Raw genomic sequence first — 53,861 nt, 5'->3', positions numbered from 1 at the left:
AATGAGAGAACTGAGTTTTTGATGACTCAAGGGTGAAGTGGGGGCAATAGGAGAAATAGATAAAGCGAGCCAAGTAGACTGAGCAGAGCGTAACAGCTTGCTGTGGGCTTTCAGGTGGTGTTGGATGCCAGTGACAGCACGGTCAGCATGATCTGCCCTGGCAGTTCCCAGCAGGCAGAGCCCAGCACCATCCTCTCTGTCCTGAGCTCCGGTGGGACAGACCAGGCCTTTGCCTTGGTTCAGGAGGCGCTGGCAAGGAGGCGAGGAGCAACGCGGGTGAGAATTTCTGCTTGTCTTCAGCACTGGCCACAGGCTCGGCTGCTCGTGCCTCCCTTGGCTTGGACCCTTTCCATTTCCTTGGCCAGTTCAGCCAGTGTCTTTCCAGCCTTCCCACTCTTGGGACCCTGTTGCCTGGCCCCCCTCCCCAGCCCTGTGTTCTGCTGCTTTGCTCTCCTTGATCTCTACCCCCTCATCCCAGCTTTTGCCTTCAGCGGAGCTGTCTCTCTGCTCGCTGCTTCTCCCAGCTGTCTGGAGCCGTCTCGGCTGCTCCTTACTGCTTGTTTGTGCTCTTTCCCTGCCCATTGCTTGCAGGCCCTATGAGAAGAGCTTTCTGCCAGGCAGGACTCTATCGATTCCCTGCTGCAGCAGCACAGGCAGCAGGAAGAGAAGTGCAGGAAGCTGCAGCAGAGGCTTGAGCAACTGGAGGAGGAATGCGCCACGTCCAGCAGGCAGCGGCAGCACCTCCAGTCTCTGGTGGAAGCGCTCAGAAGGTGTTTCCTCTTTCTCCTGCGCTCTAGAGGCAATCTGCTTCCAGTTTGGGGAGCTCAGAGGTGTTCTGGGCAAAGAACCTGCCTGCTCTACCTCGTGTGCGCTCCTGACTCCCTGGTGCCCAGAGAAAGGAGAACGTGCCCACAGCAGTGGCATTTTGTAGCATTTCAGCTCAGCTCCTTGCAGCTGCAGCACTGGGTGCAGCCCTCTGGCCCCCGCAGTAAACAGCCCCCTGTGCTCCTACAGCACCAGTAGATCGGCACCAGACAGAGCGCCTGGGCTCAGGCTTTCTTCTGCTCTGGAGAGTCTCTGAAGTAGAGAGATCTTTCCTGTGGCTGGGAAGTAAGCCGGGAATTAGTCTGGACCTCGGAGGTTTGGAAATGCCAGCCTGGGTGCGTGAGGAGCTGGGAAGTGCGTTTGTCCCTGCTGCTCTCTCCTGCCCCGTTCATAGTCTGGAACATCTCTCACAGCTTCACTGGCCCTCCTGCTCGTTTGACCTTGGGGATCCCCTGTGCCGCCGGATGAGCACCGAGTACAACAGCCTGCATGACCCGCATCTGAAGGCCTACCACCAACGCAAGGTCAACCTGCAGAGGCTGAAGAGAGAGGGTTTCATCACCAGCGATGGCAATGTAGGTTTGGATGTGGTGGGGCTGATAAAAATGTTTCCCTCCCAGTGGGGTTCCTGAGTGCAGAGGAGGGTGTGCAGAGGAGCAGCTCCCCTCCCGCCGGGTCCGGGCTGTTTCGGGAAGGCAGTCTGCGTAGCTGGCTTCACAGCGCTTGGGGGATTTCTGCCCCCGGCTCTCCACAGGTGGTTTGCTCGCTGAAGGAGTTCAACGAGTACAGGCAGTACCTGGCCACACGCAAGCTGGAGGCCGAGAAAGTGTTCATCCGAGAGCAGGTCAGCGAAGCGGGGTGTTCACAGACACGCAGTCCCGAGGGAAGCCCTTCCCTTCTGCCCTCGTCGCGGGGCTGGAGCAGAGCCCTGTCCTGGGCCCGCGGGACGCCTCAGCACGCAGGGCCGTGAGCGCTTGTCCAGGCCACAGCGGGACACACCTGCTGTCACCTTGCAGGAGAAGCTTCGGGAACACCTGCCCAAATTAGAGGACGCTCCCAAACTGTCGGGAGAGATCAACACTTCTCGCCTGGGACAGCAGCTGCTGCAGCCTCAGAAACCATCTTGCCCCCCTCCACCCAGAGGAAACAACTCCCTGAAATGGGGGCGATGCTTAAGAGCAGCGTGGGAGGACAGCCAAAGCCACTCCCAACCTGCGCCGGGACACGAAGGTGCAGCCAGTGTGCTCAGAGCTGCAGAGCCTCCGGAGATCTCTCGTCTGCACCATCAGCAGCAAATTGGACTGGCAGCCAAGAAGCTTACAGCGACCGTGTCGGAGAGCTTGCGGAAGCACTTTGCATCCGGCACGTCCGAAGCATCTGAGCCAGGGCCTGTTGCTGGAGGAACCACCCAAGCGGGCAAATCCGAGGAAGATAAATCAGCGCAAGCTGAAACAGCAGCTTCCGACAGAGCACCTTCAGCAGCTTTGCTTCACCATCTGACCAGAGAAGCTGTCAACTTTGTTTGCAGCACCTTGGAAGCCATGGGAGCTTCTCAGTCTGAACGAGGCTGTAGCTGCACATGTTCCGGAATGCTGGCGCTTCTCAGGGGAGATGTCTCCAACAGACGGCCGCAGCCACCCCAGGCGCCTTTCTCAAGTCCAGGCGTGGAAGGAGGACAAGGATTCCCTGGCACACCTGAAGAGCAGAGGCTGGAAGCCGGCAAAGGAGCAAAGTCGCCCGGACCACCAGATAGAGAGGAGAGCTGTCCCACTGAGGACACCCACCCCTCCACGGGCCCACAGTTCTCCAGACAGCCCGTCCCTCCGGCAGCTCCGAAGACCCCTGCCCAGACAGCAGCACGACGCAGAGCAGCGCGCGGCAAGCTTGTCGGAGGCGAGCGCCAGCAGCCGTGTCAGCAGCGAGGGCGTTAGCCGGGAGGCGTGCGGGCCGTGTCCTGGGCAGGGGTGCGGCAAGAGACGTGCAGAGCCCTGGGCAGCTCCGCCAAGTACAGCCCTGTGCTTCCAATAAAGAGTTTGTTCCCAAGTGCTTGCTTGTGGCTGCCTTCCTTCAAGCCAGGCCAGACTGTGTCTGGCATTTTCCTTGCAGTCATCCATCTCCTTCCCTCCTACAGTCTCTGACATGCTAAGATCCTATTTTACAGGGAATCTCATGTAGGGAGGTGAGAAGTGACCAGCATTTTCATCACGCTTGTGCTCCAGCCCCTTCCCCAGCTCCGTTCCCTTCTCTGAACTCGCTCCAGCACCTCAAGGGCTTTCTTGTTGTGAGGGGCCCAGAACTGCCCCCAGGATTCGAGGTTTGGCCTCCCCAGTGCCCAGCACAGGGATGGTCACTGCCCTGGGCCTGCTGGCCACACTATTCCTGGTACCAGCCAGGATGCTGGTGGCCTTTTTGGCCACCTGGGCACACGCTGGCTCATGTTCAGCCGCTGTCACCAACACCCCCAGGTCCGTTTCCCCCAGGCACTTTCCAGCCGCTCTTCCCCAGCCTGGAGCGTTCATGGGGTTGTTGTGACCCAAGTGCAGGACCCGGCACTTGCCCTTGTTGAACGTCAGACAATTGGCCTCAGCCCATCGATCCAGCATGATGAGACATATGTCACTATTCCTCTAGTCATTCTCTAGCACTTTTTACACTAGAGTTGTCAAAGAGAGAGTAACTCATTAAAAAAGTAAAGCCCTATTTTGGAAGAATATTCCCTGCAATACTTCCTCAGTTGCACAACAAAGGCAACTACAGGAAAAAAACTGTCAGATAAAATCAAAAGTTGCTCCAATAGCACAGCCAGGTAGTGACTCCCAGGCTGCAGTGAAGGGAGATGGAGAGGCCAAGTGCCTTGTGCATGCAAAAGTGCCATAAAAAACTCAAGAGTTGGGAGAGGAACTTCTGAATACCAGAGCTGCTCATTGAGTACCACATTACAAAGCTTCTCCTTGAAAAAATAGGTAAATACAGAGGACTCTGCCCAGAACTGGTATGAATTATGATGATGTTCTTTATGCATTTTCCCCTGCTTTAAGAATTACTACCTCTTCAAATAATGAAAAAGGAAGAAGGGAGCTTTTGGAGCATCGAAGAACTGCAATTCCTGCACTCTACCTCAAAAAAAAAAAAAAGAAAAAAAAGACACACACAAAAAAGACATTTCTATATGCTCTGTTCAGCTGGGTTAAGTCATATATGAAGACCTATCTTCAGGATTCTGTCCTCTAAAACACTGTACTGGATGCCCCTCCAGGTGAAAGCAAACTGTGGCCTGCACTCTGCTGCTAAAGGAATAGAGAAAAATGCATTAGCAATGTCAATGGTGGCATACCACTTGGCTGCCTTTGACTCCAGTTCAAATTGCAGTTCTAGCATATCAGGCACAGCAGCGCTCTGTGGTGGCGTAACTTCATTCAGGCCATAACAGTCTACTGTTAGTCTCCACTTGTCACTAGACATGCACTGGCCAAATTGGGCTGTTAAAAGGTGAGCGAGTCTTACTGATCACACCCTGACTTTCTAGTTGACGAATCAATTTCTGAATAGGAATCAGAGTCCCAGTTGGTACGATATTGTCGGCGATGCACTGTTGTGGTAGCAATTGGCACCTGCTGACCATCAACCATCAGCAGTCCTACAACAGAAGGAGTGTCTGAAAGCCCAGGCAAATCAGACAGCTGTTCAATATTCTCAGTGTCCACAACTGCTATACCAATTGCCCACCTATACCCTTTTGGGTCCTTAAAATACCCTCTCCTGAGGTAGTCTATGCCAAGGATGCACAGAGCATCTGGGCCAGTCACAATGGGATGCTTTTGCCAGTTTTTTCCAGTTAGGCTCATTTCAGCCTCTACAGCAGTCAGTTCCCGGAATCCCCCAGTCACTCCAACAATATTGACGGGTTGTGTTCCTTTATACTTGGAAGGAATTATCATGCACTGAGCACCAGTGTGCACCAAAGCCTTGTACTCCTGGGGGTGTGTTGTACCAGGCCATCGTATCTGTATAGTCCAATAAACTCTGTTATCCCTTTCCTCCACCTGGCTGGAGGCAGGGCCCCTCTAATTTCTGGTTTGCACAGTCTCTGAGTGTGAATTAGAGGTTCCGTCCAGAGCATCAGAATCTCTTCTGCTCCTTCTGCAAACTGGAGCAGCCATTTTCCTAGGAGTTTTTCCTTTTAGTTCACGTGCTCGTTCTTGAAGTTCTGAGGTAGGTGTTCCATGCCATCTATTCATGTTTTCTCCCTGCTCACATAGGAAGAACCACAGTGAACCTCTTTTTGTGGACTGCCTCCGTCCTGTCTCGAGATTGGAAACGCCTTCTCCTAATAGCTGAAACATAGGTTTGTACAGGTCATGAATGGTACGTGTCTTCTCTAAGTGCTTTGATTTCTTGCAACATCTTTTCCACCCGGTCATCAGATTTTTCACACAGTCTCTCCACAGCAGAGACACAAGCCTGTAGAGAACCAGCAAGGCTGTCCTCAAAGTCCTGGAGCTGCTCAATCACGTGAGAAATCCTTTGTCTACCTCCAGCTGTCCAGATCATTGATGCCAATGACTTAGCATATGCAGGTGGTGCATTTTGTACAAATCTGCGCCACATAGGTCGTGTACAACTGATTCTATCTGGGTCTGTCTCCTCTTGGCTGTTTGGCCCAAAATAGATGATCTCTGGCACAGCTAATTCTCTCAGGAACTGGATACCTCTCTCCATAGTGTTCCATTTCCCTAATGTGCATATGCAATCTTCCTTGTAGGGAAATCTTACTTTCATAGCTGTCAGGAGTCGGGTCCAGAGGGTAGTGGAGTTGTGCTGTCTTGAAATTGCCCTATCAAGGGTGGAATCCTTTGACAGAGATCCCAGCTGCTTGGCCTCCCCGCCTTCTAATTCTATTGTTTCAGCGCCATTATCCCAGCATCGGAGCAGCCGGGTTACAATATTCTCATCTTCCCAACGACTAAAGTCTTTTCGCAGGTCTCTCAGCTCACCTGGAGAAAAGGACCGAGTGGTGGTCACTTCCTCTCCTCCCTGCGCTGATGATGCCCCTTGGGTTGATGTTGGCCCTGTGTCATCATCTACTGGCCCTTTGCCATCACCTGCTAGCCCTTCGCCATCAGCTGCAGCGCGAGTCGTCTTTCTTGTGACTTTCTTACAACCGGCAACTGATGCAGATATGGGCTCACCATCTCTTGATTTATTTCCAGAGTCTGAATGACTGTCACTGGCATTGGCATAATCACAGTGGTTGTTATGGTTACAACAGCAACAGTGCCCAGTAAGTGAGGAGGGAGGAGCCTTGTTAGCCTTTGAGGCTGGAGGACTAACAGTGTCTGCAGCCAGCCAGCCAGTGACCTTGGCCGACTGGATCTCTGCAGAAGCTGTGATCCCCTTATCAGTTTCTGAAGCTGCGCTATCCGAGTCTCGCGGGGGGGCCGCTTTGGCTGCCTTTCGTTTCGAGCGGCTTGGAGTGCTTTTTGCTAAAGCTTCAGCAGACGCAACGCAAGTCTCAGGACTCAAAAGAGACGCAAACCTCCTATTTAACCTCGTTTCTCTTAACAGTAACACAGACACACATTCAGCAAGCCAAATAGCACCATCACAGTTCTATCAAAGCTCCAAGGATACTCTAAGCTCTCAAAAACATTTGTAATCTGTCCTAGCGAAAAAGTGAAAGTATTGTTAGTCAGCCTTTCTAAAGATTCACTCGTCCAATTAGCAAACGCATAGCTGTATTGCTCTTTGATATCTCCCGAAGGTTTTTCAAGGTAAAGCAGAAACGAGTAGAAATTCATTATCGGCTGCAGTATAATGAAGTAAACGAGTACCAAACCACACAGTATAATCATAACCATCGTCCAGTTTCCTGTTGTTATAAAATGTACACATGGATTCATAAAATAAGCCCAACACAGGTATGGGACCACAGAACACAATGTAGAAAATAGCCGACACAACTTATGCCACAGCATCTTTAAACCAATGTAATTCACTCTGCCTTAATACCACTCGATAACGTCCAAAACACACAGACCCGCGAGTCTCACAACTCTATGGGTTGGCACCATGCCAAGAAAACTGAAAGGTACGTCAGAGCACTGGGAGAGCAAAAAATCTCCAAATTTACCCCTTTTTAGTGCCAAATTTTAACTCTCTCTCTGCCCCACATTTGGCACCAATTATCTGTCGAGGTTTGATTGCGGGGTGACAATAAACCGTGGCAGATGTATTGTTAACCCCCTCTTCCCCTGCTTTCCCCCTTTAGTCCATCCCTATTCCCCCTTCCCACTAAAGACAGGCAATTGGGAGGGAAAGAAGGATAGAGAGAAGAGAGCTGGAAAAATTAAAAATGTTTTACTAATGCTACTAATAAAATAGAGAAAATAATACAAAATATACAAAACCAATCTTCAAAGTCCCAGTAACTGCTCCGGCAGATGTGGGGCCAGCACCTGAAGTCCTGGACTGGACTCTGCAGCCAACCGGAGCTGGATTCAGTCTGTCACTGGGCCTCAGTTCGCAGGGACAACTCGCAAGGTCCTCTCCCAATGTCGGCCATAAGGAAAAGGGATGAGATCCTCGTGATCCCCCACTTTTATATGAAGTATGACGTGAAGGGGATGGAATACTTAGTTGGTGAGTTTCAGTTCACCTCCTGGTTGCACATCTCAGGAGATTGCTATGTCTACCAAAACATGTATCTAGCTTTTCAGGAAGGTGCAGTTAGTAAGAAGACGACAGCTGACAGGGAAATTCACTAAAAGAGAAACTTGTTTTTAACAAAACCAGGACAGTGGGAGAACACAACAGAAATGTTCCAGTTGTCTGGCTCCAAGAGTCTTGGTCCTGAAGAAACACTTGACCATGCCTGGAAAAATCAAAGCTGTAGATAAATATGCAAAAAGACATACAAAATTTCAAAGCAAACAGAAATCCACATTTTATAAACCAGAAATTGAGTAATAGTGTATTTTGGAATGACTGCTTTAGATACTTCATTTTTCCTTTTATCAATCTTTAATTAAATAGGAACCTCCTTCTTGGTTTCTACCAATACTGTTTTCTTTGACTTCAGCATCCTTGACAAATTCTCCCAGACTTGTAAACTGCTTTCTACATCTTATCGGAAGATAAAACTGGCTGGGAAAGTTAAGTAGGTAGCCTATGAATCTCACACTCTTAAGAGATGCAAGTGCGTTATCTCATCACAGGGTAACATCTGCTGAAATAGATTAAAACCACATTTCACTTGTGTTTGGCATTCTAAATGTCCTGAGGGTTTTTCATAAAATTAAATATCCTTATACCATGGTAATCTTCATGCCCCAAAGACCTCTGAAGGTCTCCTGGTAATCTTTATTTGCAAAGTAAGTGCTGGACATTTCACTTGGTTTAACACAAGTTCTTCTTCCTGTCTTTATGCAATATTCACGTGTCTGAAAGAACTAGAAACACTGGAAATGCTGAAAAACTGTTTAAAAAAAAAATTATCCACTCGTGAGAAAAAAAGTTATTTTGTCCTTTTTATTTTGTTTCATTTCTGCTTTCAAGAATGTTAAATCCCAGTGAGATGATTTTGCTTCCCTTATTGCTCGTTGCATGGATGTTTGTCTATACTTGTATATAACCTTTGGTCTCATGTTCTTTTGCTGTTGGTTCCATGTTTATACATAGGTACCCAAAGTAGCTGAAAGTTGTTCTGCACAGTCATTAAGTAAAACTCTGCATTCCTTTTGGTTTCTCATAATCCTCAGGCACTGAAGGAAACATAATTTGGAAACTGAAGGAAGCTGGTTTTATGTCTTTAGATAACTGAAGAGAAAGGTCTGGCTCTGCTGGCTTAGTGCAATATTTATCCATCCATCCATCCATCCACCCATCCATCTTCACATGTCCAGTATATCTAACTGGAAGACTTGAGAACTGATAAACTTTAACCCCTATTGTATCTAGAAAAGACAAGACTTGCCGTGTTTTCCCTCTTGGCTGGTTCATGAATGAGGAGGTGCTGTGTTCTGCTCAGCTGACCATTGGAGGCTGAGCACTTTCGTACTAGAGGTATTTTTGGAGCATAGGCTTTGTTCCTATTTTATCTTAGTTTTCATCATTCCTAGATGTTTTAGCATGTGTTGCTATTCATTCCTCATCTCAGGTCACAGAAATTGTTCTCTTATCTCTGCAGTCGGTGGCAAAGTTGACAAGGGCTCAGAAGCAGCTGAGTGCTGAAATAGCTGATCTGCGTGTTGCAGCAGCCAACATGAGCAGTATCAATGAAGCTCTTGCAGTGGAGAAAGTGCAGCTGAACAGCCTTGTGCTGCAGGTGAGCAGAGCTGCCAAAGCTCTTGCCAGGTGTTTGTCTCCAGCTGCTGCTGCTTCTCAGCCTTCTTGCCTTCCAGCAGTAGGACTGGCTGGATGTGGAAATGTTGTTCCTTTTCGGGTCCAAGGCAAAGCTCCTTCCTGGGAAATGTTCCTGTCTTTTATTTCCTCTCTGCTGCTGTGATTGTAGCTGGAGCAAGAGAATGAAGTTGTGTCAGGGAAAGTGGCCGAGATGGAGAGAGCAAGAGTCTGTGAGCAGGAGCAGCTGAGCTGGTGTGAAAGAACCAAGTCAGAGCTCTGTGCAGAGAAAGCCCAGCTGGAGCAGCTGCTGCAGAAAGCAGAGGAGCAGCAGGAGATCATTGCAAGGAGATTTCTGCTCAGAGCCTGTGCAGTGTTATGGAGAAATAAGTGTATTGAAAAAATAAAACCAGACAAAAAGTCTTTGCCAACAGTACGGAGACAGACAGGAAGAACCTCATGTGGAGGCTGTGTGGAGAGTGGTGAGACATGCTGTCAGGGAGTTCTTTGGTAAAGGAAGAAATTTTACCTGCTCATCAGGTTCACCCTGCTTTTCCAAGCCTACAAATGACCCCATTTGCACAAGGCAGCACCAGTTTTGTCTCATCAGTGCTTCTGCTGGGGAACCTGCAGTAAATACGGGGCTCTGAACTCGTATCTTACTGCGGGACTCATACCTTGAGCCAAGCCCCTGCCACAGTTCACCTGCTACAGCAGGTCCCCAACTTGGTCCCTGCCGAGGCCTTTTGCTGTACACTGGTGCTGTCACCTCAGGTCATCGCCTGTGGTGGGCCTGGCTGTTGAATGCAGTGGCTGTCTCTCAGGACACTGATGGTCCAGAGATAGTAGTGCCAAGTTAAGGTTCAGAGACCGATCAAGCTTCCAAGTTTCTGCTTCCAGAACAGCAGCTTTGGGTTCCCTGGCCACAGCTGCTAGGGAGGCCGAAAGCTCTTGGTGAAGGTCCGAGAGCTCCTGGCTGGTCTTTGCACAGCTCTCAATATAGTCTTGCTTGTATTTTCGTTCTTGCGCCAGCTGCGTCTGCAGGAGGGACACCTGAAAGAGGCAAAAGGCCGAGCTCAGACAAGCCCACGCCGTCAGGACCAGCCGTAGCTCCACGGAACCGGCCGGCAGGGAAGACGCGCCCTCTAACTCCAGCCCTGACAAACACTTTGTCCTTCTGCAACGGGCAGCAACGGGTTCCCAGAGTCACCCTGAACTGAGATAGAGAGCCCCATCTGCTCTCAGCTCCTGGAACATTTGCAGCGCAGCCACAGCAGCTCTGGGATGTTCCCTCTGCCCGCTGTGGAGCGGAGGATCGGGCAGCGCTGGGAGCAGTGCTCCGGGCTTTGCTGTTTGGGGGAAAACAGCTCGGGACAGTGATAAAACAAATGTCCATACAGTGCTCAGGTCTCTGCCTCAGCCCCATATTGGGATCACAATCAGCACAGAGGAGCAATACGAGACTACCAAGTGCCTGAAGGCTCCAAGCTCTGGCACTGCCTCAGATCCCTGGAGCTCTGACATGATGCAGATGCGCTGTTAATTGAGCCACGGGAAAACAGGAATAGTCAACACGATGAGGAAGACTCAAAGGGATCCCCCTTAGAATATTTTCTATTTTCTGGTGAGTTCCAGTTTCTGCAGTTCCTCCAGTCCCTCTCCCACCCTGCCTGACCTTCAGGCAAGTCAGAGCCCAGACCCAGGTGAACAATGTTGTTTGGCCATGGCCAACAGCTGTGTCTGACCCTGCTGCTGCACTCCCTTCCTGACGGCCAAACCAAACTGGGGCTGCAGCGTGTGCAACGCTGTGCCCATCAGTCCGGCCAAGGCAGCTCTGGATGAGTTTCCTGCTCCTCACCTGCTGCTGGACCTCGGCCAAGCGACAACTGCAGCACGTGTGAGACTCCTCCTGGGAAGAAAACACAAGGATTTCTTTTTGTCTCCAGTTTGGTCAAGGCCGTGGCCTATATCTGAGTTTTATGAAGTCTCTACTGGGGGGCTGCTGCCACTGGGATTTGCCATCGTTCCTCCCTATGGCCAGACCCTCCTGCCACCCAGTGCGATTCTGTTCTCACCTGTCTAGAAGCCGGCACCTTCTGCTGGTCAGAGAAAGAAAATCCGCACGCGTCTGGCAGCGACCGACCACGGCAATATCTCTTCAGTCTCCTTCGTTCACGTTCCACCTGCACGTGGGGAAGGAGAAAGGGTCACAGACTCCTGCCACCAAACGAGGAGCAAAAGCACCTCTGCACATCAGGACAAGGAGATTTCTGCTCAGAGACTGTCACTTGCACCTGAGAACGTTGGGGCAAAACACACTCGAAGCAGACTATGGAGGAGAAAGGGCCAGAGAGAGTCCAGTGTGTGTGGATGGGGACACTGGGGCGAGAAGGGTGGTACCCCAGTGAATGTGCATTTGTGAAGGCAATGGGGTGCCAGAAGGGAGAGAAAATAGAAAGTGAGTGTCCACAGGGGGAAGGGGGAGAGGGCAGGAAACCAGCAGAGGACTCCAAAGTGCTGTCTGGGAAATGTGTGGTGTTCCAGAGCACCGGGAGGCTTTGCAGAGGCAGGGAAAGCCTGTTTTACCTGCTCCAGGGTCCTCCTGAGCTCAGCGTTGAGTTGCTGCAGCTCCGTCTTCTCAAGTTCCAGCCTTGCAACTGCTCCCTGCAGACGTTCCAGCCGCTGCGACAGGAGTCTCTTCTCTGAGAGCCAGGAGAGCTGCTCCCCTTCTGCAGCAGCCTGCTGGGGATTCAGAGAGGAGATGATGGAGCTGGTGCCACACGCAGCTTACAAGGGCCAGAATGAACAAGCTGGGGAGAGTGAGCGGGCTCAAGACTGGATGGTGCCAAGTCCCTTCTTCTCCCCCTGGTCCACAGCCCAAAACAACCCCAAACTCTCTTCCTAGGGGCCCCCTCCACATCACCCGGGAGAAATGGAATTGTTTGTTCTGGACATGCTTCCTGCTAGTTCGGTTCAGTGTCCCTCGTTCTGGCTTTGAGAGAGACTGGAACCATTAATTGCCTATTCCAAAGGTCCAGAGTATTTCCAGCTCCCTCTCAGTCATCTCTTTTCCATCATGAAGACTTCCACATTTACTGTTCCTATTAGGGAAGCTATTTAACACCTTGTTCATCCTCTCTGACCTTCACTGTATATTCTCCTATCTATAGCTCTACTCTCTGTCCTTGCACAACCAAACAATATGCAAGATGTGGGTGAACCATGTGTTGCTGCAGTGATAAAATACTGAGGTTTTGTTCTCTGTTCCCTTTTCCTGTTACATCATCAATACAGAACTGCTCTTTGAAAAAAATTACATTATCAACCAAGGCCTGCGCACTGATCTGAACCTACTCAAGAGCCACTTGCCTCTCGTGGGTTTCTTGAGGATCTGCTCCTTGAAGCAACCTCTGACACACCTATAAATGTGACCTTGGTATTGGCACTGTACTGATCTACATGGGTGCAACTGCATTACCTGATCTTACGCTGTTGTGTACCTGATCCATCAGTATTAGTATTAATATAGGGATGCAACTGAAGTCTCCCATTGTTTTCATGTCTCCTGCCCTTGTCACTCCTCCGCTTCCCATCAACAGATCACAATATCTGTCACCATCATGACGAGGTTGGTAGTGATATTTCTCAAGAATGTGTAAATGTGTAATGCATAAATACAGTACTGTATCAGTAGCATCTTCGTATGTCTGTATACTAACATAATGCTAAAAGTGTTGGCAGAGTCCCAGGCAAGTTTGCAGCCCAGGCTGTTGCAGCAGTTCCACTGGCAGTACCTGAGCCACATCACTTGGGAGAAATCCACACTCATTTGCCTTCCTGCTTTTTGGGCTGTGGCACAAGTACATCCGCAATGGCAATGAAGCCTTTAACCAGATCAGGCAACGGTACCAATTCCATTATTTTTAATACAGTGGAAAAGCTGTTCCCAGAAATCTCCATCTCTGAAAGCATCCTCTAAGCACCATCAGTGTTGCTGCTGTTCAGCCATCGGTATAAAATTCTACCCAGTTCCGTACGCTAGTGTGGTCAACCGTGCCCTTTCCTTCCCGTGCCAAATCCTCAGCAGGACACGCTGGCCAAGCGTGCCCAGACAGGAGAGAACCAACGACCCAGCCCCAGCTGTGGGACTGGAGTTAATTTTAACATCAAGCCCCCTCGTTCTGTCAGTAGTTGTGGGCTGGGCAGAAAACATTCCAGCAGGTGAACGGTGTCTGAGCGCCCTGCACAGACAGGCCAGCCCGCTGGCTGCGCTCACGGGGGCTTCGGCCAAGCAGGTCGGGTAGTTATCACAGAATCACAGACTGGTTGCGGTTGGAAGGGACCTCTGGAGATCATCTAGTCCAACCCACCTGCTAAAGCAGATTCACCAGAGGAGATCACACAGGATTACGTCCAGGTAGGAGACTCCACACCCACTCTGGGCAGCCTGGTCCAGGATCTGGCACCTCACAGTAAAGTTTCTCTTCATGTTTAGACAGAACCTCCTGTGCTTCAGTCTGTGCCCGTTGCCCCCTAATCCTATCGTTGGACACCACTGAAAAGTCTGGTCCATCCTCTTGACACCCACCCTTCAGATATTTATCAACATAAGTAAGATCCCTCTCAACTTCTCTTCTCCAGCTGAACAGCCCCAGCTCTCTCAGTCTCTCCTCATCAGAAAGATGCTCCAGACCCCTCATCATCTTTGTAGCCTCCACTGGAGTTCCTTGTCCTTCTTAAACTGGGGAGCCCAGAACTGGACACTCCAGATGTGGCCTCACCAGGGCAGAGCAGAGGGGGAGGAACAACCTCCCTTGACCTGCTGGTCACACTCTTCCTCACGCACTCCAGGTACCATTGGCCGCTTGGCCACAAGGGCACATTGGTGACTCATGGTCACCCTGTTGTCGACCAGAACTCCCAAGTCCTTCTCTGCAGAGCTGCTTTCCAGCAGGTCCCCCCAATCTGTACTGGTGCCTGGGGTTGTTCCTCCCCAGGTGCAGGACCCTGCACTTGCCCTTGTTGAACTTCATTAGGTTCTTCTCTACCCAGTCCTCCAGCCTGCCCAGGTCTCTGGATGGCAGCACAGCCTTCTGGTGTGTCTGTCCTTCCTCCCAGTTTGGTGTCACCAGTAAACTTGCTGGGGGTGCACTCGGTCTCTTCATTCAGGTCATTGATGAACAGGTTGAACAGGACTGGACCAAACACTGACCCCTGGGGAATCCCACTAACTACAGGCCTCCAACCAGACTCTGCACCCTCTGAGCTCTGCCGTCCAACCAGCTCATGATCCCTCTCACTGTGCATTCATCCAGCCCGCACTTCCTGAGCTTGTTTATGAAGATGTTGTGAGAGATGGTGCCAAAAGCCTTGCTGAAGCCACGGTAGACAATGTCCACTGCTCTTCCCTCATCTACTCAGCCAGTCATGCCATCACAGAAGGCTATCAAGTTGGTCAAACATGATTTCCCTTTGGTGAACCCATGCTGACTACTCCTGATAACCTTATTTTCCTCCATATGGTTGGAGATGACATCCAGAATAAGTTGTTCCATCGCCTTTCCAGGGATGGAGCTGAGGCTGACTGGCCTGTAGTTTCCTGGGTCATCCTTCTTTCCCTTTTTGAAGGCTGGAGTGACGTTGGCTTTCCTCCAGTCCTCAGGCACCTCTCCCGTTCTCCAAGACCTTTCAAAGATGATAGAGAGCAGCTTTGCAATAACATCTGCCAATTCTCTCAGCACTCATGAGTGCACCCCTTCAGGGCCCATGGATTTGTGGATGTCCAGATTGTCTAAACTATCTCTAACCTGATCCTCCTCAACCAAGCAAAAGTCTTTCTTTTTCCAGACTTTCTCTCCTATCTCTAGGCTCTGGGATTCCTGAGGGCCGGTTTTAGCATTAAAGGATTAAAGATGGAAGCAAAGAAGGCATTCAGTAACTCTGCCTTCTCTGTGTCATCTGTCACCAGGACACTCTCCTCATTCAGCAGTGGACCTACATTTTTAACAACCTTCCTTTTGCTCCTGATGTACTTGAAGAAACCCTTCTTGTTGTCTTTGACATCCCTGGCCGTATTTAATTCCAAGTGGAGCTTGGCCTTCCTCGCCACATCCCTGCCTACCCTAATGGCTGCCTTATATTCCTCCCAGGTGGTCTGTCCCTTTTTACACATTACATAAACACCGTTCTTCCACCTGAGTTTTGACGGGAATATATATTCCCATGTCTTTATGGGAAACATCTTTAGAATCCTTGAGAGACATTTTAGTTGGCTGATGGTCACTTGAGTGCCTACCTGATGATGAAACCGGTCCGTGTCCCTCTCCGAAACCATATTCTGCAGGACGGCTACTTCTTCCCTCAGAGTGCCACTGGCCATTTCACTCTTGGTGAGGGCAAGAGTCAGTGCTTGTGCCTTCTGCTGCCACTCCAGTTCTCTGCTTTCAGTCTGCTTCAAAAGAGCAGCCACACGCTCCAGTTCTTCCCCCTTTGCTTTCCTCTCGTCTTCCAGCTGTTGGGTCAGCTCCTTCTGCCTCCTCAAGAGACCGTCTCTCTCCTGGACAACTTGCCTCTTCTCTGCCTCCTCTTCCTCCCACTTTTGGAGTCTCTGGATTTGTTTCTTCAGGGTCTCCCCGTCATCTTTCCATCGCAGAGCTGATGTTAATTGTTTCAGGAGGTCACTCTGCCTCCTAAGGTCTTGTTCTCTCCCTGTCAGAGTCTTCTCTAAATACCTGACTCTGTCTCTCTGGTGCTTGAGCTCTTCATCCTTCTTTGGAAGAGTCTGCTGAACATGCTGGAGTTCTTCCCGAAGAGCTCTTATTTCCTCTTCTAACTCTCTTTGCTCACCTTGAACCTTGGTCTCTTGTCCCCTCTCAGGCCAGACTTCTTCCAGGAGCTTCTCCTGCTCTCTGTGGTGTCTAACCTCTTCAGTCTTCTTGCTTAGCCTGACCTGGAGATTCTGCAGGGTCTTCAGTTCTTCTTCATTGCCTTCATTTCTCTTCCTCATCACTTCCTCAAGCAGATTGACTTGCTTCTGGCATGATGTTAGTGCTATTTTAATGTTTTCTTCACAAAGCTGGAACACGTTAATTTGCTCTGTCTGCTGAAGGAACTCCAAACAGTTCTCCTTCAATATTTGGCTCATTTTGTCTAGATCCTGCTGCAGACTCTTAGCCTGCTTGCCTTCCAACTCCTTCTGCTCTTGAAGGTCCTGGACATGTTCTTGCAAAGATACTATCTCTTGATCTCTAGCTTCTAAAGAAGACTCAGCACATTCTAGTTTTTGCCTTATGGCTTTGGTCTGCATTGCTGCCTCCTCCTTTTCCTGCTGAAGCTTAGAGACAACCTCCTCCAGAACCTCTATCTTTCTTTCTCTTTCTTTTAGAGTCAGTTCTGCTGCTTGAAGATTTCTTTGCTCACCTTCATGCTCTTCCTCCTTTTCCTTGTATGCCTCACATTGCTTTCTAAGTGATAAAATTTCTTGCTCTTGTTCCTTTAGTGCCACTTGAAGATGCTGCAGAATTTCCTTCTGCTGTTCAGAGTCGTGTTCTTGATTTTGGAGGGTCTCGATCACTTCCTTCTGAGATTCAATCAGGAAATCCTTTTCTTTCAGTATTGCCTTAGTGTATTCTAAGTCTCTGTGTAAGACATTTATCTGTTGTTCTGTTTTTTCCTCATAGCTCCTTCTTTGTTGCTTTTGGATGTCTATGAGTCTGTCCTTTTGTTTTAAGGTTTCTAAGGTCTGCTCCAGTTGGTCATGGACAGTCCTTAACTGCATTTCCATGACTTCTTCAGCTTCCTGGCTTTGCTTTTGTTGTGACTCAAGTTCTTGATCTCTTTTAGCTAAAGAAAGTGTCATATTTTCTACTTGACCATGAAGCTCTTGGAGATGCCCCTCTTGCTGTTCCTTGTACTGCTGCAAGAGTCTTAACTGATTCTTTAGAGAATCACACTCACTCTCTCTGTCCTTAAGAACTGCCCTCACGTGTTCAAGGCTTGCGTGCAGAGATTTTGCCTGTTCTCTTTCTGCTTCCAGTTCTTGGATCTGCTGAGTCAGAGACATAAGCTCTGAATTTTTTACCTTCAAGTTTTCTTTCATATGATCAAGATCCATGAGCAGATTTTTCACTTGTGATGCACCGTGTTGTTCTAGAATCATTATTTTCCCCTCCTGGAATTTGATCTCCTGGTCTCTCTTCTCCAGCTCTTTGGTCATTTTACTGACAGCAGTCCTCTGTGATTCTAACTGCTTCTCCAGCTCCGCTACCTGTTCTTGCTGGGATCTGATCTCCTGGTCTCTCTCCTCCAGCTCTTTGCTCATCTTGCTTACAACCGTCCTCTGCAATTCCTGCTGCTTCTGCAGCTCCCGGATCTGGTCTTGCTGGGATTCCACCTGCTGGTTTTTCTCTGCCATGTCCTTCATAACCTGATCGAGAGTAGTTCTGTGCATTTCTTTCTGCTTTTCCAGCATTCTCACCTGTTCCTGGTACAACTGCTTTTCTCCCTCCCTCTCTGACAAGACGGCATTCATATGAGTGAGAGTCTCCTGCAAAGCTTTTCCCTCTGCTGCCTCTTTCTCCAGCATCTGGATTTTCTGCCACTGCATTTCCACCTCCTCATTTTTCATTTTTAAGACAGACAAAGTAGTTTGAAGTTCTTGTTCAAGGCAGTGGCTCATATCTGTTGCTGTGTTTGCTCGGGTCTCAGAGGCTGTGACTGACTCCTGAAGAAGTTTCATCTCCCATACCAGCTTTTCTTTAACTGCTTCCAGCCTGTCCCGTTCATGCTGCAAAACAGCAAGAAAAAGGTCAGGTCATTCCACCTATAGATGTTTGCTTTTCCTATGGGGTTTGCACTCCTGTTCAGTGTCAGCCCAGGGCTGCCCGCTCTCTCCTGCCTCTCCGGCTGTTCAGACCTTTCCTGCACCACCCTCCAGCTCCGGCTTTCCCAGCTCACTCAGCCTGTCCCACCTTCCTTTGTGCCCTTCCCTGACCCTCCTCTAGCTCTAGTGTGTTCCTGCGGGGAGGAGCCGCCTGAGCGGCAGCCAGGATTTAAAGTCCAGACTAACATGATTTGGGCAGGGGCATGGTGATGTTCTCTGTGTTAGGGAGGAAGGGAAGAAAGAAAAACCCCAACATTTGATTTCCCATTTTGGGGGGGTTTGTTTGGCCCTCTACTGCGTGGAGTTTTCATGGCACCATCCTCTAGAACCCCACTGTCCCCTCTTGAAGGAGTAATGGCCAGACCACACTCTGTCATTCTGTGTTTGAAATCAGGACTAGTTTTCCCCTTGCAGGCATACATATTTAGCTGGATCCGCACTTTTGTTTTTCAAATTTCTGTATGTTTTCCTTACTGTCTGCTCTCGGGTGGGCAATGTCAAACAGCTTTCTATTATTAGCAAACTTTGTCTTCTCACCCCTTTTTCCAGATCCAGATATGTAGAAATCTAACTAGGGATTTGGACACATATAAACACCCAAACCATGCAATGTAAATAGAGACAAGTTTGAAAATTACTTTGACTTAAGATTCAAGGGCAGAAATCTTCAGAACCGAGGAAAACAAACACCCTGAATCATAACTGAGTTTTTACGACTATGGCATCTTTTCCCACTTATTCAGAAGAATGCAACTGGAAAAGTGAAACCAAAAAACAGCCACTGGTATAAACTACATTCTTCTGCTCTTTTCATGGTCTGTGGTGTCTCCACATAGTCTGTGACACTGGTCATCTTCGTGACCTCTCCTTTCTGGACTGTCTTCTCTTACCCAAGGTGATGACCCTGCTAACTCAGCTCCAGGGCCTGGCAGGAAAGCAACAGTCTGGGAAACAACGAATGATGAGTGGAAGGAAGGGGACAATGGAGGAAACTTGGTCAGCATCTGAGTACTCTGTAGCTTCTAAGATTTGGACAGAACCTGTACAAGACCACCAAAAATCAGCTCTCCACTGGAAAAAGCTGCTCCTTAGAATTATTAACAGAAGGCCAAAAAATATGTAAGACATGGCCCTTCGCAGCATCTGCCAGCCTCACCAGGACATCCTTTCTTTGCTTCTCAGTGCTCTCGAGTTTCCTTTCCAAAGATGCCACCTCTTGATGTAGAGTCACAGCCTCCTCCTTTAGAGCAGCAGCCTTTTCCTGCAAGGCAGCTTCTAGAGAGTTCTTCTTGCGTTCTGCCATCTGTGTCTCTGAAGCAGTAAAGGTGAAGGAGAAGGTGAAAAGCAAAGCAAAACCAAACTCATTTGCATCCTACAGAGAAAACTTAACTGCCTGTCTGTATTTTCCAGGCCCTAAGCCCACAAGGACTCTCAAAGCAGACATAAATAAAGGAACCTTTCAGGCAGAGAAAAAAAGAAGAATGAAAGTGGCAAGGGTTAGAAGAATACAAAAAATGTGTTTGCTCTTCTTTCTGTTGAAAGGCCAGGGCTAAGGGTGTGGCAGCACATCACCCACAGTGTTAGAAGCAGGTTGAACCGACAGAGATGAAACAAGGACAGAGACGACAGGTGAGAGTCAGATCTAGTGTCCTAAAGGAAAAAGAAGCGAAAGTGAAGACTATGGCACAGTTAATTGACCGGAAAGACTTAAAGACATTTTAGAGAAAAGAACAGATGTCAATGTTGTGCTTGAAGATGTACTTTGGTATTTGTCCAATAGAGTGCTAGGGGAATACGTTGTGCACTGGCAAAAAAAAAAAAGAAAGGAAATATTCAGTGATACTAGGCCAACAGCAAGGCAAGAACAATGGAGCATCACACCAGACCTGAAACCAGAAGGACTACAGATAGACAGGATCTAAAACTAAACTAATAGCTGAAACTAAGTGACAAGGACTAAAGAGGGAAAGAACTGACTAATGGGACAGGCAGGATCCATCTAGTGGCAGAATTTGAAGTATATAAGCTGTTATCATATGTAACATATGTAGTAAAAACTACAGATGTTCCAGAAAAAGTAATGATCTAAAGCCTGGAAAACTCTCCTGTAAAGAGTTTGAAAAATGATCAGCAGTTCCATCTCAGAGAGGGATCATAAAGAAATACTGAACAGGTAAAGGCGCGACATGAGCAGGCAGGAGCCTGTGGGGAAGGCAATGAGCCATGCCCACACCTCCCTGTTCCTGTTGTCTGAGACAAGGAAAACCGTCCTGATGTGGAGAGTGGGAAAGCAATGACAGAGGAAGGAGCAGGGATGCTTGTCCAGCTATGACATAGAGAGGCCAATAGCCCTGGAGGCTCTGGGATGGCCTGGAGAGGAAGAGGTGACTAGTTACACGTGAAAATCTGTTTAGAGATAAACCAAATGTGAACACATTAGCAAAGGCATAAGTAAGAAGTGGCTAGCAAACAGACACCAAATCAATATCAGCAAGAAAACACGTAAGAAAGATGCAGAAGCACTAGGTACCAGAGAACCAGGAAAAGCAGCAGCAGAAGGGATGCAGTTAACACAGGAGCTCAACACTGAACTAATACTCTGTGAATCTGCCATGTAAGAGGCAAAGGAAGTCAATAAAAACATGGCTTTTGGCAACTTGGTGCTTGTAAAGAGCATATGGAGGAAAGATGCTGTGAGGCATCAAGCTACACATACTGAGCAGGGACATGTGACCTGAAAGGCATCACCTCGGCACATGTATCACCAGGAGCACAGTTGGATGCACTGCCAGCCACTGCATCTATCTCTATTAAAAGCTTTCACTGATAGTTTTATAGATTAGTCTCACACATGTTGTTTTTCTCCTCTTCCCATCTCCAGGCACTGCACTTTTCCACTGTGTGGTATCAGAGATCCTGCTGGTGAGACAGGACAGGACCAGTAGGTTGGAAAGGAGAAGCTGTACCTTCCCGACTTTGAGCCAACTGTGTCTGCAGCTCCTGACTGTGAGCACTAAAATGGTCCCTCTCCGCTTGCCTCTTGCTCAGCTCCAGCTCCAAGTCCTGTATCTTCTGCCTTGCATCATTCTGCAAGATTGAAGAAGAGAAGTATCATCTCACAGAGCCACTGCTGGCAGGAGACAAAGAGGCACAAACACTAAGGCAGAAATAGCCAAGGTGGGAGAGGGCAGCTGGACAGTAATGGTAGATGTGATCAGGATTGTCCCTTCTCCCCATGGCAAGCCAACCTGGCCTATGAGAATTTACGCCCGCTCTGGCTTTGGCACTCAGCCTGTCTGTTCAGTCCAGCAGGACAAGATTTCTGGGTGTGCTAGGTACACGTTACCAGATCTTGCTGAGTCTGCTTCAGGTGCTGACGCAGATCTTGTAGGGCTGCTGCGACTCTGTCCACTGTGAGCTCTGCAGGGAGGTCCCTGGCCTGAGAAACATGACCCTGTTCTGAAGAAAGAAGCCATTCTGTTCCAAGCTTTAATTGAAGGGTCTCCAACAAACAAGGCTGCTTTATACCCAGGAGAAGGTGGCAGTGCCTTTGACATCATTCTAGAGCTCATGTTACAGCAAAACATGTGCCACAGGCTAACGTTAATTTGATGACCACTACTGTCAGCGCTGCCCCAAGGAAGAACATGTATGCCCTACGACTGATGTGACTTGGGCCCTATTTCATTTTGATGCTGGTCATTTCTCCATGTGCAAACATGGACCTGTCTCTCTGCAGGGATGTCAGGCTTTCAAGAGTTCCCAAGGCTTGAGTCAGCCTACACTGAAAGGATGCGTCTATCATATCAGGATTACAAAGAACCACTCCTCCCTCCGACTGCTCTCCTGTCTGTGCTCTAGAGACGTGTTCACCCAGCCTCCCACACTTGCCTGAACTCCCAGTGACTAAGTCTCTGCTGTCACAGATCATGCGGCGCAGAACCAAGTGCAGCTTGTCCAGCTGTGAGCGGGCTTCCCGGTGGGCACTGTCCGCCTGCTGACACTCTGTGGCCAACGCCTTCGCTCTGTTCTCCGTGCTACAGAGCCTCAAATGCAGTTCAGATATCTCAGCCTCCAACATGTGCAGAGAGTCCCTCAAGCACTGCTCGCCTGCTCGGGACTCCTCCAGATCCTGTACCAGCTGCTTCTCTCGAGTCGCCAGGCTAGTCTCCTTCTCCAAAACCACATCCTGCAGTGACTGCACCTGTAACACAGACGCACGGAGCCTCAGGGACAGCGCAATGAAGGAGAAATTCCTTCAAGCAAAAACCGCACAGGAAACAAAAGGCACTAAGCCAAGGATTCAAGCTGGGCAAAATAAGCTAGAAACAGGTATCTGGAGGCTAAGGGGTCAAAAGGAAGTTTCCCCATTCCTAAAGGTTGACAGTTGAACTGTCTGGCTTTCCTGCTTTCCAACCTCAGAAATGAAGGTAGAGGGGAGGGTGGGTGTCTGTGTGAGAGAAAAAGAGGGTGAGGGTGGGTGGTGGGCAGGGTGAGGTGGTAGATCGAGCATCTCCACATGGAGAGTGGGGCTGTCAGGGATTGTTGGGGGACAATCGGTACCCTTTCTGGTGCATCTCCAAAATGACAGAAGAACTGGCTGAGATGGAAGTGCCTTCCACAGACTGTGATAACCGCTTCTGTTTCACCAGATTGCCCAGTGCCCAGAGGCAGAAACACCATCTGGGGACAACATTTTTAACGGAGATACTGAGAAGCTCCAAAGGAGTCTCCTGTTTCTCCTCAGAGATTTAATGCTGTGAACCATGAGAGAACAGGGGAAAAAAGGCAGAACAGAGCAGATCCAGCCGTGACCTCAATGTGTAGAGTCTCTGGGCAGAATACAGAAGGAGTGTGTGTTGCTGGGAGGGGAAGCGAGTTGGGGCCTACAAGCTGAAGGTGAAGAAGAAGAGGATGCTGTAAGTCACCTGGTTGTTGAGCTCTTGTATCTCTCTTCTGTGGTCTGAATGGAGCTGCTGAGCCTGGTGAAGAGCAGAAAGAAGCTGAGAAACCTCGTTGTGCTGGGCAAGGCTGTTTTCTTCCAGGGTTCTGAGGCTCAGTTCCTTCTCTTCCAGAGACAGAGTCAGCCTGAAAGAGAGAGCATGCAACTCATTACTGCATGGTATAACATTTAATAAACTCATAGGACTTCCAGCACCAAGGGGGAAATTGCTTTGTCTGCTGAGCTTTGTCTGAACAACGAAGCTGTTTGTTCAGTCCTATGCCAAGCTGCCAGTCACACCCAGTCGTGTGCCCACGACGCTTGTCTCCACAGAAGAAAGGTGAATTACTGGCTAAATACCCTATCTTTTTTGAAATGGGAATGTGAATATAAACATAACAAAGTCTTGAAATTAAGACATTAGGGAAGAGGAAAAATTTTCTGTTGACTAATGAGACTCCAAGGGAGAGGTTTTGTCAATGACGAAGAGACATTTTCTTCCCCTGCCTTTATGTCCTGATAAGAACAGCAGTAACTGACAGCAAGGTGATCTTTGGGGAGTTCCATCAGATGTGCCAGCACCCATTTTACTTTTGGCCGATACCAGAAGTGGTAATGAAGGCTTGGAAGATGCAGGATACCTCAGAGGTGAAGCAAGAGTGCAGTGCCTTTTATTTCTCTTCTTCAATGCAGATCTGTGTTGAAGACTGGCAGGACTTTACCAGGCGAAGTCACCTACCTACACTTTCTCTTCTTTCTTGCGTTCCTTGGACAGTCAGTAGCATCTGTAACTGTTGAGGCTCTTTTGAGGAATGAGGAAACAGATGGCAATAAGAAACATTCCTGTTTCTTGTGGGCCTCAGAGGGCAATCTGGCTTAGCTCAAAATCATGGGTATAGGATGGCTTCTGCCAAGCAAAGGGATCAGGATGGAAGACCGATACAGATCCCAAATGTTTAAAGTTTACTGGACCCAAGGTGGAGCTGATGGACCTACCTAGCTCATTATACTGCAGCTCATCCCATCTCCTTTGGTGTGTTTCAGGTTTGAAACCCCTGAAAGTCTCATTTAACAGTATTAATATGCTGACCTAACAAAAGAACACCTCCTTTTAAGGAAAGGACTACTCCAAAAGACATTTCTTCAGAAAAACTGTAAGTGAAGGATTAAAGGAAAACAAAAGAAAAGACAACATCCAGAGAATGAAACACATCTGCATGGATAGTTCAGAACTCTGCTTTGTAGGAAATGTTGCCAGAGCCACTTGTAAATGCAAAGATCTGAAAGAAGGAATCCACTAAACAGAATGGAGAGTCTCAAGGGCTTTCATTTACCTGGCTTTATCACTCTCTAGAACTTTCAACAAAGCCTGAAATTCTGTGTTGTGACGCTCCACTTCTTCCCATCGACTCCTTTCCCCCTCCAAGGACTGCAGACGCACTTGCAGCTCCTTGTTCTGATGTTCCACCTCCTCCCATTGACTCTTCTTCTCCTCCAGGATCTTCTGGAGGTGCTCAACCTCCAGCACCTTCTGCTTTGACAATTCCTGCGCCTCACTCAGATCTTGCTGAGCTTTGCAGCCAATCACTTGCTGGGACTCTTCGGAGGCTGCTAGCTGAGATTTCAACTCCTCCACCTAAAATAAAACATAACAAAGCAGTCAAAGACTACAGCTTGCCACTGTCAGCCATATCACGTACTGTGAGGAAAGGGAAAGAACAACTTTAAATTTCACCCTGTCTTGACAATACCAGATTCAAAATGGATAGAGCTGACTTGCTTAAAAATCTAAGTGGGTCACCATGTTCATATGAAAAACAAGGCTAGAAGTAACAGGCCAGCAGAAATCCATTCTGATGATCGCTGGCACAGGCAAATGCACTAGCCCGTCTGTCCAGGGCAGCAGCTGAGATTCACCTGACCAGCGAGTCTCCTTCAGAGCAGCCGAGATGGAGACCACAGGACAATGCAGGCAGAGGGATTGCCCCATCAGCCTGCTGCTCTGTGATGGCAAGGCAAAAAGTGGAGAGACCACCTGCTTGATAACCGGAGTATCTATTGCTGCCTCAGTCACCTGTTTTTGTAGAGCATCCCTCTGCTGCAGAAGGACTTTCATTTCCTCTTTGACAGTTTGGAATTCTACCTCGTGCCTCTTCTCTGTTGCCCTGATCTTGCTCTGAGCTTCCTCCAGCTCTGCTTGCAGCTTTTCTGTGATGTTCTGTAAAATCAAATGGAGAGCAAGTTACTGGGACCTGCCATCAGGTCCGGCTTTTTCCTCTTTCTGCCTCAAAGTCACATTCATTCAGCCACTTCTTTCTGCTTTTCTACCCAGCGCTGCTTCCGCTGTCACCCTTCCTTCCTCTTGCTCCTCTCTGGAGCTGACCAGGCTCTGTGCTTTCAGTGCCTGCAGCAGTCCTTGCCTGCCCAGCCCCAGCACTGAGGCTTTCTGTCCTTCCTACTGCCCTTCCCTCTCTTCCCTGGCTCTCTCAGCCCCTCTCAGCTTACGCCCAGTGGCCAACAGCCTGTTCCTTCAACCCACCCGACCAGGCAGACTCACCTGCCCCTTCTCTCGCTGCTCTTTCATCTGCTGCCTGAGCTGCTCTACCCGCTGGCAGGCGTCTGTGAGCTCTCCCCGAGTCTGGAGGAGCGTCTCTAGTAAAGAATTCTTCTCACGCTCCTTTTCCAGCATGGCCTGCACAGAAATAAAGAGCAGACGGGCTTAAACTTCCCTCGCAAAATGTCCGTGCCAAGGCTCAAAGGCCGATGGGCTCACACGTTCTCCAAGCGCTGCGCTGCTGCTCTCCTGGGTCATTCTCTGCCCACGGGGAGACGCAGCTTCCTAAGGGAGACTGGCAGGATAAACAGGGTCCCTCCGGGACTGAATCCTCAACAAACTCTTAGTCAGCTCACGGGAAAACGTGTGGCATTTCTCAAGTGTCTCGCCTTGCTGGTGAGGGGATCCCTCCTCTTCTGCTGGTCCTGTTTGCCTTTCCATGGCGGCTTTTGCCCCCAGTCAGCAGCAGAGAAAATGCAAGGCTGCCAGAGGGCTGCAGCCAGAGCTCCTTCAGGAAACTCAGGGATTCCAAGCGGGGTTTGGTGAAAATCACTTCAGTTTTAAGGTACTCAGTAGACTCTGGTTCAGAAGTGACATGCCAGGGACACACGGTCATCTCCGAGTGCTGCCCTGTCCTGTCAGGACCTGCAGACACAGCTGGGGGTTCTGCTGTCCCTGGGCACTCTGCACACAGGACCTTGGGCAGGACACAAGCACTGCCAGCGCAGGACGGGGTTGCTTTGGCACAGCAGAGCTGGGCACAAAAGAGCTCACCAGCAAGTGACTGAAAACACAGCCCGGAAGACACCTCTGTCCTACCGCTCCGAAATCTTTCACAGGACTCTTTAAAAAGGTTTTTCTTTTGTCAACAATCCTGCTGCGCCCCTCCCTGTTCCCCAAACACAAACCCCATCCTCGTGGGGATTCAGGCCTACAAGCTCACTTTGGTCTTTAATGGAGATAAGGCTTTAAACACCTACCAGGAAACATCAAAAGAGGACCGTTAGAGAGCAGCGAAGATATTCTGAGGTAACTCTTACAAAACCAGAACACAATAGCAGCACAACAATCTAAAACCAAAGGAGACATTTCTGCCTGGCTTCCTATGAGAGGTCTCGTCCCTAGTCCCAGCGCTGGCCCTGCACGCCTTTCACCTCCCCAAATTCCGTGCAGGAAACATTAGGGATGCTCCACACAGCCCCATTCCCAGCCATCTCCCACAGCTCCAGCCTCGCAAAAACACACCAGTTCTCCTTTCGCAGCCTTTACCTCTTGCTCGGCATTTTCACGTCTAGTTTGTTCCTCTTGTTGTTGAGCTTGCACGGCAGCAACTTTCTGCTCCATATCCAACAGCTGCTTCTCGTGCTCCCTCTCTGTCTCTGCCTTCTCCTGCTGCCATCGCTCCAGCAGCTCCTGCAGCTCTGACTGGTGCCCTTCCCGCGCGCTTGCCTGAGGAGGGGAGGAAAAGACTTCAAGATGGAGCCCCAGCCAAGCTCCTCAAAAACATGGGAAGCTTCATCCCTCCTTTGGGGTTCAAGCCCAAAGAAAACCCCTCTGACCACCGAGAAAGGGCAGAAAGAAAGGAACAAAGTTCCCGTGACTGCAGCTGGCAGGAGGGTCAGGACTCTGCCCCATGGGAGACAGGAGGCTGCTAAGAGCCCCCCCTGGGCTGCCACGCTCTGGGTGGGACCCCCAACCTGCCCTTGAACTCGTCTTACGCCCACGCTCAATCTGTGGCTGCATTTCCTGTCCCAGCACAGTCCCGTGGGCTCCACGTGCCTTCGAGTACGAGCCATCGGCTCTGCTGCTGGCCTGGCAACGTGTGGCCCGTGACACACGCTTGCTGCCGTTTCACACCTCGGGCCGTTCTGCTCAAGACAGCCCACCAAGCTTGCTTGAGGAATTCAAACGCCTCCTGTTTCCTACCAGGTCTTGCAGAAGCCTCTTTATTTCTGCTTCATGATCGTTTTGCCGAAGTCTGAGGGTATCGTCATGCTGCCGTTCTCTCTGCAAGAGCTGTCGTGCCGTGTTTTCCCATTCCTGCCTCAGGAGAGATCTCTCTGCTTCCAGCTCACGTTGAAGGCACTTCACTTCCCCTGCAAACCCCACAAATGGCAAGAGTCAGAGTCTCCCCAGACCCTGGTTCTGACCTTACTGACCTTCAGCCCTTGGAGTTTCAGTGCAGGAGGGATCTGTTCCAGCTCCTTCACTCCCCACCAGCACTGCGGACAGAGAGCTGCTTTTATACCGTCTTCTCTAGGCAGGGGGATCACCAGAAACAAAGCACATGGGGCATCACCTTGTATCACCTCCTTGGCCTGCGTGACGGTGTGAAGTTGCATCTCAAGCTGACTCCGGGCGATCTCCAGCTGAGATATGTGCTGCTGAGCCTCAAACAGGCTGCACTCCAGGGTCTCCTTCACCGACCTGCAGGTTGTGGACACGGAGAGAAATGAGCTTCTTGCTCCTGACACCCACAGGGAGGGATTCCAGTGACAAGTGGTTCAATATCCCTGCCCCTGAGAACGGAAAATGGGTTACATGGACACTCGTGCACAGAAAACAGATTTCTGCCATTTAAAATCGCAATGCAGGCCCCTCCGAGGGAATGCCCAGGCTTTCCTTATGACCCAGCGTTAACACAGCAAGCCCAGCCGAATTTCACCTCGACAGCCAGATCTTGAATCCCTGCTGCCTGATCGATGGCACACAGGGAGCAGTTTTCCTGACAACATCTGTGCCAGCCAGCAAAAGCCCAACCTCTGCTCACAGCCCCCATCTCATCAGCACTTCCAATTGCTCTGCAGGGTGACACAATAAGCGGGATTTTTTTCTCCTCAAGATTGTTCCATGTTCTGTCCCTGGAAGGTGAAAACACCCCCAAAGCACAGAGGACGCAAGAAAGCCCCGTGCAACGATGACCAGCTCTGTAATTCCCGACAGTGAGTCATGTCCTGCCCAGGGTTCCTCCCCCTTTACCTGGCCTCTGCCAGCTGCTCTGAAAGGCCTTGTCTGTCCCGCTCCACGGCTGCCAGGCGCAGCTCCAGGGCAGCCTTCTCCTGCACCAGCACCTCCTTCTCTTCGGACACCTTGGCCAGCGCGAGCCCTTGGCGAGAGGACTCCTGGCGCAACTGCTCCAGACCAGTGCTGGCCGACTCTTGCTGCCGGGACACCTGGAACGGGACAAACCGCAGTTGGAGCCCTTGCTGTGCAGTTGTGTGCAGAGCAGCCAGCGCCGCTGGCCAGTGGGCGGGAGGAGAAAGAGCTCCTGTCCCGGGGGCTCCAAGTGTGAGAGCAGCTGCTGGTACCGCACTGAGAGCCTGGGCTGCCAAAAGGCGCTGACCCCGCTCACTGGGAAGTGATGTGCAAGGCCAGACTGGGCTGCCTGGGGCCAGCTGTGGCCTCCCCAGTGCCCAGTGCAGGGGACGGTCACTGCCCTGCTCCTGCTGGCCACACCAGTGCTGGGACAAGCCAGGCTGCTCTTGGCCTTCTTGGCCACCTGGGCACACGCCAGCTCATATTCAGCCGCTCTCAACTGGATTTTGCCTCAGAAAACGGATTCAGAGCTACACAGTTTGTTTCTTTTGCCACAGGTGACAGGAGTCACCCCACTCTGATCCAGGGACAGCACCATCATCTCTTTGCAGCTCAGCAAAAGCCACAGAAGAGGCCAACACAGACCAGTGGATTAAAAGAATCCAGAGAAGCAGAGGACAGCGCAGAGAACTGCAGAACTGCTCTGCAAGCCATCAACACGTTGCCAAAAAGAAGGGAACAAACCCTCTGCCCTCCAGGGCTACCGAGTGTCTCCTTGACACAAACCTTGCAGCAGCCAACAGATACAGCTTCACTCGGCCAAGCAGCCAAACACCCACCCAGAAGCAGCAGCTTTCTGGTCTCACCTCACTGAGCTGCTCTCGGGTTTCTTCCTTCTCCTCTGCCAGTCTCCTCAGCTCCACCCGCAGCCCCTCCTGCTGCTCCTCTGCTTTCTGCAGCAGCTGCTCCAGCTGGGCTTTCTCTGCACAGAGCTCTGACTTGGTTCTTTCACACCAGCTCAGCTGCTCCTGCTCACACACTCTTGCTCTCTCCATCTCAGCCACTTTCCCTGACACAACTTCATTCTCTTGCTCCAGCTACAATCACAGAAGCAGAGAGGAAATAAAAGACAGGAACATTTCCCAGGAAGGAGCTTTGCCTTGGACCCGAAAAGGAACAACATTTCCACATCCAGCCAGTCCTACTGCTGGAAGGCAAGAAGGCTGAGAAGCAGCAGCAGCTGGAGACAAACACCTGGCAAGAGCTTTGGCAGCTCTGCTCACCTGCAGCACAAGGTTGTTCAGCTGCACTTTCTCCACTGCAAGAGCTTCATTGATACTGCTCATGTTGGCTGCTGCAACACGCAGATCAGCTATTTCAGCACTCAGTTGCTTCTGAGTCCTTGTCAACTCTGCCACCGACTGCTCGGCCTGCAGAGACAAAAGAACAACGTGACAACAAGGGCAGCAAAATCCCTGACTCCAAGCAGCAACTCCCCATCCCCTGCGTGTCTCTGACACGCTCCCAGTTCACGCTCCCGATAAGCACGTGGGGACTGAAAACCCCAAAGAGCCTGTGTAGTCTGATCTCCATTTCCAAAGGACAACAATGTTTTCCCTGTCTTCTCCTGCCAGGAACAGCACCTGTGCTGGTCCTGCTGTCACAACTCCCTCTCCCACAAGGGCTCCCTAGGAATAAGGTGCCCGCACCTTCTCCAGGGCCGTGGTCAGCTCGTGTTTCTCTTGCTCCAGCAGATCCCTCTGAAGCTGCGACTCCTCCAGCATCTCTCTCGTGACTGCCAGCTCACTCTGCAACAATGAATGTTTTCCTTCAAGTGCAGCTAAGTCCTTCAGCCTGCGAGAAGAGGAAAGACAAACAAGTTCTTAATCTAAAACCACTCTCGTTTCCAAGAGTAAAAGAGGGTAAAAGAGACTTCTGAAGTCCAGATTAATATTCCCACAATTACTCTTGTCTTCAGCAGTGAAACAATGAAAGAGTCTGCAGTCTACTGGGGAGGAAATGTGTATGAATTTCCAACCCAACAATCACAGGGTCACAGGATGGCTCAGGCTGGCAGGGACCCCACGACGCCTTGGCCCAGTCTCCAGCTCAGAGCAGCTGGGTCAGCTATGGGATCAGTCCAGGTTGTTCAAGGCTCTGACCAGTTGGGTCTTCCCAAGTTTCCAGGGATGGAATCTGGACAATCGCTCTGAGCAACCTGTTCTGCTGCATGATTGTCCTCACGGTTCAATTTTCTGTTCTCCTTAAATCCAGCCTGACCCGCCCTTGTTTCAGCTTATGCCTGTCACCAACCACTCTGCTCAGGTGGGGAATGATTTCTGTGAAGCTCACACACAAAGCACAAGGAGGTGGCTCTGCTGGATGGCAGCAGGCAGCCAGCCCTGCCCGCATGCTCCCTTCACCCTTCTGTGCTGCAAATGACGAGCAGGCACAATTCAGCCTTGTACGCTGGGCTCCTAAGGTCCAGCCATGCCCACCCCTGCCCAGAGAAAGCTCCAACGCTCACAGGAGCTCCTGCTCACGACGCGCTCTCTCCATTGCCTGCTGCTGCTCCACCATTTCCCCCTGGGTTGAGTCTTCCTTCAGCTGCAGCTCCGTGTTCCTTTGACGCAGACGCGAGGCTTCTTGCTCCGTTACTTCCAGCTGTTGCTGTAACTCTTCCCTGGTTTTCTCCAGGTTGGCACAGTCACTGCAGAGACAAGGCTCTGTTAGAAGAATGAAGAGGCCGGTAGAGTCACAGATCTCATTTTCCCCATCCCAGGATGGAGCTGTTGGGAGCACGGGGAGGAAGAACTTGCTCTTCCCCTCCCAAGGTAACCGAAGAGGGAAGCAGGAAGGCAGGCAGGCTGTTGCCTTCATCCAGTGAGAAGCGGTGCCTGGGAAAGGGCACCCAAAGAGCAGAGTGCAGAGACGCAGCATGTTGAGGGAGAGGCGCCTTGTATGCCAGAATCGCTCTGAATCGCCCAGACAGCCTTGGGAGGCACAGCAGAGCATGAAAAGCAGTGACAGGAGGATGCTGTGGTGCCATACAGAGGCACACACGAGGTAGGGCAGGCAAGTTCTCTGCCCAGAACACCTCTGAGCTCCCCGAACTGGAAACAGATTGCCTCTAGAACGCAGGAGAAGGAGGAAACACTCACCTTCTGAGCGCTTCCACCAAAGACTGGAGGTGCTGCTGCTGCCTGCTGGACGTGGCGCATTCCTCCTCCAGTTGCTCAAGCCTCTGCTGCAGCTTCCTGCACTTCTCTTCCTGCTGCCTGTGCTGCTGCAGCAGGGAATCGATAGAGTCCTGCCTGGCAGAAAGCTCTTCTCGTAGGGCCTGCAAGCACGGGGCAGGGAAAGAGCACAAACAAGCAGTAAGGAGCAGCCGAGACGGCTCCAGACAGCTGGGAGAAGCAGCGAGCAGAGAGACAGCTCCGCTGAAGGCAAAAGCTGGGATGAGGGGGTGGAGATCAAGGAGAGCAAAGCGGCAGAACACAGGGCTGGGGAGGGGGGCCAGGCAACAGGGTCCCAAGAGTGGGAAGGCTGGAAAGACACTGGCTGAACTGGCCGAGGAAATGGAAAGGGTCCAAGCCAAGGGAGGCATGAGCAGCCGAGCCTGTGGCCAGTGCTGAAGACAAGCAGAAATTCTCACCCGTGTTGCTCCTCGCCTCCTTGCCAGCGCCTCCTGAACCAAGGCAAAGGCCTGCTCTGTCCCACCGGAGCTCAGGACAGAGAGGATGGTGCTGGGCTCTGCCTGCTGGGAACTGCCAGGGCACATCATGCTGACCGTGCTGTCACTGGCATCCAACACCACCTGAAAGCCCACAGCAAGCTGTTACGCTCTGCTCAGTCTACTTGGCTTGCTTTATCTATTTCTCCTATTGCCCCCACTTCACCCTTGAGTCATCAAAAACTCAGTTCTCTCATTTCTTCAGTCAACAAAGAAGTTTTGTCCCTGTGGCCACAAGTGCTCCAGGGATTTCTGCACACAGCCACAAAACCACCAAGAAACAAATGTGCAGTGGCCCAAGGCTGCTTGAACGCTCAGTGTCTTGAAGCTCCGGAAATGATTTTGGTCTCCTTTTTAGACTGGAAGGGGGAAGGGGGCAGTGCCAGGCAGGTCAGTGCTCAGCAGGGGGATGGACACCAAAGCTTGAGGAGGTGCTTGGCAGTGAGATTCCTCAGACTGCGCCACGAGGTGGAGGGCTCAACCAACCACACTTGAAGTGCTTCTACACTAATGTGCGCAGCATGAGGAACAAGCGAGATGAACTAGAAGCCTTGGCCTGGTCCCAGGGATATGATAGAATTGGCAGTAGCAAAACATGGTGGGATGAATCCTGTGGCTGGTGTGGCACGATGGATGCTACAGGCTCTTCAGAAGGGACAAGCAGGGTAGGAGAGGTGAGGGGGTGGCACTGTATGCAGCAGAAGGGCTGGGGTGCATGGAACTGGCAGCTGGTGATGGCAAAGTTGAGAGCCTCTGGGTAAGGATTAAGGGTCAGACAAATAAAGTGGATATCATCGTGAGAGTCTACTACAGGCCACCCAGCCAGGATGACGACACTGATGAGTTATTCTTTACGGAACTAAGCAAAGCCTCCAAGTCATCTGCCCTTGTCCTTATGGGGGACTTCAACTTGCCAGACGTCAACTGGGAATATCACACAGATGGGACCAAAAGGTCCAGAACATTCCTGGAGCATCTGGACTGTAACTTCTTGCTGCAGGTACTAAGGGAACCAGCTGGGAAAGGTGCCTTCCTAGATTTGATTCTCACTAACAGAGACAGTCTCATGGGAGAAGTGGTGACTGGTGGCTCCCTTGGCCACAGTGACCATGAAACAGTCAGGTTCAAAATCTTTGTTAATGGGAGGAAAACTGACAGCAAGACCTTAACACTAGATATGAGGAGAGCAGACTTCAGCCTGCTCAGAGAACTACTTAGTAAGATGCCCTCGGAAGAAGCTTTTGAAGGTGTTGGGGTCTATCAGTGTTGGTCGTTTTTTAAGTTCCACCTACTAAGAGCACAAGACCAGGCCATTCCAAAATGCCAAAAATCTAGCACGTAAGGAAAAAGCTAGCTTGGTTGAGTAGGGATCTTCTTCTTGAAATACAGCAAAAAAAGAAATGACATGGTCACTGGAAGCAAGATCAGGACTACAGAGATGCTGCTCGCCATTGTAGGGAGGAAATTCACGCTGCCAAAGCTCAATCAGAATTCAAGCTGGCCAGTACTGTGAAGGACAATAAAGAAGGCTTTTTAAAATATATTAATGGTAAAAGGCAAACTAGAAATAAAATGGGCCCATTAATCGATGAGCATGGTCACCTTGTTAACAGGGACATAGACAAAGCTGAGACATTTAATGCTTTCTTCTCCTCAGTCTTCAACATCAATGATGGACTTGGAGGCCCACACAACCCTGGGCTAGAAAACCGTGACTGTGAGAACGACAAACTCTCAATCAATCCAGAACTTGTACGGGATTTGCTCCTCCAGCTGGATGCCTACAAGTCAATGGGGCCTGATGGGATTCATCCAAGGGTGCTTAAAGAGCTGGCTCACGTGATAGCAAGACCTCTCTCTGTGATTTTTCAACGCTCCTGGGAGTCTGGAGAGGTCCCAAGTGACTGGAAGCTGGCAAACTGTCATGGTTTGATTGTGGGGTGACAATAAAACCGTGGCAGATGTACTGTTAACCTCCTCTCCCCCTCCTTTCCCCTTCAGCCCTTCCCTCTCCCCGCTTCCCACTAAGGACAGGAGATTGGGAGGGAGAGAAGGACAGAGAGAAGAGAGCTGGAAAAATTAAAGATGTTTTACTAATGCTACTAATAAAAATAGAGAAAATAATACAAAATATACAAAACCAATCTTGAAAGTCCCGGCAACTGCTCTGGCAGATGTGGGGCCAGCACCCGAAGTCCTGGACTGGACTCTGCAGCCAACCGGAGCTGGATTCAGTCTGTCACTGGGCCTCAGTTCGCAGGGACAACTCGCAAGGTCCTCTCCCAATGTCGGCCATAAGGAAAAGGGACGAGATCCTCGTGATCCCCCACTTTTATATGAAGTATGACGTGAATGGGATGGAATACTTTAGTTGGTCGATTTTTCAGTTCACCTCCTGCTTGCACATCTCGCAGGATGCATCATTATCAATGACCTTGCATTCCATTGCTATGTCTACCAAAACATGTACCTAACTTTCAGGAAAACTGCAGTTAGTAAGAAGACTTGAGCTGACAGGGAAATTCACTAAAAGAGAAACTTGTTTTTAACAAAACCAGGACACAAACGTTGTCCCAACCTACAAGAAGAGTAACAGGGATGGCCTTGGCAACTACAGGCCTATCAGCCTCAATTCTGTGCCTGGCAAAATCATGGAGAAGATTGTTCTGGGAGCTATTGAAAAACATCTGGATGACAATGCAGTCATTGGACCCAGCCGGCACAGTTTCATGAAGGGAAAGTCTTGCTTGACAAACTTAGTTTTGTTCTACGACATGGTTACCTGCCTAGTTGACCAAGGGAAGCGTGTCAATGTGATCTTTTTGGATTTCAGTAAAGCCTTTGATAGAGTCTCTCACAGTCTCCTCCTGGACAAGACGTCCAGCACACAGCTGGGTAAACACACAGTGCGGTGGGTGAGCAATTGGCTGACGGGCCGGGCTCAAAGGGTTCTAGTAAAAGGGGTTATGTCGGGCTGGAGACAAGTCACTAGAGGGTTCCACAGGAATCCATCTTAGGGCCAGTGCTCTTCAATGTCTTTGTAGACAGCTTAGGACTTGAGGGATTGCTTAGCAAGTTTACTGATGACACTAAATTTGGGGTAGCTGTCGACACTCTGGAGGGAGAGAGGCCCTGCAGAGGGATCTGCACAAACTGGAGAACCGGGCAATCGCCAACCACGTGAAGTTCAGCAAGGGCAAGTGCCGGATTTTGCACCTGGGACATGGCAACCCTGGCTGTACAGACGAGATGCTGGAGAGCAGCTCCATGGAGAGGGATCTGGGGGTTCTGGTCGATGGCAAGTTGAACACGAGCCAACGGTGTCCCTGGAACCAAGAGGGCCCCGTGTCCTGGTGCATCCAGCACAGCAGGGCCAGCCGGGCAGGGAGGGGATTGTCCCGCTCTGCTCTGCGCTGGGGCGGCCTCACCTGCAGCGTTCACTGTGTGCAGGGCTGGGGACACAGGAGAAAAGGAGATAAAGCTACTAGAGAGTGTCCAGAAGAGGCTACGAAGTTGGTGAAGGGTTTGGAGGGGAAGCCGGATGAGGAGCGGCTGAAGTCCCTGGGTTTGTTCCGCTGGAGCAGAGGAGACTGAGGGCAGAGCTCATGGGGCTGCAGCTTCAGCAGGGGAGCAGGAGGGGCAGGGCTGAGCTCTTCTCTCTGTGACAGTGACAGAACCCAGGGAATGGCAGAAGATGTGCCAGGGGAGGTTTAGGTTGGACATGAGGAAAAGGTTCTTCCCCCAGAGGTGCTGGACACTGGAACAGGCTCCCCAGGGAGGTGTCACGGCCCCAGCCTGACTGTTCAAGAAGAGACTGGACAACGTCCTCAGACACACGGTGTGACCTGTGGGGTGTCCTGTGCAGGGACAGGAGTTGGACTCGATGAGCCTGGTGGATCCCTTCCAGAATTCTATGATTCTTAGAGCCACACACACGAGCACCAGGTCAACACTGGAAACAGCCATGAAAGGAAACATTAACGCTGCCCAGGGAAGAGGGAAGTTGAGGAATACTGGGAAAGAGACACAAAAAAGCTCATGTTTATAATGACTCTGTGCAGTAGCCCAAGCAGATAACAGTGACTCCATCAGGGGAAAGACCTGACTTTGAGAGAGGCTGATTAATCCCTCTCGACAGATGGAAGTTTAGGACTAAGTTAATGTTCCCCCTAAACAGTTAGACCAGTTGGATTCTGGGGGGATAATGGTCAGTGAATGTCGAGTAAAGGAGCAGAGTTGGCAAGTGCATTGATTGAGCCAGTGACCTTTTATAATATCTGAAGAACAAGAGTCATTGCTCAAGGAGGGTGGGGGAAGCCTCCGAGCAACCCTGCAATACAAATGTCAAGTAGCCAACTTGGAAAGCACAGCCCAAGAGAGACCTGAGCGGGATGGTAAAGGCAAAGGTACTTTCTGAAACTTCTAGCGACTCAGCTCAAGAGTCACAGGACAGCCAACTCGGATGTTCTAACAGGTTTTACGTCAGAAAGGTGGTACAAAAACTAAACAGCCAGTAGCAGTTACCGCAGACAGTACCCAACATGGATCTCTATTCCCCAGGCTGGGCTGTTGCCTTCCTCAAGCACTTGGAAACCTCGTCTACAGGGATGTGGCCCCAGCTCTGCACTCACCTCAGTTATATCCTTTATCAGCTTTTGCAGGGAAAGGTTCTCCTCTTTGGCACTTTTACTCCACGAAGCTTCATGTTCTGTCTCTAACCGACTGGCTTCCTGAGAACAGAAGGAGGAAAGGGTGGGCAGGGAAGAGCTGCTCCCCTCTGCAGCTTTCCCATCCTCAGCAGCACTGCCGTGCCCAGAAGCCTCAGCCCTCGTGACTCCAGTAGATTCCTTCCCACATCTATTCCATTTCTTCCTCACTACAACTAAGAAGAGAACGACCAACAGCTCGTTTTCATAGACTGCTAGGAAGCTGTCAGTGCCAAGAACTTTGGCCCCAGGCACAACAGCCTTGGTGCAACCCCCTGAGGAAGACACCGGAGTTGTCTGCAGCTCCCCTGCCGCTGCTGCACCTGGACTGACTCCACCTGTGCCAAACACACAAGGAACATTCTGGCAATGTCCCTGCTGTTCCCCTACAGTTGGCATCTCTACCACTCCTTCTGCGGAGGAAACCACACCTCTGTGTGCTATGGCTGGGGAGCAAACACTGGGCTGTCTCCCAGATCAAGGGAAAACATACCAGAATCTCCACAGTGTCCTGAAGCGTTTTCATGATCTTCTCCTTCTCCTCGTTCTGCTTCTGGGACTGTACAAGCAAGGTGGAGAGCTCCATCACCCTGAGAAGAGAAGGTCCACGTGCCACTCCAAAAGCACAGCACACCATCGCCTGGGAAAGAGCTAAGCAGCTCCCAGAAGCACAGCAGAGAAAGTTCAACCCAGAAAATACAGCAAAGGCAGCGTCCAGCTCTACAGGCTAATGAGCTTGAGGGTGCAAAATGGCACTTCTTGCCCCAAAGGTCTTCTGCACTCAGTCTTGCAAGGAACTGTCAGCACAGAGGAGCTGCTGCTCATGATGCTCCTGTGCACATTCCTCCCAACTGCTTTAGCGCAGCCCTGGGTAGCAAAAGGGCTGTACAGAGACAGAGCTCTCTTTATGCTGCTCTCCATTTCTCACCAAGAATCAGCTAACAGCTAAAACACTGTGATATGCAATCTCTTTGCCAGTCTCGTCTTACTCAGAAGAGCTTCTGTCAGTCAGACGGTGTTTCTGTCCGTTCTGTTGAAGGCAACAGTTTGACGAGGGACAGAAACACAGCTGTGCAGAATCGGTGTGTTTTAAACATGAACACAGCTCATCTACGAATCACAGAAGCAGCCACAAAAGATCCTGTTGGTAACAGCAAAGTTTAAAAGAGCTTCACCTGTCCTGAAGCTCCTTCTTCTCCAGGTCTCCCTTGGCTTGTAAGCACATAACTGCCTGAGTCTTCTGGCTTCTATCCTGTTCCACTTGCTGCTGTGCCTGACCCTTCAGGACAGCTCTGCCCAGCGTGAAGGACTCCCAGAGCTGGATGCCAGAGGTTAGACGGGAGCAGCTCACAAGTACAGCTCCAGAAAGCCTCATGTGCTCTGCCTTCAGCTCGGACAAATCTCTGAAGAAGAATCAAGAAAGAGACCGTGTTCACAGCACCATCTTGATCAGCTCACTCACTTCTGAAGCACATCACTGTGCACCAGTCCCAGCTGGCAGGAAAGGTGACATCTGCGCTGGGACGAGCCGCTCATCTGGCACTTTGGGACCAGGACACATCGTGACAGCTGAGCAATGAGTCTGCGTGATCGTCGAGGATGAGTCTGTTTCCTCCTCAGAGATGAGGAGAAATGGGTGGGACAGCCAGAAGGCCTCAAGGACCTCCAATTACTCTTACTGATTGTTGCTCCTGCTCTAGCTCATTAACATACTCTCATTGTCATTAATAGATGTAAGGAAGTTTACCAAGGTCCCCACCTTTTACACCCTGGGGATCAGCCTTAAGCAACCTGTTATTGTCAGCACTTGGACTGGAGGTGGTGTAAGATTAAGCCCCGAATGTTGCAAGAAAAAAGCACAAATGCTACAAGAATTAAAGAGTTGGTCAGGCATACTCTCACCTTAAGGAAAGCTTATAATCAAATAAGATAAATGGCTGACAGTAACCTGGAGTGTGACATTGCATGCTGACACCACAAGAACGTACTCTTATGGCTACGCTGTTTTTGTTTGTGCAGAAGGCAGCTGTGAGAAGGGAACCTCAGACAGCCCAAGAACAAGAAAACCACCACAAAAAGAGGTGTCAGACCAAGAAAGACAAACTGAAAAACACAGTAACAGAGTGGGGAAGCTATTCTTTCTCTCACCAATGTTGCTACAGGGATAAGAGGATACAAACTGACCAGAACAAATGTACACTCGAAATGAGAAGGAAAAACACCCACCATGCATAGTCATGAATGATCTTTCAATGAGGAGCAGTAGGAAAAGAAACTCAGTGAGATGTAAGGCAGATTTTCACCGTTCTGTTAAACGGACTGCTCTACATGCTGCACGCACAGCTGTGGGGAGTCTCCTCCAGCCTGTCCATGTGCGCCCGTGCCTGAGTTAATGTGCCCAAACATCACCACAGTCAAGTTCATCTGCTCAGGGCCCCGGCGTTGCTCACAGCCCGAGCCCTCAGTCTGATCTGAAAACCTGCATCAAACCAAATGATTCCAAAGACAGCTAAAGCAGCTTCATGGCATTGCTTCAGCCCGTCAAAGGAGAAATCACGTCTTGAGCCGCAATTACCGTAACACGGAGGCTCGCCAAGCAGGTGTGAAGGGAAGCTACAGTTTTCCTGCAAGAGCTCTGGCCTTCCCTTGTACTCACCGGTCAGTGGCAGTCTTCATCTCCAGGAACTGACGGCGGAAGGTCACCACCTGACACCACAGGCTGAGGAGACGGTGATGTTCACCCCTGACGTAGCTGTCATACAGCTAAACGTGCCAAGACAAAAAGAAATGCCAGTTCAGCCTTCGCCAACACTGCACGAGTCTTTCAGAGAGGAGAGAGTGCAACCCCCAGCACCAGGTCTCCTCCATCTCCCAGCCCTGTCTTCTGCTCCTCAGCACCAACACAGCTCAGCAGAGCCACCACTGTCACACAGCAAGTCCTCTCTGCCGGAAATCAAATCCATTCTCACGCCACTCTGGCGCCACGGCTGGCATGCCCATAGCCTCTCCTTACCTCACGCTCACGGCGCCATTCACTCTCCTTCAACCCCAGCTCCTCCCGGGCCCTCATCCAATCCGCCGTCAGTTTTCCAACATCTTCTTTAAGGGCTGAATTAACCTCACTGGCTTTATCGAGCTGCTCCCGCAGGAGAGCGTTCACTTCTGCCAGATTCTCGCACCTGGGAAAGGGAGAAACAGCCAGGAGGTCGCTCAACAGCTGCTGCCCACAAGCGGCAGCCCCGGGATTTCCCAGCTCCCTCAACACTGACTTTGTTGTCACACTGAGAGGCAGGAAAAGTGCCTCCTGGCATTAACTAAGATCTCTCTGAGATGGCCGCCTCCGCTGCTTCTCCTGGCTTTAAGCCTCCCATTCCCACCCACAGGTTCGGTTCTCCCCTCCTCTGGAAAGGGACCTTTGGAGCTCACCCGGAACAACCCCCCGCTCAGAACAGAGCCATTCAGCACACAGCACTGTTACTGCACCACAGAAAACACATCGTGGACCTTTCTCCTGTCAAAGCGGCTCGTCCAACCGCTTCCCTTGGGGAGACCAGCTGGCACTGGCAGGTTTTCCCTCCCTTCCATGAGCATCCAGGATACCGGCTATGAGGGAACGCTTCTTCCTTGTACCTTTGCTGCTCCTCTTCCAGCTGCAGCAGTGCTTTCTCCAGGCTGTGGTCTTCTGTGGCTTCCCGCCTGCCGGGGAGGGATCCCTTAGGAAGAAAGGAAAACATTAGTCAAATTCTTGTGTTCCCTTCACTGCTGTCAGCATCCATCGCTCTCCCCTCCATTTGTTGGTATCTCAGGAGCTCATGGCTTCTTCCAGCCATAAGAGTGTCGTGACTGCAGAGAGGAAGGGGAAGGGTGTTACTGCAGGAGAGCAGCTCTGCTCAGTCTCCCACTGTTCCACTCTCACAGCCTGGGATCCTCCGCTCAAGACCACAAGTGCTCACTTGGACTTGAAGCCCAGGAATGCTCTCCTGCTCTCCCACTCTTCCTCTCCTAGGTTTACTTTAGCCACCAAGCAGAAAGAAAAGCACAGAAAAGCCAGCTCTGTATGTTGAACGCCAGCATTCCCGCCTGCCGAAATGCCGTGTTCCAGCCAGTTCTTTTTCAGAGACAGCCTCATAACATAACAGGCAGTACAGCCCTCTCCTGAGACCTCGGACAGCGCGTTACCCCAGCAGGAAAGCACTCTCTCGCAAAACTAAAATCCTTCTTGATGGGGATTTCTGGACTGGCATTTCTGGGACTACTGGCTGCTCCAAGAATGGCAACTGCACAGACACTGACGGGCAGAATTACAGCGCTTCCTGAAACCCTCAGGCAGCAAAATCCTGTTTTCCTCGGTCACTGTCACTCTGGAGAGATGTTTTTTGCCGGCGTTAACGAATGCCACGTACACTATCGTTACTCAGCAGCCTGCACACTCACCCCTCCTGCCTCCACTTGCTGCTCCAGCTCTCGGCACCGAGTCCGGTACTGCAGGACCTGCGTGGATACAGAGAATGAAGAGGAGCGAATGCAGCTTCTCGCAGACGCGGCTCCTCCCGCAGCCCCTTTGCTCTCAGTCTTTGCAGCCCAAGCACAGAACATTTCACGGCGCTGCTGATACAGCCAACGAGAAGTCGTTCCCATACAGGGAAGCGTCACCTTCCCTGATCCTCAAGCAAGCAAGCCAGGGTTTCTTTCACACACACACTGTCTGCTCATCCTAAGGCAGCGGTGGCCAGCAGAACCTGCCCCATGGCCACCCGGACCCCAAATGGAGATTCCCAAGGGGGAAAGGTCCCCCCGGGCCCTGAAGGGAGAGGAAGGAGTTTCCACGTTGCTTCTCAGGCTCTGCCAGCCAAGCGAGCTCTGCCCCAGCCCCAGCCCCGCTCAGCCGCTGCAGAACGCGGTTTCTGTGCAGCTGCACAAGAGCCGCCCGGGCCCGGTCGCCAGCCGGGCAGCGGCAGCGAAGGCGGCCAAGGGCTGACGAGCGGCTCGGGGCTGCCAGCGGGGGAAGCGGCGCCCAGCACGCCTGGGCGGGCCGGGCGGAGCGGGGCGGCTCCCGGGGCCTCCCCCGAGCTCCGGGCTGGGCACCGTCCCGCCCGCGGCAGCTCCGGGGAGGAACCCGCTGGGGCCGCGCGTTCGCCCCCGACATCGCCGCGGCCCAGTGCCCTCTCTGGGCGGCCCGGACACCCCGGCCCCCGCACCGCGGCCCGGCCCCGGGCAGCTCCCCCCGGGCAGGCGCCGCCGCTCCTCACCTTCGCCTGCAGCTTCCGCACCAGCAGCGCTTGCCGGTGCTGCGCCTCCTGCGAGCTCTGCAGCCGGCGGCGCAGGGAGGCCTGGCTCGGCGCCGCCTCCTCGGCCCCCGTCGCCATGACCTGCTCGGCAGCCGGGCCCGCCACACGCGCGGCTCCGCCCCGGCCCGGCCCCGCGGCGGGACAGGCGGACAGCCGGGGCAGCGGGACAGGCGGGACAGCCGGGACAGCCGGGGCAGCGGGACAGCCGGGCAGCCGGGGCAGCGGGACAGCCGGGCTCTCTGGGGCGGCGCTTCCCTTCCCGCCTCTCGCGGCCGGGCCGCGGGGCTGCCCTGGGGAGAGGCCGCCCCGGCAGCGCTTCGCTGCACAGCGGGTGTCTGGGCGGCCTCCCGCTGCCGCGGGGTTTCTGCTGGGCGGGAGGAGAAACTCTGATTCTGTAAAGTCGTTTGAATGCAGAGATACCCGCGCACCCCCCCTCACCCAGCGCGTAGGACCACAAAAGTACCTGAACGGCAGAAGGCGTCCCTAAGCCAAGATCTCGGAGCTTTTGTAGCAAAAGCCAGCCCAGTAAATAGCAGCAAAGGCAGCGACAAGTGGCGCAGCCGCCCCGGGTCGGTGTGAGACCCGCTCCCCGCCCGCAGCCGCCGGTCGGACGGCAGCAGCAGCAAACGGCGCGGGGCGCGGAGCGGTTGCCCATCGTTACTGCCCGGAGTGGCTTCCTGCAGTTCCAGTTTCTATCTGATTGGCCTCTCTTGACTATTACGGCTCTCGAGATAATCATCTCCAATACAGTGAAGGCCTAAGTATAGTTAAGATGGATTCAGCTCCATGTATTTTAATATAGCTGAAGTATCCTTAGAAATCTGGGCAAAACCAAAAATATTCAGAACTGGGGGTTGCGTCTTGTGAATAAGTTATTGCAAGAAAGGATTTCGGGGATGAGCTCTGAAAACCTGCTTTACACAAAGCAGCTGAGGGAGCTCTAGCTTATTGATCAGAAGATGAAGAGAGAGGTTAATTTAAAGCTATACATTTCTGTCAAATGAGACAAATATAGAGAAGAAATCAAATCTCTGAAACTGCAGCTAGACAAGTTCAATCCATAAATGTGATGCCCTCCGTATACAGCGGTGCTGCTGGGTGAGTGGAGCACTTTACACTGTCTCAACTTTTCATTTCATCCTGAACTAAAGTGCTGCTCTGCAAGAGCTCAGAGCCTCTGCCTGTGTCCGAGCACCATGTCGGACTCTGCCTCCAAAGGGACTCGCTGTCAGTCGCAGCAAGCAGCTGGATGGCTCCAACCATGCGCTGTGGCGTCCTCTGACAGATGAAGTGGGTGATCTGAGCTTTCCCCAAGAAGGACGCTGCTGCAGCACCGGGTAGAACTTCACCTGGCTGGGGCTGAGCAGTGGTGCTGCATCCAAATGACAAACATCTACAGGTGGCAACATGATCCCCAGGTGTGTGCTTCAGGGAGCACATCAGGTGTTAGTGTGGGCTGTGCCCAAGCATTAAAGAAGAATATCGAGAGAAGCTGGCATCCTGGGAGAGCCCCATGCACCGCGGCTCCAGGGTCTACGTTATCACATGGAACATGCAATATATGGTGACTTGGGCCTCAAGGGATTAGCAACTTTTTCAACACTGCGAAAGGTTCCTTTGGCTCCCCAGAGTCACAGAATCCCAGAATGTCAGGGGTTGGAAGGGACCTCGAAAGCTCATCCAGTGCAATCCCCCCCGGAGCAGGAACACCCAGATGAGGTTACACAGGAAGGTGTCCAGGCGGGTTGGAATGTCTGCAGAGAAGGAGACTCCACAACCTCCCTGGGCAGCCTGGGCCAGGCTCTGGCACCCTCAACATGAAGAAGTTTCTTCTCATATTTAAGTGGAACCTCCTGTGTTCCAGTTTGCACCCATTGCCCCTTGTCCTGTCACCGGTTGTCACCGAGAAGAGCCTGGCTCCATCCTCCTGACACTCACCTTTCCATATTGATCCCCATGAATGAGGTCACCCCTCAGTCTCCTCTTCTCCAGCTCCAGAGCCCCAGCTCCTCAGCCTTTCCTCACACGGGAGATGCTCCACTCCCTCCAGCATCTTCGTGGCTGCGCTGGGCTCTCTCCAGCAGTTCCCTTGGATGTCCAGAGGGACTCACTGAAATTGTCTGTTTGAGAAGGTGGCGCAGCTCATGTAGACATAATGTTAGGATCTGGAGAAAAGAAGACAATACACTTCCACAGAGCAGGGATCCGCTTGGTCCTCCCTTTGCGAATCCCCACGGACACTGTGTGAGGAGCTGCCTGTACAGAACGGGCCAAGAAGGACAAGTGGGCTGTGTGAACCAAGCCACTCCACTGGTACACGTGAGCTTGGCCAGTGCTGAGAAAAGGCCTTGACCATCTCTTCCACTCTGTCCTACCTAGATCTAAAGCCTGCACTGGACTGGGGGTTTCCATCTGCAGATTGAAGATACCAGTTGAGTTCAAGCTCAGCCAGCTGGAATAACTGCACATTCATGTAGGGCCACAACAGCACACCCTTGTTGGTGGGGCTTATTCAAAGCCAACGTTGCTCTCTGGGGCCATGAGGCTCAGAGCACCCTGCACAGCGACCGTGCTCCCCTGGTTCCAAGCACCTACATGGAGAGTCCCTCAGGAGAGCCTCTTTTAAAGAGAGAATAGTTCGCACAGCTCTCTTTGCTTGGCTTTGGTCTTTTTTTTTTCCTGTCTTGGCCTGTCCAACCCACTAAGATATATTAATCTCAGACATGTAGTGTTTGAACACACGATTGGTTGTGCTTGTAATCTGATTTACTAAGAGACAAGGCCCATGTAATCACATTGTCTTACCTCCTGCTCTTTCATGTCCATCTTTCAAATAATTTGTAAATCTGTTTGCAAATCCCAGCCAACTCTGATAGAGCAATAGAGCTCTTAAAGATATTAAATTCTTACAAGTGTTGTGAAAACTGGAAGCTGGACAGATTCGAAGCGGGACCTCAACATTTAACTTGTTTTTTGGCCCGCTGGCAAGCTAATCAATAGCCCATAGCACAGAAGCAGACACGGCACGCTGTGTACTGCCCGGTGGGAAGGTGGCCAGTGTGGGAAGGATAAAAGGACGGTGTGGTTGGGAAGGATAAAAGGACGGTGTGGTTGGGAAGGATAAAAGGACGGTGTGGTTGGGAAGGATAAAAGGACGGCGTGGTTGGGAAGGATAAAAGGACGGTGTGGTTGGGAAGGCCATGGGCACAGCAGGGACTGACTGCTGGGGAATGGTTTCGTCAGAAGAAACTCAGTGAAAAGCTGCTTTATTTTTATGAGGAATATCAAAGCTACAACTGCTATCAGATGAAGGGCCATTAGGTCAAAATCAGGAGGGTGGGTATTTGCATCCACCTTATTTGTGATGTCTGTGGAAACACTGAGCTCTTCTTCAGTTCCTCCATCAAAACAAGGTATAGAATACAGGGCTCCTCATCTAGAAAGGGCTGCAGGTTGTTATTTATGAAAGTAGTTTGGTGTTTCTGATATTAATACTAGTCAGGGTGGAAAATGCTACAGCACACACAAATCAAGCTAAAAAGCAGTGTATCTTTTTCCTTTTTTCTTCCCCCAGAAATGAAAACAATGAGGGAGGCAGACTGGGTTTAGTGTCAGTGCAAGATGAGAGAAGGGTCCCATTGATCCCCGTTGAATCCAGCCCAGTGCCTCATTTCCCGAAGGCTCATTTAGAACAACAGTTCCGTTTTTGCAGCTTGTGAGGGACGCACTTGCTCCACACTCTCCTTTGTGTGGCTGAAAGCAGCAGGGTAGCCCTGACATGTAAGTAACGCTGCCTTCTACCTACCAGCCTTCTTGCGGCCGTGGGGTAGGCGGCTCTTGAAAATTTTGCATCTAGTTTTAACAGAAAGGCCGGTGTTGCGCGGAGCGGGTTTTGGGGCGCAGGCTGCCTGCAGGGTGCACTGCTGCCCCGCGCTCCGGGCACCCCGCAGCGCTGCCGCGCCAGCCGCTCGCACGGATTTCTGTAAAGCACAGCAATAAATACACCCAAGTACGCCGACTGCGGGCACGGCCGCGCTGCCTTTGTGAAAAATTAAACTTCGCCTCTGTTAAGTGTCTGTGCTACCAGCTCAGCCCTTCAGTCACCCGAGGATAAAGTGAAGCCGCTGTCACAGTCCTCTGGAAAAAGCGCTAAAGAATTATACTTAGATATTTTAATGTATGTGTCCGGTGGACTGTATGACAGGTCTCAGTTGTTGATCTTGCAGTTTGTCTCGCTTAAACGTGCCATTTGTCGAAGGCTGAGGTAGAGGTCGTATTGCCACTTGAAAAGGCATCCTCTGGAGTTTTGAGCCTGTGGAGCTGTTTCGCATGAGGCAGAGTATGACTCATGCTAATGAAAAGGGTAAAGAAGATTTTTTTAAAGAAATATATCGCAGTTAAATTAGTTTAGACAGCATGACATCAGAGAGTAATTAAATAGGTTTGTTGGAATTCCGTTTCCAATTCCTGAGTTCAGGTTTGTAAAAGATTTCTGAGCACCTGCAGGTCTCTGTGTGTGAAATATTTTCACTGGAAAGGATTCAAAACTTTAAAAAAACCTTTTAACACAGAGGCAGCATTACGCCATTCTTCCTTCTTGGAAAAAAAAAAAAAAACCTTGGATTTAAACAGGACTCCTTCAAGTTTTCAGTCAGTTTTACAGAAGAAAACGAGGTGGTAAACTTTCTCTTTTCAAGAACAAGTTCTTTATAGCTGCTAACTGAAGTCAGGGGAGACTGTATCTGAGTACATGAGCATTTCCACTATGGGACTGGATACAAGTATTGAACAACAAGATTTGAAATGTTTTAATCTCAAACAAAAACCATTTTTGCTGACTTTGGTTTTTAATTTCTTTCATGTTTTCTTCTGCCAAACTGGAGGAACCTTTTCTGATTTTTTCTTTAGTGGCATTCAGAGGAAGACCAGAGGATGAAAATCCTGCATTTTCTCACTTTACTGCTTTGGCATTTGACTTGGCTGTCTCTGGATCTAGTTCCTGGAGCGCTGAGTAATCCTGAAGCAGGCCAGAGTAATCCAGGATCTAAACTAGGTTTTTTAAAAGCGGAAGGAAAGGAGAGGAATCCCTCAGCACGGGCAGGTACACTGAGGACTGCAAGCCATGGATATAGTACTGGGACCTCAAAGGCCAGGACTAAAAGCAGTGCTGTGCAGGCTGGAGCTCTGCTGGCCAAGAACGATGAATCAAAGAAGGTTCTCTCGAGAACAGCAGCCACGGAGGGCAAGGTAGGACATCCCAGCAGACCTTCTGGAGTAAGGACAGTGACTCCAAAGGTTCAAAATCTTAGCAGCAAGGTGGCTTTGAAAAAAACTGGCACAAGCGGTACTGACGCTGATTCTTTCAAAACCAAAAAGACTAAAGAGCCTGTAACGCAGAGGGAAACTAAGGAAACTTTCCGCCATCCCCCTATAACGCCACATGAATACATGCTCTCTTTGTACAGGACTCTCTCAGATGCAGAAAGAAAAGGTGTTAATGGAAGCGTAAAACTGGAGGCTGGACTTGCCAATACAATAACCAGCTTTATAGACAAAGGACAAGGTAAGAAAGGAGCTCGTGGTTGCGTGTGTGTGGACAGAGAGAGATGTCTGAGTATGTTTGTACATGTAGAGACTATTAGAAAATAATCCTACTTCATTAAAGTCAAATAGCTCTTTTTAATGTAAATGAAATCTTACAATTTTCCTGCAGATTTGTCCTCCTGCCTTATCTTGGAAAAATCATTCAGAGGCAGAACTAGATGGTTGTGTGGCAGCCAAACAAAACATTTAGAAAATATTTTAGATGCATATTGTTGAAAATGAATGAGTCTTTGCATGCTTAGGTGTTTAAAAACCTCTTCAATTCTTGTATTATTTCCTTTCCATAACTAGGTCCTGGAAACCGCTAACATTAGATTTTATTGTCAAGTATGTCTAAAAACACATGAGATGCTAAGAACAGGACTATTCCATTAAAACCCCACAAGTTTCAGTATCAAAGGGTCAGCCTGATTTGTTCAAGGTAGAGTTGTGAGGAACTACAGTGTGCACCCAGGAGTCATTGTAGCGTAGGGCGGGTGTATCAGTACCGGCTCAAAGCTCTTGCTTTCAGGTACCACTAACCACCTACTTGCAGAAGCCACAGCTAAGCACAGGCTAACCAGAGTAAATAACTTCTGGGACTCCAGAACTGGCAGTTGCAACATTCTGGTTCCAAACTTTTTTGGCAATTTGAACTAGTGTCTGCATTCACACAAGAACTAGCCAGGCTCCCAAAGAATGGTGTTCACGTTACTGCTCTGGTTGGGGAGCCCCGTGTTGCTTCCAGGGACGTTAGTACGAGTTTTGCCCTGTGTTCAAGGAAGCAACACAGGCTACAGCTGGTAAAGTAACAGTGGTGGAAGACTCAGCCATGAATGGGTTTGTTTGCCATTTAATTATGAATAGTGTGGCTCCTGGGAAGGGACGGTGCACTGCTCGCCAGTGCCGCGTTCAAGTTCTCAGCTCGCCACTGGAAGGCCTTGTTAATGTAACGTTGCTAAAACCTTGGCTCAGCCATGTTCCTTCATAGTGCTGCTCGTGAGCTTAACCACGCAAATGTAACGTCAGGTTAAAGGGAGGTATGTTTTTCTGCCCAATTTGAAAAAGTTGTGAATCATGTGGAGTTAAGTTAATAAGGCAATTATCCTTGTGTCTGGCAGTTCCTGGGGGATGTGGTTGTAAAGGACTAATTCACTATTGTATCGTGTAAGGGCAAGTTTGCTCATGTTTGGAGCCAGCATGAGGCCTGGGCACCACTGAAGCTCTGTTTCAGTAATTTAAGTAGGATATAAGTGGTGAATAGGCCCTGTGAGTGCTCAGCCCTGGAAAACGACTATTTTTCAATTGACTAATTGCTACTTTGAAGCTAGAAAATGCTCACCAGTGAAAGAAGTGAGATTTCTACAAGGCAAACTCAGAAACTCATTTCCCTGTTGAGTTACTGAGTTCTTCTGAGTCCCTGAACGGAGCTGATCCCTTAGACAAAAATTGTTCTTTCTGTTTGCTGGGCTAATTAAGGAAACTTCTAGGCTTAAGAGGAACCTTAGGGAAACCATTAAGAACTGAGTAACTGATATTGATCTGTGCTTAATATACATTTGAAAATATGTGTGCTTTTTTTAGATGAGAGAGCCCCAACTATAAGAAAACAAAAATATATTTTTGACATCAGTGCATTAGAAAAAGATGGTTTGCTGGGAGCAGAGCTTCGAATATTGAGGAAGAAGCCTTCTGATACCTGGAAGTCTCATTCTTCTGGAAAAGCTTCCCAAGTGAAATTATTTAGTTGCTCTACAAACAGACAAGCAGCAACACTCCTGGACTCTCGTACTGTCAGTATCACAGATACACCAAAGTGGGAAGTGTTTGACATCTGGAAACTTTTCAGGAACTTTAAAAACTTGGTTAACTTGTGTTTTGAACTGGAAACTTTTGACAGGGGGAGAGCTGTTGATCTCAGGAGTGTGGGATTTAACAGAACGGGAAGACAGGTCAATGAAAAGGCTCTCTTCTTGGTATTTGGGAGAACAAAAAAAAGAGACTTATTCTTCAATGAGATCAAAGCTAGGTCCGGTCAAGATGACAAAACTGTTTATGAATACTTATTCAATCAGAGGCGGAAGAGAAGAGCTCCTCTAGCAACACGGCAAGGGAAGAGGCCCACTAAGAATCTGAAGGCAAGGTGTAGCAGAAAAGCCCTTCATGTGAATTTTAAGGACATGGGCTGGGATGACTGGATAATAGCCCCTCTGGAGTACGAAGCGTATCACTGCGAAGGGCTCTGTGAATTCCCCCTTCGATCCCACCTGGAGCCCACCAATCACGCAGTTATCCAGACTTTAATGAACTCGATGGACCCAGAATCGACACCCCCGACTTGCTGTGTCCCAACCAGGCTGAGTCCGATCAGCATTCTTTTCATTGACTCTGCAAACAACGTGGTCTACAAGCAGTACGAGGACATGGTGGTGGAGTCGTGTGGTTGTAGGTAGCAGAACAGTTGCCCGCATGAATATGTTATGAAAGGTAATATGACACATTGACCATAAGCTCTCCTCAAACCAGCTTAACTAGATTTCTTACCTGTAGGGTACACATGTTTACAAGGATGCAGCGATAAGTCCTGTGCTTCTGTATGTCTCTCCACCATGGGCATATTTCCGTAGCGTTTGGATGCTATCATGCAGTCTGATATAAGGCCCTGTGTCGGTGACACAAGACTGGCTCTGGCTGAAGTTCATGATAGAGAAGGTTACACCTCCACACCTCTGCTTTCAGCCTCGAGGCAGTGGGTAAAGACAGCATCAGTGAGCTGTGAATAAGACCTATCTGATCCTTTGAACAATATTCTTGAGACTGAGTTTATGTCAGAGTCCCATGTGCTGTGTCCATTAAGAAATGTAAGAAAAGAGTCCTGATGTCTAGAAGAGAAGGTTGTGTTCTGGTGTGCTCCCACCCGGGTGTAAATAGTTACACTGTCATATGATTTCTTTCTGATTAGCTCTTGAAACTATGCATATATATATATATATATATATAAAGAGTCATTAAATATAATATGTTGATTTAGTTTTAAGTTTTATGTGGAGATAGGTGATGCAGGAGGTATTTGCTTCCATGTATGTTTTCCTTCAAGCTACATATCTTTCTTAAGTACCCACCTTTCCATTATTATGTAGCAAGATATATTACTCTGTATAAGGTCCAAGTTGTTCTCAAATGCTCATAGTAAAAGTGTTCAATTATGGCATAAGATGTAATAAATTATTGACACAGTGCTACATTGTGTCTAGCTCTGCATAATTATAATGCTATTAAGAAATTGTTTTAATGTTTTTGTACAATAAATACAAGTGAAAGGGACTTTTCAGTGTAGCAGAATACCAGTAGTATGGAAAACATGTCCCCATATTTTGCTTGCCTCCGACTCTGCTGCCACAGAAACTGGAAACATTGGAAGAAAGCTCTGAAAGTATGGCGTGGTTTGAGCTGGTGGGGAATGCCACTGTCACTTGGTGTATCTGGTGCGAAAACAAGTTATGCAGATGATTGCAAAAGAGCTCTGGTACCCTTGTATTCTGCCCTCTGCGGGCTGTGTGTTTGCATATCCCCTTTATCTATTCTAGGCATGGATTATACATTTATTGTGGGATTACTCTGTGTTTGTTCCCACCTGCAAAACTAGGTACCAGATGTTCAACTGTAGACAGATAGAAAGGCCATAAGGACCACCAGAAATTATTGAAGTAGCTATCAACAGTATAAAATATAAATGCTAAGGTTTGATATTGTTTCATCACAGTTTAAACCATCACGTCGCGTGATTTCCTGGATCTGAGCTCTCCTCTGCACCGCGTCACTGGTGGGGTAGTGGCAGGGACCTGAGTGTGGCCCTGAGGTCCTTCTGGCCAGTACCCCACGCTGGACGTTCCCTAGCTCACACCGGCCACAAACCATCCAAAATTCTTGGTCAATTGCCATAAAGAGTGACAAAAAGCTCTGTCCTCCCTCCTGCAGTCTACACGACTGAGCCTTTAACCAGCCTAAAATATCTGGCTAAGCAGCCTTGTGGCAGACACACGGGCTTGCCCTGTGCAGGCAGAACCGTCATGTGCCATAACCTAGAGCACGGTGACACAGAGAATGCGCTGCAGGGACCTTCCATACGTGTGATCACTTTGTAATAGCTCGGCGCCGTGATTCCTACCTGCTGGAATTTATATTGCTTGGTGCAGGCCATGCACTGACACAGAACGATGCGGGTCAGAATGCTGGACTTGGCAGGAGGGTGAATCACTAATTAGCAGGTTAACAAGTATGTAGAATGAATGACGAGCGCCTGAAGCTACTTCATAACGTGCATGAGAAATTCTGGCATCTCCCGGATCTACGTTGTGGGTCAGGGCTGTCCCCAGGGCTCCTCTGCCTCCCTCCGCACCCCTGGCGCGTGCGCTGCCCAGGTCCTGCTCTTCCTCACCCCCGTGGAGCCTTAGCCCAGGACCAACAGATACTGTCCCCTGTCACCAGCCACTCTCATATGGCTTTCAAACCTACAAGAAGTTTTTAATTCTAAGCTTTACTACAAGTTTAATTAGGTATGATTTACTGTTGCTACAGCCAGAAAACATTCTCCTGCCAAGCCCACAGCCAAGAGGGCATGTCAGACTTTTGTTTTCCCATTCTGTTCAAGCACTTCTTTTCTGGCTCATGGCTGTTTTCTCAGTCATCGGGTTGCAGTTTTGAAGGATCCTTTCTCTAGCACCAAGCACAGCTCTGGTACCTTCTGGAGAGCCTGCCTGACCATGAGAAAGCACTGTCTCCGTTCTTCCTCACATGGACAAGTGCTGCTCCCCGCGCACAGCCCGGGCTGCACGTTCCTGGTGAAACCTCCATTCTCACGCAGGACAGACACAGCTGGGCCATCCCATTTATTAACCCCGCAGGCACATTCCTCACTGCCTCAGGGCGACGAGCTTAAAAGAGCAAATGCTGCCTATTTAAATTCACTTGAAGCAATTTTAAGTTGTCTGAACGGACAAGTTACCTCCTGGGATCACAACTGCCTGCAAAGGGCGGTTTGCTTCAGTTCCAGCTGGATTCGGGACATGCTGCAACAGCTTTGGAGGTAGCGCTGGTGTTCCACACAATGCATGAGAGCTGGAAATCTGAGGAGGAACATTGCTATTGCTGGGGGGCTCTGCTCGCACAGCGGAGCTGCCCATCAGCCCCAGGACCCTGGTGGGGCTCGTGCAGTGAAAAGTTTTTAAAGTCTTGTAGGTATCTCTCTGAGGTTCTTGTTTCCAGTCCTTGTATGAATTTCTCAATACACCAATAAAACAAGACAAAGATTCAGGTAAATGGTAATTAAACGGAGTATGTATAATCATCTAAATGGGAAAAAAAAAAAAAAAAAAAAGATTTTGCAATTATCCCAAGCAAACAGTATGAACTGAGGAAAAAATAGGAGAAATACCGCCATACTAAAGTCTTAAAACATACCCTTTGTAATGGTTCAAACTCCAAAATTCTGATAGGTAGTAGTTATACCTTGAAGGGAAAAAAAACCAAGAGCAAAACCCCAAACAAACAAACAAACAAAAACCCCAAACCACTAGTAGGTCTTTAATATAAGTTTAAAGAAATTTTAAACTACAGACACTAAACTGCTAGAATTATAACGGATTATTACCGCATCAAAAATGCCAGATATTTGGTTTGGCCTAAAGAGAAGCAATTTCAGTCCAGGTGTTCAGGTTAAGAGATAACATGACGTTCCCTTTGTGTAGGTGGTAGCTCAAATGTGGTGCCACCCAGATGGGACGGTCCTGGCACCACTCAGGTTGGTCCAGCTAAAGCGGGGAGTTTATCATGGTGGGCATAGTAGATGGCAGGATTAGGGTAGGTTTTTCACTTTAAACTCTCAAATTGAATATCCTTGGTTTATAACACTGGTCATAAAACAGTGCTGTGATGTCCAGAGTGTCCTTTTGCATTTCTGTTACTGAATTTGTTTGA

The 53,861-nt window shown here is 50.0% G+C and overlaps 2 protein-coding genes across 8 annotated transcripts; one reads left to right on the top strand and one right to left on the bottom strand.

Annotated features, from left to right (window-relative positions):
- Positions 1-7,826: 7,826 nt before the first annotated feature.
- CEP250 (centrosomal protein 250) lies at positions 7,827-42,431 on the bottom strand. 7 transcript variants are annotated; one of them, XR_010607031.1, is made up of 32 exons: positions 42,264-42,431; positions 41,449-41,505; positions 40,645-40,727; positions 40,028-40,193; positions 39,671-39,777; positions 38,190-38,417; positions 37,508-37,604; positions 36,940-37,038; positions 32,231-32,392; positions 31,737-31,915; positions 31,103-31,285; positions 30,285-30,429; positions 29,859-30,005; positions 29,442-29,672; positions 28,519-28,712; positions 27,839-27,966; positions 27,466-27,635; positions 26,809-26,988; positions 25,543-25,677; positions 25,060-25,203; positions 24,320-24,621; positions 22,972-23,131; positions 21,935-22,247; positions 21,390-21,502; positions 21,010-21,130; positions 19,200-19,354; positions 15,458-17,947; positions 11,749-11,904; positions 11,238-11,345; positions 11,021-11,071; positions 9,692-10,215; positions 7,827-9,334 (listed from the first exon to the last, which is right to left on the bottom strand). XR_010607031.1 is itself a non-coding variant. In XM_065645438.1 (31 exons), exons 1-31 carry the CDS (start codon positions 42,378-42,380, stop codon positions 9,928-9,930), a joined length of 7,209 nt encoding a protein of 2,402 aa, XP_065501510.1. In that variant the 5' UTR covers positions 42,381-42,431; the 3' UTR covers positions 7,827-9,927. The 7 variants fall into 7 exon arrangements, 5 of the variants coding, with proteins under 5 accessions (XP_065501510.1, XP_065501511.1, XP_065501512.1 ...); XR_010607032.1 differs by having other exon boundaries at positions 9,840-10,215; XM_065645438.1 differs by having other exon boundaries at positions 7,827-10,215.
- Positions 42,432-47,234: 4,803 nt separating this feature from the next.
- On the top strand, positions 47,235-50,338 carry GDF5 (growth differentiation factor 5). The gene is made up of 2 exons (XM_065645476.1): positions 47,235-47,865; positions 49,470-50,338. Exons 1-2 carry the CDS (start codon positions 47,235-47,237, stop codon positions 50,336-50,338), a joined length of 1,500 nt encoding a protein of 499 aa, XP_065501548.1.
- Positions 50,339-53,861: the final 3,523 nt, after the last annotated feature.

Source organism: Caloenas nicobarica, chromosome 15, assembly GCF_036013445.1.
Source record: "Caloenas nicobarica isolate bCalNic1 chromosome 15, bCalNic1.hap1, whole genome shotgun sequence".
NCBI lineage: Eukaryota > Metazoa > Chordata > Aves > Columbiformes > Columbidae > Caloenas > Caloenas nicobarica.
Note: the sequence above shows the minus strand (reverse complement) of the source record. Positions and strands in the feature narration are given on the sequence as shown.

Bases quoted from the DNA above. Each gene is read 5' to 3' on its own strand.
- CEP250 (XM_065645438.1), bottom strand. From the start codon at position 42,380: ATGGCGACGGGGGCCGAGGAGGCGGCGCCGAGCCAGGCCTCCCTGCGC. The intron at 39,778-40,027 runs GTAAGGAGAGGC...TGGCACGTTTAG, and splicing joins AATGGCGCCGTGAGCGTGAG to CTGTATGACAGCTACGTCAG. The intron at 11,346-11,748 runs GTAAAACAGGCT...CCCCACGTGCAG, and splicing joins TCAGGAGGACCCTGGAGCAG to GTGGAACGTGAACGAAGGAG.
- GDF5 (XM_065645476.1), top strand. From the start codon at position 47,235: ATGAAAATCCTGCATTTTCTCACTTTACTGCTTTGGCATTTGACTTGG. The intron at 47,866-49,469 runs GTAAGAAAGGAG...TGCTTTTTTTAG, and splicing joins CTTTATAGACAAAGGACAAG to ATGAGAGAGCCCCAACTATA.